At 39.5% G+C, this 72,089-nt stretch overlaps 1 protein-coding gene across 3 annotated transcripts; it reads right to left on the bottom strand.

Moving 5' to 3' along the window:
* Positions 1-21,451: 21,451 nt before the first annotated feature.
* Positions 21,452-53,155, bottom strand: FAM174A (family with sequence similarity 174 member A). Of its 3 annotated transcripts, none has more exons than XM_055429698.2 (3): positions 52,622-53,155; positions 36,444-36,578; positions 21,452-23,237 (listed from the first exon to the last, which is right to left on the bottom strand). In XM_055429698.2, the coding sequence occupies exons 1-3, from the start codon at positions 53,014-53,016 to the stop codon at positions 23,234-23,236; spliced, it is 534 nt and encodes a 177-aa protein (XP_055285673.1). In that variant the 5' UTR covers positions 53,017-53,155; the 3' UTR covers positions 21,452-23,233. The 3 variants fall into 3 exon arrangements, with proteins under 3 accessions (XP_055285673.1, XP_055285674.1, XP_088694576.1); XM_088838450.1 differs by lacking the exon at positions 21,452-23,237 and adding an exon at positions 51,962-52,093 and having other exon boundaries at positions 36,446-36,578; XM_055429699.2 differs by lacking the exon at positions 21,452-23,237 and having other exon boundaries at positions 36,440-36,578.
* Positions 53,156-72,089: the final 18,934 nt, after the last annotated feature.

Raw genomic sequence — 72,089 nt, forward strand, 5'->3', positions numbered from 1 at the left:
AGAGAATGAGATGGCTGGATGGCATCACCGACTCTGTGGACATGAGTTTGAGTGAACTCCGGGAGTTGGTGTTGGACAGGGAGGCCTGGCGTGCTGTGATTCATGGGGTCGCAGAGAGTCGGACACGACTGAGCGACTGAACTGAACTGAACATTAAGTAACCATTTTTCTGTACAGTTTAGTTCAGCTCAGTCGCTCAGTCGTGTCCGACTCTTTGCGACCCCATGGACTGCAGCATGCCAGGCCTCCCTGTCCATCACCAACTCCCAGAGTTGACTTAAACTCAGGTCCATTGAGTCTTTGATGCCATTCAACCATCTCACCCTCTGTCGTCCCCTTCTCCTCCCCCTTCTCCTCCTGCCCTCAATCTTTCCCAGCATCAGGGTCTTTTCAAGTGAGTCAGCTCTTCCCATCAGGTGGCCAAAGTATTGGAGTTTCAGAATCAGCATCAGTCCTTCCAATGAACATTCAGGACTGATTTCCGTTAGGATGGACTGGTTGAATCTCCTTGCAGTCTAAGGGACTCTCAAGAGTCTTCACCACCACAGTTCAAAAGCATTGATTCTTCAGCTTATGTTCTATTTAATTTGCTAAGTTCTGTTTTTCATATAACGCTGCTTTTCTTTTGTTAGTTGTTGTCTACTGAATCCTTTTCCACCCTTCAATTTCATCCTCCTTGTATTTTTATAATATGGAAGTTCCTCTTTTAATAAGCAGTTATATTTATATAATTCCAGTCTTTTGTTCTATAAACAATATGCTTATTCCATCTGCCTTCATTGCTGATATTAATACTAGTGTGTATTTGGTCTCAATTTGCAGTCTTATATATATGCCATGCTGCTTTTGCATTGTTTTCCTTTTACCCTTTTTTAAATCATAACTTCGTTCTCTCCCTCATTATTCATTATTAAGTGATAAACTCTAACTTCATTGGTTAGCCTAACTATTGAACAAACTAACTAACGTTATATGTTTTCTGATGAAGGTCAAAGTCAGCACATACAAGTATTTTACCTCCTCCCCACGCTTCTCCTTTACCCATCTTTTCCTTCTTATAAATTGATTCTATTTGCATTTAGCAACTTGGTTTGCCAATTAGTTTTTACCGTTTCTTCTCGCTTCCCACTCTTTCTGTGTTCATTTTATTCCTTGCTGAAATATATCTTTTAACAGCCTTTCTCCTTAACTTCCCACAACTACTAAGCTCCTAGTCATGTTTTGCTTAAACAAGTATTTATTTTGTTTTCACTTTTGAGCAAAATATTAGGTAGATAGAGAATTCTAGGTTTATAATGAAGTTACCTTTCCATTTAAAATATATAATTATATTGTATTCAGATAGTTTTATTATAGATGAGGTGTACTATAGTCAATATTTTTAAAAAATTATTTGTAACCATTCTCTTTTCTTTGGTGATTCTGAGATTTTTCTATTTGTCCTTTGTATTAAGTAGCTTTATTAGAATGTATAAAATATTGTTGTTGTTCAGTTGCTAAGTCATGCCTGACTCTGTGACCCCATGAACCGCAGCATGCCAGGCCAGGCTTCCCTGTCCATCACCAACTTGCAGAACTTGCTCAAACTCATGTCCATCGAGTTGGTTATGCCATCCAACCATCTCATCCTCTGTCATCCCCTTCTCCTCCTGTCTTCAATCTTTCCCAGCATCAGGGTCTTTCCAAAGAGTCAGTTCTTCACATCAGGGGGCCAAAGTATTGGAACTTCAGCTTTAGCATCAGTCCTTCCAGTTAATATCCAGGGTTGATTTCCTTTAGGATGGACTGGTTTGATCTCCTTTCTGTCCAAGGGATGCTCAAGAGTCTTCTCCAGCAATTCGAAAGTATCAATTCTTCGGCACTCAGCCTTCATTATGGTCCAGCTCTCACATCTGTACATGAGTCCTGGAAAAACCGTAGCTTTGACTATATGTGCCTTTGTCAGCAAAGTGATGTCTGTGCTTTTGAATGCCTTATCTAGGTCTGTCATTGCTTCCTTTTCAAGGAGCAGAAGGCTTTTAATTTCATGGCTGCACTCACCATCCAGTGTTGTTTCCATTGTTTCCCCTTCTATTTTCCATGAAGTGATGGGACCAAATGCCATGATCTTCATCTTTTGAATGTTGCATTTTAAACCAGCTTTTTCACTCTCCTCTTTCACCTTCAGCAAGAGGCTTTTTAGTTCCTCTTCACTTTCTGCCATTATAGTGGTATCATCTGCATATCTGAAGTTGTTAATATTTCTCCTGGCAATCTTGATTCTAGCTTTTGATTCATTCAGCCCAGCATTTCGCATGATGTACATTGCAAAAATGTTAAATAAGCAGGGTGACAATATGCAGCTATAAAGCTGTCAAGGCTATATGAAGTATATCTTTTAGTTTTTATTCTGTGTGTTTTATTATTTGTTAATTTAATACACACGGTTTTCTTCAATTCCCAAAAGTTTTAGCCATTATAACTTTGAATTGCATCTCTCCCCACTTGCCTCTCTGAGCTGCCCATATAAATTCAATAACATACTTGTTTTCTCTCTTTGTTCTGGAACTCTGAGTGATTTTCTGTTTTACATTTCTAATTATATGTTTTGATGCGCTTAGTTTACTGTGGAGCTTTTCTATTAAATTTACTATATCAACTACTTTATTTTAATTTCAATATTTTAATTAATTTTTAGATTCGCCTGTTATTGATTGATGACTCCATGCTTTTATTCCATAATTCATTTGCGTGTGAGACTCCAAGATACCCACTAGCAGATTTTACATAAAAGCATCATGTGCCACCTCTACACAGGGCTCACACACCTGCCTTCCATGCTTCCCCATGCTCTTTACAACTTCTTGTGTTCTTCAAGATGGTGATAAGAGCAATTTTTGAAGCCAGATATTAAAGATGGGGCAACACATATAAGTCCAGGTCACTGAACAATTACATGTGTCAAAGTCAGTGCCACACTCAAATTCCCATCCTGTACCGTTATGTGAGAAAGAACTAAATGTCCTGTCCTTTAAGTCAGCAAATCTTAATTTGAAAATTAGTCATGCATTGGAATATTTCTGTTTCCTACTAGATCAGCCCCCTTTGTGCAGTATTTTCTGAGGTCATCTCAGCCCAGCCCCAGGGATCCAAAGCTCAGGAAAAGATCATCCAAATGTGTCTGGAACTCTGGACAACAGCATCTCTATCTTAAAAACCAGCAAACGGCTTAGCCAGGATCCAAGCGGTGCTGTGGCCTCTTTTTACTCCCTCCACCACATAGAAACAGTCTGTTTCTCCTACAAGTGGACTAAACTTTATCAACTACATTCTATGATTCATGCATGAGCTGTGAGGCCTTCTGTTCATATTCAAGGGTGGAAATTCTAGACTCAGTTCCTGTTTCTGAGCCTAGAATCTCTTGGACTGTGGAGCTTCATTTCCTGTTGTGAATTCCAAAATATTTCTTTTTCATGTATTTTTTTCAGCACTGTGATATGGTTTTACCTTTATAAACCATTTCTATGTATTCATAGAAATGAGAGCAGTTATCCTGTGTACTTTATCTAACACCATGACTTCTATAACTTGTCCTTAACAGTGAAATCCATGCACAAATATATATATATATATATATATAAAGATGTTTATTTTAGGAAACTTTACAAAATCTCAGAAACTAAATAAATGTTTAACAATAGGGTTTGATTAAATAAATTGCACTATTCCACAAAATAGAATACGTACAGTCCATAGAAACGATGTTAAAACTATTGACTAAGCTGAACACAGATTAATTTTTAAATTTAAAAATAGCTGTTGATACTACAGATCATATATATATTTATGCATTTGCAGGTTTGAGTGCAAGTGTGTGCATATACAATATGTTACAGCGACAGGACATCAAGTTATTTTAAATGTGTAGGCTCTGAATTTGCATTTTCCAAAATTTTTTATGATGACTATTTTTTAATCTCAGAAGACAGGATAAAAAGCTAAACTTTTAAAGGTAATATTGGTCTTTTGTAGTGAAAATAGGGGGCGTCCCAGGCAGCTCCGTGGTAAAGAATCTGCCTGCTAATGCAGGAGACGTGAGTTTGATCCCCGGGTTATAAAGACCCCTTGGAGGGGGAAATGGCAACCCATTCCAGTATTCTTGCCTGGGAAATTCCATGCACAAGGGAGCCTGGCAGTCTACAGTCCACAGGGTCACAAAGAGCTGGACATGACTGAGTGGCTGAGCGTGCACACAATGAAAACAGGGTTGGTGTGAACTGACATTTACCTAAAAACTTACAATCAAGACATCATTCAGCTTCTGATCAGTCCATACTATGGTTTCTGGTGCAAAAAAACAATATCTATGCTTATTTACAACAGTCTATTGGGCTTCCCTGGTGGCTCAGAGGTTAAAGCGTCTGCCTCCAATGCGGGAGACCCGGGTTCGATCCCTGGGTCGGGAAGATCCCCTGGAGAAGGAAACGGTAACCCACTCCAGTATTCTTGCCTGGAGAATCCCATGGACGGAGAAGCCTGGTAGGCTACAGTCCACGGGGTCGCATAGAGTCGGACACGACTGAGCGACAGAATGGAATGGATTTGCAAACAGGACTGAATCTGGGATCTTGAGCCTGCTGCTTCATCTGTCTTGTGTTTGACAAACAGACGGATCTTCCATTATGCCCCAAGGGCCAGAAAACATAGACTCTTTCAAGCAAAGCAGTACATTATTTAACTTCCTTGTGGTTCCATTAATGACCTGATAGATCAGCACGGCAATGTAATTTGTAAAGTGCACTAAGTTAACGATGGTATGAAAAATTCAATAAATATAAAGGGAAGAAACACATTGAGCAAAGAACCAGTAGAGAAAAAAAATTGCCAACACACATTCCTTACAAAGCTCTATGGGAAATAATGAGGTAAATGGGAGTAGTGGAGAGAAGTATCAAGAAAGAATGAATTTGAATCTCTGAAGATGCCTTTTGATTGTGCGGATGTTTAGAAAGAATAATATAAAAATTTTTGTTGTGAACTATATCTTAAGAACGTATATTTAAAACAAAATCTAGAGGGCTCATGCAACTAAAAAAAAATCACTAGATTCAATTTCTTTTAAAGCATTTTATATAATATAAGCTCCTTGAGCACTGGGCAAATAGTTATCATTTTTGTTTTCCAATGTATCAGCCCAATGCCCTCCATGTAATAAGTGAGCATCACATCATTGACGAATTGAATAGAATTGACTGAAATTTCCAAAAGTAAAAGAGTGATAAAAGCAATTATATACATGTGAAAAATGACAAGGCAGAATTCCGAAAAGCTATTCCTTATCTGATAGAAATAATGTGTCCTTTACTTTTTCTACATGGAAACCACCCTTTAAAACCCTTTGGGTTTAAACCTTTTGGGTTTTAGGAGATTTATCTTTGCTTTTAATTTCTTCCTGTGCCATTTACTTACACCTTCCCTTTTAAGATCTAAGAACAGTAGGAGCAGAAATGGGTATAAAATGAGTATTTTTTCCAAAGTGAAGCATTTTAAAACTCAAAATTTATAAATAATTAATGCATCTTCATATAGAATTTAACTGCTGCAAACAAGAGCTGGTCTACCCAATGAGGCTGACTTTTTCCTAAGCCTGGAAGGCAATGAAAGCTTTAAGCTTTTTGGATGAAGAAAAGAAAGAAAGGAAGCAAGCCTCCAAGTAGGGGGCAGCTATGTTTATAAACCCCGAAGCTCAGCCAATAGACATTTTTGTATAAAACAAGGCCTACTAACCGTGGACACATAAACCTAAATCATGTCAGTCGCCAACTTCGATGGTGAGACAACAGCTGTAATGTTGAGTCTGACTCCAACAACAACCCCGGCAGGTTTTCATGTTGCTGCAGCTCATACACATATGTATCCACTCTGCAAGGGAGAGTAACAAAGAAAGCATGCTGCTAGGGTACACAGACAAAAGAAAAAATAAACAGAAACCAAAATCTAGGTCTCCAGTCAGGAAAGTGGCTTGTTAAAGGTCCCTTCCTGATATCCATCGTACAAAATATCATCCCTCACTGCTTCTGAATTTTCTTGAATTAACTCAACATTTTGGACAGTGTTTGCTTTTTTTTTTTTTAAAGTAAAGTATTGGTGACAAACTACTGAATAGGTTGGTTAAGTCCAAGGTGATTTCTTTTTACACTGTATTTGTTAATGTCTGCAAAAGATAGACATTTTTCATACAGCCTATATATTTTAAACTTTATATCGTTTTATTTTTAGTATTCCCCCATGAAATATCTAGTTCTTCCCCACTGTTATTAACTGAGATACCTCAAAAATCTGAAGAACTGCATTTCAGGAGTGATCTCTACTTTTTTGATAGTTGAAACCTGTATTTAAGCCCAACTTCTGTAATCTATAGAAAAAATAACATCTTAAGTCCCATGACCCACTTTTTTAAGACCACATCCCATCAGAAGATAAATTAATCAAATGGACAGGGAGGCCTGGAGTGCTGTGATTCATGGGGTCGCAGAGAGTCGGACACGACTGAGCGACTGAACTGAACTGAACTGAATACCAGAGAAGTTACTGTCCTCACAATCATAGTTGTGATTTCCAACCAATATCTCACAACCTCAAGTCACTTTCCATCCGAAAAGCTATTTTTAATAATATTCCCATCACTTCCGCATTTTAATTTCTTCAAGATGACTGACCCATTGACCTCTTCACTTTCTCAGAGTCCATCAGTGCTGTGGTTTTCATCTCTCTTACTGTCCAGCTTAGATCCCATTGTCAATCATTTTAATCCTCACTTGCAAATACTCCCAATTGCCTTGTCTTCCAGTTTTTGCTCTTGCATGCACTTGGCAAAACCTAAATCTAGTTATACCCAACTATAACATAAACAGCATAATGCCTAGATAATGGTCATTCCCCATTGCCTTTCAAACAGAAGTCCATTTATTATTATTGTTATTATTATTATCACCATACTATTCATGAGCAAGTGATTTAGGAAAGGCTGACTCAGCCCCCAGATGTAGGTTCTGATTAGACTAAGCCACCGTGTTTCCCCATTCCTCCTTCTAGGCAGTGGCTGAAGCTTGAAAATAGGACAGAATTTTGTCCAATGAAAGAAAGTTTTCTAAGTGGTTTCCAGAAACAGTTCCTTTACCCTTTAAAAGAAATAATATTGCTATGGTCCATCGTTTTTTTTTTTTGCTTAGATTGTCTGCTTATGGCTCCTAGAACTGTGGCAGGCATTTTCCAACCATGAGGAAAGCTACTCATAGAAAATGCCAACATTTTGAGACTGGACAGAGGAAGTTGAATGAACTTTTGTTACCATAAACCAGTGATTTAATCAACCTTGTGCAACGTTGGGACTTTTTACTGAGAAAATATATCTTCCTTACTTTTTTTTTTGGAAGTTTGTCTTGTTTGTGGTCAAACGGATTCTGAGAATCCTGAGATACTGTTAAGTAACCACATATCTGGATCCCCTTTCAAACTGTGATCAGTAACTTTGAATAGACCTTATAAACTACTGAGAACGGAGCAATATGATATCCTTCCTAGAAATTTTGCTGTTCTACTGGCTCAAATTGCTATATTATACCATCTCACCTCCCCCCTTTTCAACTATTTCCTTATCATTTTCTTAGCTCCATCCTTACTGATCATTTTCCCAATATCAAATGTGAAATCTCTCCTTTTTTGTTAATTTTTTGATCCCATCAGTGTTTACATCCAACTTCTTTCCTCTTGTTATGTCTAAACAAAACGTTGTGCTCCCATAAAGTATTAAGTCTTCCCCTTGAATTCAAGATCCCCATCATGCTTGCTTTCTAAAAGATTTGATTCCTTCTCTGGGTTCCATGTCTTCACCAGGTTTTCTCTGTTGTAACTACTTCATCTCAAATTCAGGCTTAAACTTACATTTTCTGGCTTTCATCTCCATCATTCGAATGAGACTAATCGAGTAAGGCCACTGATAAATTTCATGTCTCTAAACTCAGTATATACTTTTGTGTCATGTTATGAAAACGTTCAGCAGGATCTGACCACTTCATCTTTCCTAAAATATTTTCCATTTTCCTTTCTCAGCCATGGTGTCACTGACTCATGCTCTTTCTCCTTTATATTCTTTTTTAAAAATTCTCATGTGTATCTTTCTCCACTAAACTGCTGAAGTTTCTCTGAGCTTAGTCCAGACTAAGCTCCATCTGTTCATGCTCCCTAGGTGACTGGTGACCCCACCCAACTCCAGAGCTTTTTTCCAAAATCAAATATTACTTGCACAGAAACATGCCCACGTTTTATGCAGTCTTTAATAACTCAAGAGTACATATAACAGAATTCTTCACAAAGTTTGTACACTGAGGTTCCTCAGACAGTGATCTTATGACTTTTCTTCTCTAAATCTATAAGATCTCCCTAGGTAATTTCATTTTTCATCCCATGAAAAATGTTATCTTTAAGCACATTATATGATGTACATTATATAATGCACATTTTTGTCTCCATCCAGGAGTCATGGATTTAGATATCATTGTACTTCAGAAATGTGTTAGTCGCTCAGTCGTGTCCAACCTTTTGCAACCCCATGGCCTGTATGTAGTCCACCAGGTTCCTCTGTCCATGGGATTCTCCAGACAAGATACTGGAGTGGGTTGCCATTCCCTTCTCCAGGGGATCTTTCTGACCCAAGGATTGAACCTGGGTCTCCTGCATTGCAGACATATTCTTTACCATCTGAGCCACCATGGAAGCCCTTCATTTTGGCAATACTCAAATGCATATTTTACTGCCTCTGGTTCCTGACCCAGACCCACCTGCCTGTTTGAGATCCTTACTTACCCATCTCCTTGAAATCTTAAAGTTAACATAAGCAAAATGAAAATACCGATTTGTTGGTCATCCTCCCAAAATAGTTACTTCAAGCCTCAGTTCAGTTCAGTTGCTCAGTTGTGTCTGATTCTTTGCAAACCCATGGACAGCAGCACGCCAGGCCTTCCTGTCCCTCACCAACTCCTGGAGTTTACTCAAACTCATGTCCATTGAGTTGGTGATGCCATCCAACCATCTCATCTTCTGTTGTCCCCTTCTCCTCCCACCTTCAATCTTTCCCAGCATCAGGGTCTTTTCAAATGAGTCAGTTCTTTGCATCAGGTGACCAAAATATTGCAGTTTCAGGATGGACTGGTTGGATCTCCTTTCAGTCCAAGGGACTCTCAAGAATCTTCTCCACCACGGTTCAAAAGCATCAGTTTGGCACACAGCTTTCTTTATGGTCAAACTCTCACATCCATACATGACCACTAGAAAAACCATAGCCTTGACTAGACGGACCTTTGTTGGCAAAGTAATGTCTCTGCTTTTTATATGCTGTCTAGGTTGGTCATAACTTTCCTTCCAAAGAGTAAGCGTCTTTTAACTTCAAGCCTCACCTCTTGTTAATTTCCCCTATCTCAGAATACTACAATTGACCCAATCACTAAGGCAAAAAACCTGGGAGTCATTTTGTCGTCACCCTTTTATCTCCATCATCTAATCTAGCAATAGGTCCAGCTGGTTTGAAAGTCTAAATTGTATCAAACATCCTTTACCGAATCCATTTCACCTCTCACCAACTCAGACCCCATAACCACCTACTTATTTCAAAAGCCTCCTAACTAGTTTCTCTGATTTTCTCTTAGCTCACTGCAGTCTAGTTTCTGTCTAAGAGCCAAAGGGATCTTTTTAAACAGAAATTAGATTAGACAACATCTCTACTTTAAAACCTTTCCGTAGCTTCCCATTTGCATTTCAGTTATAATAAAACCCAAACTTCTCGCCAGGCCTTTATAGCTCTGCAAAATCTGGCCCATGTTGGCTTTCTAACTTTGCACTAGTCTCTTCTAACTCACTAAACCCCAGGCAGCCTGGTGTTCTCTGTTTCTATAATGGTCCAAATTAGTTTCCATTCACGGAACTTGAGATTGCCATTCCCTGGAATGCTTTCCCACTGGTTTTTCACACATCTGTTTCTTTTCATTCCTCTAGGTCCCTTTTTAAATGTACCCTCTTTGGGATGCATTTCTTAAATTCCATGCTAAGTAGTTTACCCTGTCCCTACCAAAACTTTTCTAGCACAACTTCTTTCTCAGGATCTATCACAATCAGTAACCATTTTACCCACACTTGTGTCCTGGTTTCTTGTCTGTTTCCCTTGCTGTGCTTGCTTAGTCGCTCAGTGGAGTCCAGCTCTTTGCGCCCCCCCATGGACTGTAGCCTGCCAGGCTTCTCTGTCCATGGGATTCTCCAGGCAAGAATGCTAGAGTGGGGAGTCATGGCCTCCTCCAGGGGACCTTCCCAACCCAGGTTACCTGCATTGCAGGCAGATTCTTTACCCTTTACTGTCTGAGCCTGTCTCCCTTATTGGAGCATAAACTCTATGTGAGGGAAGAGCCTATCAGTCTTTTCACCTTTAGGCAGAGTGACTAGCACATAGTAAGTGCTTAACACAATTTTGTAGAATTAGTGACTAAACATAAAGACTCAATAACGTTATTCACGGCCTAAAGAGAAACATGAGGTGACAAATATTTTACAGAAGACCTTTAGAGCTCTCCCAGAAAAATCCTGGGATACCTTCTTGTTTGTAAGGCTTTCATGCAACATTAAAATTATTTTAGTACTCAGAATTACTTATATTTAAGTCATGTCTCATTTCAAAAAGAAACTTCAAAACCCTGAGGCACCTTCTCAAAATAAATATAGTAAAACTTTTAAACTGAATAAAAACTAAGGAGATTGCTTCAAAGTGGAAATAATATATAATAGCACTGACTGTTACTATTATTGAGAATTGTAACTATTAGAATTGACTTCATGTAGATACTATGTTCGGAGAAGGCAATGGCAGTCCAGTACTCTTGCCTAGAAAATCCCTTGGATGGAGGAGCCTGGTAGGCTGCAGTTCATGGGGTCGCTATGGGTTGGACACGACTGAGTGACTTCACTTTCACTTTTCACTTTCACGCATTGGAGAAGGAAATGGCAACCCACTCCAGTGTTCTTGCCTGGAGAATCCCAGGGACGGGGGAGCCTGGTGAGCTGCCGTCTATGGGGTCACACAGAGTCGGACACGACTGAAGCAACTTAGCAGCAGCAGCAGCAGATAATAACTACTTGCATTCTCTTATTAATAAATTGTTGTCACACTATGCTTATAATATGGTATTATTCTCCCAGTGTTTCATAATAGGGACACTAAGGTTTATAAAGTCATACCCAAGGCCACACAGCTAAGTGGCGTATGGAAACCACTGAGGTCTGAGTGCCGAACCTGTCATGTTATGTTTGTCACTCTGCTATGCTGCTTTTATAGGAAGCAGAATACAATAAAAAACAAGTGTGGCTGACTCTATACATCCACTTGCATGCACTTTTTGCTTGCTTTTCTGGAAATTAAGGCTGTAAAGCTAAAGACTACAATCCCCAGACTGCTTTGCAACACCAAGCATAAGTTTGGCAATAGAATGAAGCAAAATGAGTCAGCCTCTGTGTAGGGAGATCTGATCTTCTGGCATGTATAAGCAGAGAGAGCTGTTATTCTGGGGCAGCTGTAGCAGTTTCTGTTTTCAAGTGCCTAGTGTTACAAGTGTTAGGTGACAAGCCATGGGAGCAGTAATGTTTCTCTGGGAACTATTTTTTTCCCTGGCTCTTTTGGGGTTTTTATGAACTCACTGTTGCTAATTAAATTATTTAAAACACATTGTTCTGCACATAAGCACTGCATTTGATTCAGTAATTGTTACCAGATCACAAACAGGAACTAAAATATGGACTTGACTTAATGGAGAAAGTGGAAAGAGGAAAAGTCAAGTCTTAGATACTTGACACTGTAAAACTGGTCACACTTTATATACAAGAGAAAATATTTGGTCAGATCATTATCTGATGAATTGGTTGAGGCAAACTATCCTCTTACTGATGCTAAATGTTGGGAGCAGTGGGGACTGATCAGAATGTTGGCTGGTGCTAACTCTATAGCCACCTTTAGGAAAAGTCTACAAGAGCCGGATGAACCCAGATGGGAAGTTGACAGCTTGGGAGCACAGAGAGGGGGAAAGGCCACTTTAGTAAGAGAAACACTCTCTCCCTACAGTGAAACATCTATATTGCCGGAGAATCCTCCAATTTGGCAACTTAGAAGGCCAAGCAAACAAACATATATTTTACACCCTAAACAGAAGCCATTGCAAAGGCAGCAAAGCAGCAATAAAACTGGTAGGCAGCCAGGCAAATGGAACAGTACGAAGGCAAAAATGAGATAAGGATTTGGCCTTTCCCCAACCAGGTAGCCCAGCTGGTAAAGAATCTGCCTGCAGTGCAGGAGACACTGGTTAAATTCCTGGGTTGGGAAGGTCTACTGGAGAAGGGATAGGCTACCCACTCCAGTATCCTTGGGCTTCCCTGGTAGCTTAGCTGGTAAAAAATCTTCCTGTCCAATCCCTGAATTGGGAAGATCTCCTGGAGAAGGGAAAGGCTATCCACTCCAGTATTCTGGCCTGGAGAATGTCATGGACAGAGGAGTCTGGCAGGCTACAGTACATGGGGTCACAAAGAGTTGGCCACAACTGAGTGACTCTCATATGTCAAATATATTAAATTACCTCAAGGGAATGGCCATTAAGTTAAGGGAGGAAGAGCGAGCAGAATGTAAAGGCTAGTCAGTAAAGAGGCTATTCAAAGTTAAAAGGCTACTCAGTAAAGAGAAAATTCAAGGTTAAAAAACTTGGACTAGGTAATATCTTTGAAAGTGAAAGCTGCTCAGTCATGTCCTACTCTTTGTGACTCCGTGGACTACAAGGTCCATGGAATTTTCCATGCCAGAACACTGGAGTGGGTAGCCTTTCCCTTCTCCAGGGGCTCTTCCCAACACAGGGATGAAACCCAGGTCTCCCGCGATGTAGGCGGATTCTTTACCAGCCGAGCCACCAGGGAAGCCCTAGGTAATATCTTTGGTTATAGTTATATCTGTAGGATACTGACTGACACAGGCAATCTGCTAACATTCTGACAGTACAGTAAGTGATCAAACACCCAGTCTGGATTGTAAAGTCTTGCGACTGTCATTGCGCCACTAAAAAAGGTATGAAACAACTTCCAGTCTCCACAAACATACGGTCATAGGCAATTGCTTTTGAAAAGTACAACAGCCTGAAGTACCAGAGCTGAGCAGCATCTCAGGGAGCAGAGCCAGGGGCCATAGAAGAGAATGCGACCAAGACCGGCTGACCCAGAGCCTCTACTCTGCCGCTCGTTCAAGGAGTCCTTACTGTTCTTACCAGCTCGGTTTGAAAGCTATTATGGGTATTACTTCTCTGTGTTTTCTTCATCCTCTTTCCAAGTGGAAGATTTCATTACGGTTCATCTATATTTTTTCCATTATTGTGCATATTTTGGGGATAATTTATCTTTTAGCATAATAATTACCAGACAAGCAGGAATTGCATGTGGTCCTAATGGTGAAGTTACCTGTCATCAAGATTACACATCTTGAACTTTGAGCTGCATGCATGCAGCAACTAGAAGAGAATCTGGGATGTCTCCGTTGGATTAGGAGTGGTTCTATTCAAGATAAGCGTTAGTCACTCAGTTGTACCCGACTCTACGTAATCCAATGGACTGTAGCTGACCAGGCTCCTCTGCCCATGGAACTCTTCAGGGAAGAATACTGGAGTAGATTGCCATTCCCTTCTCCAGGGGATCTTCCTGACCCAGGGATCGAACCTGGCACTCCTGCATTGCAGGCAGATTCTTTACCATCTGAGCCACCAGGGAAGCCCTTCTGCCTCATTGTGTCTCCTGTTTGAGTTTGCAATGAATCCTGAAAAAAAAAAACAAAAAACTCAAACACATTTTCTAGTGTCTGTACTATACCCGTACCGAACACTGAAACAATTCTGACCAATGAGTAAAATTAAAGTGTGCTAAGGACTTCTGCTAAAGCTGAAACTGCAATACTTTGGCCACCTCATGCGACGAGTTGACTCACTGGAAAAGACTCTGATGCTGGGAAAGGTTGGGGGCGGGAGGAGAAGGGGACGACGGAGAATGAGATGGCTGGATGGCATCACCTACTCTGTGGACATGAGTTTGAGTGTACTCCGGGAGTTGGTGATGGACAGGGAGGCCTGGCGTGCTGTGATTCATGGGGTCGCGGAGAGTCGGACACGACTGAGCGACTGAACTGAACTGAACTGACTGAAGGACTTCTGGGAATTTTTTTCTTATGACACAGATAATCTCTAAAGATGGCCATCATAAATTCCTTCCTTTTCTTTACATGCTTGTTCCTTCACATATCAAGCGGTGAAGTCTAATTCCTTTTTTCATGACTCTGGGATTGCCTTAGTGACTGATTTGACTGAGGGGATATAGCAGGAGTGACGGTCAGGAATTTCTGAAATGAGGTCATATGAAGCCTTTTAGTTGGACAAAGTTTAGTGACGACATGCTACAGTAATGTAGAAAATAGAAAATGGTCCTAATGAATAAATAAATCGGGCAAATGAGATTTCCAGGCAGAATGTTGAACATGCTGATTGGTTTCTGTTAGATGCCTAAGATATAGAGAAAGAATGAGCTAAAAAAGAAAATATTCAGTGTTTTATAGACAAATTTAGAGGGAAGAGAGGTAGGATTTACTGGGCTCAAAAATAGAACTGTTTATCATCTCCAGTCTTTGCAAGAAGCAAGAGGCTTCTCAAAATAAGAAATGTCCTTAGGGCAAAACTCAGATCCAGAATATTTCCAATAACACAGAGGAGGATAAAGATTGGTTCAATGGTGTCTTTAGAGCTCCCTTTACTGATACTTCGGAAACATTTCTGGTAGGGCCTCAACAAAGACAGAAAGACTGCTATGATATCAAAGTGTCTTATAGACTTTGCTAACTAGAAAATAGGATTCCTAATAATAATATTAACCCTGGAGAAGGAAACGGTAACCCACTCCAGTATTCTTGCCTGGAGAATCCCATGGACAGAGAAGCCTGGTAGGCTACAGTCCATGGGGTCGCAGAGTCGGACACGACTGAGCGACGGAACGAACGAATAATATTAAGGACATAATTCCATAGCATCAAGTCTTTCAGCTTAAAATAAAAGAAAAAAAAAAAACTGTGGGGATGGCTTTTGTCTAATGGAGTAAATCCCCAATAAAATTGGACTAAAAGGGATAGAAGCAATTCAAACTAAAAGAGAGCCCTTGGGGTCTCCAACCTTCTAAAGGCAGAAAGTAGGCTGAGAAAGCTACTCAGCAGCAAACACAGGCCAGTTCTAAAAGAAAAGGGAAGCGTTAGAGAGCAGGGTCAAAACCTGGAAGGCAGGCCCAAGTGACCCAGAGACTCTTGCTTGGGAAGCAGGACTCAGCCCAATCGAGGAACAGGTAGATTTCAGACTTCTCGTGGATGAGCGACTGCAAGTGTGCCTCCTGTGAGACTCCACCCTCTTAAAACTGGAGTTGCTGTTTGCTTTGCAAATTTCCTACCTTTGTAACAACACTGTAATATGAGCATGTTGAACAGATAACTTACTAAGTTTACTGAGCAGATAACTTATCTCTTTAGTTCAAAGATCTTCCATTAGAGAGAAAATCATTCTCGAGAAACTGCATTTGAGAAATTGGACCCTCATCATCCCAAGCTCATCCTTTAAAGGATGACTGCTACACTGTAAACTGGTGTCATAATGGAATAAAATTTGGGGCATATTGGAGAGGAATCAGTCTATTCTACATGCAGGACAAACATGAATATTGATAGCCAGGAATGTGGTGGGCAGTCTTCAGAAATGTTCACCACAGATCCCTTGTCTCCATGCCTGAACATGCTGTAATTTCCTTCCCTTGAATCTGAGTACACCTTAGTTCTTTTCTTGACCACTAGAATATGTGTCAGAAGCAATACTCAAAAACATCTGAGACCAGGTTATTAAAAGTCTTCGCTTTGGTCATTTTCATCAATTACTCTCGGGATATTCCGTCTCAGAACCCAGCTGCCAGGCTATGAGAAAGTGTAGGCATTTCAGCTGAGTTCCCAGCCAACAGGCAGCATCAACTCAGCCCCATGATGAGTCACCGTGGACTCTGTGTCCAGGGAACCCTTTGGTTGTCCCCAGCACCAGGTTGTCTGACTGCAATCACTCGGGAGATCCCACGTGGCACAGTCAGTTGAGCCTAGGTAATATACAGAGGCATATGTGATGATAATAAATTGTTTCAAGCTGCTCAGTTTGGAGGAGGCTTCATGTGAAATAATAGACGGCAGGAACATCTGTTATCAGGACCGACCATCTTTCTTCTGGTCTTTTCCTCCTTCCTTTTGCAAACAAAGGCATGACGCCTGCAGCTGGAACAATCATCTTAAACCCATGAAGGAAATACCGAAACATTTTTAGAAATCTTGGCCCTGAATTCCTTGATCTATAAATGAAGTGCTGGCAACCATGAACTTCCTGACTTCAAGATATTAGGAAAAAGAATGTCCTATCTAGGTATTTAGCCACACACAATCATATAAACTGACACTCCAGGGAGATGAATATGCAAAATGATACCATAAAGTGTTGTACTTTACTAAACTGGGGATACTAGTTCAGCTCTGAGTGTTGCGGGTTAACAAAAACGATCAGTCATATAGTTAGAAAATTACCTATAAAATAAAAAAATCAAACTAGTCGTTCAATGGAAGCCCAAACATTTCTGATACAGAGTAAATATCTCTCATCCGTTCCGTTCTGTCGCTCAGTCGTGTCCGACTGTTTGCGACCCCGTGGACTGTAGCCTACCAGGCTTCTCCGTCCATGGGATTCTCCAGGCAAGAATACTGGAGTGGGTTACCGTTTTCTTCTCCAGGGGATCTTCCCGACCCAGGGATCGAACCCGGGTCTCCCGCATTGGAGGCAGACGCTTTAACCTCTGAGCCACCAGGGAAGCCCAAATATCTCTCATAGATCCTTGTTAAAAAAAAGATATGGTGTTAGGCAGTATACAACTTACTCATTGTTAACAAGTTAAATATGATCTTATCTTTTACAGCTATATATTTTTATAACATCTCTCTCATAATGCCAGACAGTCCAAAGCAATTCTACAAAATGAAGAACAATTAAGTCCAGTTTTACAGTTGTTGGCAGTCTGAATTAATCCAAGAATAAAATTCAGAATATAAAGGGGTTGTTAGGGATTTCTACTAACAATCTTTATCAAAGCTTTGATACTAAGCTGTTGATAAACCAATCTGATCAAATCCACCAGGGTAAGTATTGAGTATAATTAAAGATAAGTCACAGATGCTGATTTGGAGAGAGTGAACCTTTTCTTATGGAAACCGAAGAGACTAATTTGGATATGCACCTGGATGAAGGGTGATTAAATCTGGAGATCGGCTGAGGCAGTAATGCAGTAACAGAGTAAGACTTTTCTCTTAGAACATTTCTGTTCACAATAAAATGGCAAACTGATACACTAATGATCAGGCCCATAGAGTAGTATTGTTGTTCAGTTGCTCAATGTCGATTTGGATATAGGAGGTGAGGGAAACGCTAAGGTTGATTTTCCCTCTGTTCTTTGGACTAGCAACAGAGTGACGCTGAGTGATATCTATGGCACCCTTTTAGCAAATGATGGAATTTCACAGCATAGATATGAAGCAATAAAATCATAGTGTGACCTTATTTTCCTACCTTTTGTTTCCCTGTGCCTCCTCAAATTTATCTTTTTACTGTATATACATTTATAAACTATCTTTCTTTGGAAACAAACAGATTTACATTAATAAATTTCCTAAACTCATATTCAGTAGGCCATTCTGCTACTTTACAGCTGTTTGACTTGGAGCAAATTCTTCAGTTTTTCTAAGGATCAGTATACTCATCTGCAAAATGAAGACAATAATATGGAAGTTATTATGAAGACTGAATGAATTAACAAATCTAAAGCATTTAGCACATTAGCATTGTTAGTCTGAACTATTAGTTATATGTGGAGAATAAGAAACTGTGGAAAAAGAAATATGGAAGATAACTTAAGCTGAGGAAAATGATGGAACCAAAATCCAGTACAAATCTGTTCTACTCTGAAGCTAATCACGATGTGGTTAATCTTCAGAGGATCTCAATCTGAGGTTACAACAGACTCATTGTGGAGCTTCTCACTGTACAGGTATTTAGGCCACTCCGTATGTCCATATAACACGAAATCTTGAGGGTGGGATTGACACATGTCACATATATTTATTAAAGATTTCCATAGCCCAGGAACTGTCACACTTTATGCAGAAAAGAAATCTTGCTTTTGAACACTTCTATGAAGAGTTCCGAGTTCCTGCTAGTAATTTTGACTTTCAGGTCCCCAGATATATTTGATTTTTATATCATGCACATCATAAACGAGTTAAAAGTAAATAAAACTGTGAAAAAAAAAGTAAAAAAAAAATGTTAAGTACCTTGACAGGCAACTAGTTCAGGAGCAACAAACATTGGACCCTGTGGATGCTGCTGCTGCTAAGTCACTTCAGTCGTGTCCGACTCTGTGTGACCCCATAGACGGCAGCCCACCAGGCTCCCCCGTCCCTGGGATTCTCCAGGCAAGAACACTGGAGTGGGTTGCCATTTCCTTCTCCAATGTGTGAAAAGTGAAAGTGAAATCGCTCAGTCATGTCTGACTTTGTCAAAGTCTATTTTACCATAGAGCTGAGAAAGAAAAAGAAAAAAACAGCTCTAAACTATGGCAATTTGTGAAATTAAATTCACTTATCTATATCTTGAAAATAGAACATTGAAATCCATTACAAAAGATTAGCCAGAGAATTGGGATGGTTACATTTTTAGAGACCAGTTTGCCATATTCCAAGAAAGAATTATCAGCAGAAAAATGACAGTTCATCTTCTCTGAAAGACTACACCTATTAATTTTACCTTAGATTTTAGGGTTTGTTCAATCCAGGCATGGTGTAACGCAAATTTGACAAACCAAGGGCAAATAAAAGGTCACATGTGTCTTGCTTAGAAGTTAAGTGTCTGCAGGCTTCTTGTACCTCCCTGTCTGCACTGGTGCTTGTCTACCTAAAATTTAGCTCAATTATCCACAAGAAGCTATTAGCCCATGAGAAGCCTACTGGGTAAAATAAAAGTGGAGTTTTAGGGCGGGAGATCAGACCCTGCGTAGATGAACAGTAACAATAGCATCAGTGGGAAATAAACAGAAGACAAGCAGGTAAGAGCTAAAGTCTGAAGCTGAAAGATTGCCATCCTTCCCATTTGGAGTTAAAGGATTTAAAACAAAATGAAACCACCACTACCACCAAAACAGTCTAATCACTATAAACAATCTTCTTAGGCCAGGGGGTGGGCAGAGCTAAAGGATAAAGTAAGTTCCTAATCCTTTTAGAATAATTAAAATAGGTGTGGGGCCAGGTTGCCCTAAAAGGACCCTGGCAGATTAAGAGGATTAACCATCACAGATGTTTGCTTACTTTGCTTCAAGAGCCTATTTGAGAAAAACTGAGAAATTTTGACTTATCCCTGATGACATGTCATGAGTACTGAAGGAACCTGTATAACCAGAATGGAGAAAAATCCAAGTGAAAACACATATATTTAGAGTTAGATGAAAAATAGAGCTGGAAACCTGGCTAGAGACCCTATGCTGCTGCTGCTAAGTTGCTTCAGTCGTGTCCGACTCTGTGCGACCCCATAGACGGAAGCCCACCAGGCTCCCCCGTCCCTGGGATTCTCCAATGCAGGAAAGTGAAAAGTGAAAGTGAAGTCGCTCAGTCGTGTCCGACCCTTAGCGACCCCACGGACTGCAGCCCACCAGGCTCCTCCATCCATGGGATTTTCTAGGCAATAGTACTGGAGTGGCTTGCCATTGCCTTCTCTGAGAGACCCTATACTGTGTCTTTATAATAGGATCCGGTAATGAAATACACAGCATCCATGGTTTTTCAAACAGTCAGACATAAAGGTTTGGGGAAAGATCCCTCTTCCATCTTCTTCCCTTCTACCTTTACCTTTTGCCTTGTATCATGCTATTAATAAGGGCAGGCAAAACATATTGGAAACTGTAGATTTATAAAACATTCAACTTCTGATGTAGGGACAAATGCGAAATTAAAGGAGTAATCAAACATCTATCTTAGTAAACATCTATCAAGCATAGCATCTGTACTGAGAATCATTTTTGCTGGATTCTTATAAGTCACTGAAGATAAAGCTGTTTATGAATGCCATCCTTAAAAACGCTGGGAAAGCTTAAGGAGTATCAGGGAAAAAAACATTCCTATCACACGTTTATGAAATGGATTGTTTTACTATATTCATCCCTTCAACAGTTTTTCTTACAAGTTCTTTTACCTTCCAACATGAAAGAAACAAACTATTTTTCCTTTACTGTTTTACTTTAAAAAGTAAATTAGGTAAACCTACGTTGAATAAGCAAAAATGAACAGAACTGCAACTAAAATAGCAAAAAAGAAGGAAAAGAGAACAGATGATAAAAGGCAGTAGATTATTTCCTTGGTAAACAACTAAACTCCAGAACTAGAGAGGAGCTGACAAGGTGTAGGTTGAGAATTCAAGCCAAGGATTTGATTTCATAGTAGTGTTTACTTACCTAATAATTATGGGAAATCAGGCAAAAAGAAGTGATGCGATTTTCCAGCGACATGCTGTGGCCGGTCAGGCTTCCAGATCAAGGGTAGAACATCTCTAAGTTACTCCAAACCTGTTCTTTCTCTCCACTCACTCCCCTCCTGAGCCATGAATGCAATTACACCAGTTTCCACTGATCTCTAACTCTTAGGTCAGGCTCGTTCTAATAAAACAGCCAAAGGAAGTACAAAAGGGAAAGGAGAGTGGCTAATATGTTTTCAAACACCAGCTGATTTACAATGTGCATTTAGTTTTGTAGGTGGAAATCCTAACCATATCATCGCCACGCTTGCTACCCATCTAATGAAAATTTATGCACACTGTGTGCTAAATAAAATTTGGTGTACTATCTGGCACTTTCATCAAAGTAACTTCTTATGATGATTAAAACAGTAGATTTGCAATACAAGAATGACTATATGAAAGTAATGAAATATGAGCATTTTTAACAAACATGTCAGAATTTCATACTCAGATAAAAGATATCCTTTTTAAAGTAGTAACCTAAAGAAACTGTGTATTTCTAATAAAGTTGCTGTCACATATTAAAACATTTGGTAACATCCCCTTTAACGCCAACTTAGAGATCATGTATGAAGATTATCATTATCTTAATAGCTAGTTTTCTTATTTTCTGACAGATTTGATTCTTACTTCCATTTAGTTTTAATGCAAAAATCAGTTTATAAATAACAACAATTATTAAATGAATTAACACCATTTCTAAGACACTACAGTAAATGATTTTCAAATATCACAAAATGTTAGGTATGATCTGGTTTTAATAACATTTTTAAGTGATGAAGCTTCATATAATAAATCTGGAGGCTCGGTTTCTTTCGGAAATTAAAACTGAAGTATTTATTGACACTGTGTAAATAGTTCCTCATGATAACTATTAGTGGAAGCTGAACAAAGGCTGATCCCTTTAGAAGAGGAAATACATTTTCTCTTTAGTCTCTGTTTACATAATATACAGAAGTATACTGACATCGGGGGGACTCGGCTCACTGTGGGAGGCCAGTTAGGAGATGGCTGGATGGCATCACGGACTCGATGGACACGAGTTTGAGTGAACTCCGGGAGTTGGTGATGGACAGGGAGGCCTGGTGTGCTGTGATTCATGGGGTCACAGAGTCGGACACGACTGAGTGACTGAACTGAACTGAACTTGGCATTTTAAGTGGTCAGATACTCCAAGTTACCTCATTGCTAGAGGATTACCTGTCCTTGCCTTGCTGACCTCTCGAGAGGCTTCAGGGGTTGTTTTGGCCAAGAAAATGTAGATGGAAATGAAATACACCAATTTAGGGCAGACGCTTATGAACTAGCATGCAGTTCACCACATCTGGACATTTAGCTACAAGGCAATATTCCAGGCTGAGGTTTCTTCATCAGCTCGGCCCTGGAGAAAACACTATGAAGAGCAGAATCATAGTCCATAACAAATGGGCAGTTTGAGTGAGAGATAAATCTCTGCTGTAACCCAGTGTGATCTGGGGACCATCTGTTACTACAGTATCAACTAGCCTGTCCTGACACACACATTTGAATTACCTTCATGGCCCCTCTAGGCAAAGGAGTCCGTGACCCATACTTTTCCTGTCAGTTCTCCTCTAGTTTTTAGAATGAGAAAAACTGAAGCTCAGCAGGGTTAATTACAGGTTCAGAAGATCATGAGGTCAGTGTTGGTGTCTAGTCTGACTCCAGAGTCTATGCACATACTTCAATTCCTTCCTCTTCTACGTCATAACGTGATGGGATCGTTTTCACTGGTACTTCTCTCACAATACTGTAAACAAATTAAATGGCTTTGAAAGTCACTGGTTTCTGAAATATCTAATCAATGTGGTATCAAAATTTAACAAGGAAGTTGTTAAAATACAATACCTTTTTGACAGTTTAAAGAAATCATATAAAATACATATGCTAATATATAAATCTATAGCTTTGGGTTTACTGTATAAACACATTTTGTTTATACCACATTCAAAGAATTTTAAATTGTATTTATTGTTTTACATACAACACAGACATTTTTATTGTTTAAAAAACCCAAACTCAAGATAAATTTGGCTTCTTTTCCCCACAAAAATGGGAAATACATCTTGGTAAAGTTACACACCAGTTGGTTGTTGGGATTTATAGTTCCAGGAAAAAAAAAACAAAATCCTTAACCAGCCAAAAAATAAATTATATATATATATACACATATATAAATAAAATTAACTGATTACTACATAGTTTACAATAATAAGGTAAACAAGAAAGAGAAACTGATCAGAAAACACACTGCTTTAAAGTAATTTTCAGATTTCTATTATAAATGTACAATTTACTCCCAACAACTCTGAGCTCATTAAGAGCACTTCTACACAGAGAAAAACTAATAAATGATACACATTTATTGCAACAGCAAATTGAAGGTTATCATAATATATGTACTTAAATACCCCCCCATTGATAAAGTGGCTTTTTATTCCTTAAACACAGACATTCTGCTCTTCATTGTAGAAGATGACGTTTTCTCATCAAAAGGCACATTCTTATCTGCAAGAAAAAAAAATTCTATAAATGCTTATCCTGGAACAAATTTAAACACACTTTAAAATACCCCAAAGACTTGGGGTGCCAGAAGATAATGAGAGTATTTAATCTGAGGAAATTATAATGAAGGGCACTAATAAAACACATAGTTACTTTGTCTACACTAATTATATCAGATACTATTCTTTAAATTACACTTCTAACTTTTTCAAAGGAATTTTATACATAACTAGTGTGGGTACCATGAACAACTTTGACAAGTATACAATGTAATTATTTATTTATAGTTTCTGTAAACACAATTCTTAACAGATTCTATTTCTAAACCTTCAGAAAGTAGCATTAATTGAAGTTGCAGGCCTGGAAGTATAGTCAATGAATCAAAAAATGCTTTTAATATTTATAATATAGTTATAAAAATTTTCCATACAGAAGATAAGGTTTTCTATAAATTATATGATGTGGTAAATGTGTCTATTTTATTACCTTATTGACTAGTTTATGGTAATATGAGGTTATATTTTCATCACACATATTTTTATACACTTTAATTCTAATTATACATCAGGCTTTACTGCTACTTAATCTAAACCACAGATGCTAAGGAACTTCTGCTAATAAGAGCCATTACAACCGAAAGCATTTAATCCAACCAAAAGTAAAGGTATGCAGATTTTACTAACAATAAGTTGTCCTTTATAATCATCATTAACATATAGAGCATCACTGGAGATACCTATGAGAATGAGTAATACTCTTTTCCAACTTACTGTTTTATCTAAATCATAATAAGCAATCTACAATAAATCTCTAAATGAGTATGTTATTATAAGCTAAGGAAATTCCAATGTATTTTGAGGGTAAATTTAAGCTTTTTAAAAAAATACATATTGAAGGTTAATAAAAAACCTGCTACTCATGAACAATAATTGTCCAGAATTCATGCATTCATTCAGGGGCCCCTGCAAAGCCAATTCTCTCTTGTCAGTTGCCAAGTTTAACCTTCAGAAAATACTTTGAATAGTCAGACTGACATATTTTAATTTTAATTGTCTGCTCAACATCTATTATCTCCTCTTTGCTAATAAAAATACTGATGTATTTTTGTGACTAAAGGAGGGTGACAATATGCTGGGAGGAGGGAAGGTTCTGAGCAATTCTGATTTCCTGATAAAAGGACAGATGTGACTTGGGTTCTTGCCTCTCACTGTCTTCTTTTCCGGTATACAGATGCAATGGCTGAAAGTTGGAGCAGCCACATAACCAGGATAAAGCTTGAGGAAAACCACACAGATGTAGACCCTGTCATCAAACTGCCCTTGAACAGATGCCAGCAGCCAACTTCTGCGGCTTCTCATGACATGAGAAAAACTTGTGAGTCTCTGTGATTCTAGATTCTCCACTAACTACTAGAAGTAGAGAACAGAATGGTGGTTACCAGGGACTGAGGGAAGAGGGAAATGAGGAATTGCTACTCAAAGGATATGGAGTTTCAGTTATGCAAGATGAATATGTTCCAGAGATGTTCTTGCTATATAACAATGAACCTAAGGTTAACAATACTGCATTCTCTGCCTAAACATTTTAGAGCAGATCTCATTTTAAGCATTCTTACACATGCTTTTCTATGAAGTAAAGCAAATGTGTAGTAATAATACATTTTATGGAAATCTCAGTTTGGGTATTTTTCAAGCTTCAAGAAAGTTCTGTCTCTAAACATTATGCAATGATACAATATAAAAAAAAGACATTTTCAAGGATAACCTAAGAACTCAGAAAATCCTCAACTATCAAAACAGCTATTAAACCAAATCAAGTTGGAAAGGAAAAACTGTCCTAGTGTAGTCAAGAATATTCTTATTCCTGCTTCATTTAAATACATTTTCAAATATTAGATTCCTGGAGTTTTTTTTTTTTTTCCTCCTTGGTCCTTTTTAAGGTCTTTGGATTTTAAAGAATGAACACTATCTGAGAATGCTCGGGAAGGTTAATGTCTTAATAATTGTGTTTAGGACTTTTTGTTCATAAACTTGAGATCCTTGTCCCTTTACTGTCCTGCGACCCCACTCATATAAGTCAGCCTTATGGGTGGCAAGCTCTGCCTGCATTGCCCATCCAGCCCAGCATATACCTTAGAGAGTCCGCGACCCAGACTATCACAGCAGAACACAAATCCTGAACCAAAGCAGTAAGTAAGCATTTTATTAAACAGATCAACTATCGTATGAACAGAAACTTGTGATTCAGCTATTCTATAAGTTTCCATTTGACAGTATTATTTTAGATTAGTCTAACACTTGTGTCTGTGAGTTTGAGTGAACTCCGGGAGTTGGTGATGGACAGGGAGGCCTGGCGTGCTGTGATTCATGGGGTCGCGGAGAGTCGGACACGACTGAGCGACTGAACTGAACTGAACTGAACTGAACACTTGTTCTACCTCTGTACTGTCTAAAACAATAGCAATCTGGCAATTAAAGTTAAAATTTCAGTAAGTTAAAACCCAATACAACTAAAAATTGACATGAGTTTGGGTAAACTCCGGAAGTTGGCAATGGACAGGGAGGCCTGGTGTGCTGCATGCAGTTCAAGGGGTTGCAAAGAGTCGGAAATGACTGAGCGACTGAACTGAACTGAAAATTAAAAATTCAGTTCCTGGGTCACACTAGTCAAATTTCAAATTTCTGAAAAGCCACATAAGGCTAGTGTGGCTACCAAATTAGACAGGGCACCTCTAAGACCACGTCAAGAGATGAGAAAATAGAATTACCAAACAGTGTTTAGTGCTATATAATCATTTAATAATATACACATTTTTCATGTTCCTTACCAATAAAGACATTGCAATGAAAACTGGAGCAAGGCAAAATTTCCTTCTAAGGCTTAATGTCCACAGAAAAGTAAAACATTCAGAAAACCCCCCTAAAACCTACACAAACATTCTCTTTAGCTACCTGTTTAAATAATAACAAAGACAGCATAGTTCCCTTAAAGTGGAGAAGGTACAGACTATCTACTAGTAACACACACTGCTGTTGCTGCTGCTGCTGCTAAGTCACTTCAGTTGTGTCCGACTCTGTGTGACCCCATAGACGGAAGCCCACCAGGCTCCCCCATCCCTGGGATTCTCCAGGCAAGAACACTGGAGTGGGTTGCCATTTCCCTCTCCAATGTGTGAAACTGAAAAGTGAAAGTGAAGTCGCTCAGTCGTGTCTGACCCTTAGCGACCCCACGGACTGCAGCCTGGACATCCTCAAATACCAAGTTTTATCTAAAATAAGCATCAGTACTTTGACGGATTCCTATACATACTCTATTTACTTTGAATAACCCTAAGTGTTTATTCTGATAAAATGTTATGCTCCACATTGAAAGTAGTGATTTAGAAATTAGAATTATTTTCAAATTGATAACTGTTTGAATAAGATCTTAAATGAGAGCTTCTGGTCAACACACTTATATCAGATCTGTTTCCTGATTCTGATATGCTCAAAAAATATTCTGTGGTCAAGTAACACTGAGCACAAATGTAATGAACACATGTAATACAGTATTAAATTTAATGATGCAGAAGAGAGGAGCTAAGAAGAGTATTCTAAAATTATATATGAGTTGACTCACTGGAAAAGAGTCTGATGCTAGGAGGGATTGGGGGTGGGAGGAGACGGGGACGACAGAGAATGAGATGGCTGGATGGCATCACTGACTCGATGGACATGAGTTTGAGTGAACTCCGGGAGTTGGTGATGGACAGGGAGGCCTGGTGTGCTGTGATTCATGGTGTCGCAAAGAGTCGGACACGACTGAGCAACTGAACTGAACTGAAAATTACATACATGGCAGAAATTACTAGAATAGCTTTGAAGTGACAGAAGTACTAGCTCTTAAAAGCTGCCAACCAAGATTGTCAAAATGTCCTTTAGTGTACACCATTATAAAATAATAATAATAACTTTACTCTTCAGCAGAAATCAAACGGAATAACAAGGTATTATTTCCACGTGTTTTTTGTTATGAAGTAATGTTTAAAACTACATTTTTGAGACTGGTTATGAGTATTTATTTCCAACATGCTTGTAAGAAAATGAAAGGTAAGTTTTGGTTAATGCATAGTGGTCCTGATTTCTCATCACATTTCTATCAGAGAGCGCTAAAATGTCCTACACAATTGTTAAAACATTGGTATGTAGTTTACAGCTTTATAATTCCTTTGTGTAAAATGTTTTACTAACCAAAAGAAATTATGTCTAATATACAAACAGACGTAACAGGAAAACAATAGCAAATTCAAGAGAAATTATATTAACAGATTGAGCTATTTTTTCCCACATATGTACAAATTTTCCCAATTTGACTGTATTAACCTCAAAGCTTAAATTACTAGACCTAGTGGTAATGACAGTTAACTCCCTAATATCCATTCAACCCCAGATGATAATTCTGAACTAATTATGGTATTTTCATTTTTCTTGCCAGGGTTCAATTTAGCAATGATCACATAACCAATGATATGAAAAACAAAAATAGAATTCTGTTAAACAGAGTTTCTGGGGAAACTTCTCATTCCTAAGAAAAGAGACACAAGATAGTTTGTCCCTAACTTTCACTGAAAATTACAGTTTAGGACATGATTAGAGGAACTGCTGGCACAATCCTATTATCGGTCTAAAAATGAAGCTCACACATGAAGACAGAATTAGGAGGGTCAGGGGGAACAGAAGCCAGAGCCCTGATGTACTGTCCCTGGAGTTGGCCCTGCCTGATCTATCTTATTACATGAAAAAATAAACTTCTCTCAGGAAATTTAAACTATATAGTAGCAGTTCCATATGGTTCAATCTAATGCAAAGAAATGGTAAAACTTATTACTCCAAATTTTAACCACCAACAACAATCATTATTAAAATCTCGATATATTAAAAGCCACATCCTTTTGACTACAAAAGGCTAGGTTCATACTGTGATTAAATCATAAGTAAAGAAATTAATCTACCTCTCTGAAAATGACTTCTTGTTATTTTGTAGATAGAGTTTGGAAAATAAAGGTGAAGGAATTTTAGAAAGCACTTAAACAATGAAGGAAGCATCAGTAAGAGATGCTCCAGCAGGAATCACCAGTAGTTCTACTGCGGACTAACATGATTCTGTGTTGCAACTAACAAAGCAGGCAAATAATATTTATATTGCTCATTTTAGGGGTCCCATGTGATCGCTTCTCAGCCTTTTCACTAAGATCAAGTATAGGGGTCCCCACGTGAAAAACGATCAATAGCACTGTGTGCTAGTATAGAAGACAGAATGAACAGACTTTAGAATTATTTTCTTTATGGGTATAAATCATATAAGTACTTTAAAAATGGAATGAGGATTGCAGTAGGAAGAGAAGCCTAGGTTATTTAAACTCTCCGAGCCTCAGTTTTCCTATCTTTAAAGTGAAAGCAATAGAAACTACTTTGCAAGAGAGTCTCGATGAATTCGTCGAATATGTAAGGAGCTTGGTACAGCGTCTGGTACGTCCTGCAGTGAGGCAGGCATTTACTATTACGTGACTACTATAACTGTACCTATTATAGTTCTGCTACTCCACTCTCTGCAGTTTTCCTCCTGGCTCAGTGACAGGATCCATGCCTGATCTTATCCCTCTGAAGACATTCTCTCTACCACCATCATTCATGCCCTTGGATTTTCTACCATTTATATGACTGCTCTGGGAAGCCCTTGGTAAAATCCTCTCTGAGAATCCACAAAGACCTTGTCATACACTCTCCATATAAGTGTTGATTTTTCCCTTTAACTGAGAGTGACGAGTGGCATTAACCACGATTATCAGCTGTTACTTTAAAGTGAGTCACAATGGGATCTATACAGAACAGTCCCCAACTTAGGACAGTTTGACTTAACAAGTCTTTGATTTTATGATGATGTGAAAGCAATATGGATTCAGTTGAAACCATACTCTGGATTTTGAATTGAAGATGATCCAACAAGATCTTTTCTCAGGCTCCTTTGTGATGCTGGGCAGTGGCAGGGAACCACGGTTCCCAGTCAGCCATGAGATCATGAGGGTAAACAAATGACATACTTCAAAACATTCTGTACTCACACAACCAAACTTTAAGTGTAGTATTCAACAAATTACATGCAACACTCAACACTTCACTATACAATAGGCTTTGTGTGAGATGAGTCTGCTTAACTAGAGGCGAATATCAGTGCTCTGGCTAATACAAGTGCCCTAAGCATGGTTAAGGTGGGCTACGCTAAATGCCGACATTCAGGTTAGGTGTATTAAATGCATCTTCAATTTATGATATTGCCAACTTATGATAGCTTTGTCTGGACATAACTCAATAGTAAGTTGAAGGAGATCTGTTCTTCTTTTCCATGAGATAAACTGGAAATGTTGAATAAATTGATGGCATAATGCATGTTTAATATCTGACACCAACACTGGAGGGGGCTTCCCAGGTGGCTCAGTGGATAAAGAATCTGCCTGCAATGCAGGAGTCACAGGAGATGTGGGTTCGATTCCTGGGTCGGGAAGATCCTGGAGGAGGGCATAGCACCCTACTCCAGGTATTCTTGTCTGGAGAATCCCATGGATTCTGGCGGACTATAGAGGAGCCTGGCGGGCTACAGTCCCATAGTATCAAAAAGAGTCGGACACAACTGAAGCAACTGAGCATGCATGCATGTGCCAACACTGGACAACCAGAGAAAAGTCCTACCTACTGAATCTACTTCAAATGAAGTAACAGAGTTTTTACTCTATATCTCATCAGAAAATAATCTCTATGTTACAGAAGGTAACAGAAATACAAACTCACCTCTACCTACATGTTTTTGAAACTTCTGTCCAGTAGGAGAAAAGAAATGAGTCTACCTTCCTCAAAGTGAGAGACAGAAAGAGATCCATGTGTGCATAGACTTTGGGAAAAAAAAAAAATCACAGCAGATATCTAAAATCAGTGTAGGTATTATTTAACATTGTTTGAAGAAGAAAATAAAGGAGAAAAAAAAAAAAACTAGCCTTTGCTTCTTGGCACCCTGAAGTATCCATCCATCCATCTCACTGCTCACTTCAAAAGGTACAAAAGCAGGTTGGGCCTAGAGAAGAGCCCTTCTTCTGGTTTTAGCAAGGCAGAAAAATGATAATCAGGAATCCTAACTCTAGCTCAGATGTCTCTGTTCTTTATTCCTGGCCTATGGATGCATATCTACTGTTAACTGCATGAGGCTGGGCATTTGATCCATTTTTGTTCACCACCATCCCTAGAGCTTAGTGGAGTGCTTCAGGATAAACGGCAGACATTGTATCATCACTTTTAATGAAGAGATGAATCCATCCAATCTATTACGTCTTCCAGGATATCACAGGCACCTCCAATATTCATGGTTAAAACTGACCTCACACCCTTTGACAAAAATCCCACGCCTATAAATTTACCCTGAACATACACCTCCAACAATACAAAAATAAGTATGTGCAGGGTTATTCACTTCAGTGTAACTTGTAACTGCAAAATAATTGAATAAAAATGGCCTAAACACAAAAGTATAGGCAACTGATTCAATAAACCATGATGCATACACAACACGGAGTACTGCACAGCTGTGAAAAATAAAATCCCTGTGGACTTACACAGCAGGACGCACAGGACTACTGTTACGTGCAACCAAAAAATATAAACATATATCAACTATAGGCTACATCTTGTGTAAGAAAGAGATACGTTAAGAAATATATATTCCAACCAACTTTCATCAGAAGAATCACAGAGGACCAACAAGAAAGTAATGAAATTGACCATCTGCAATGGGTGAGGTGGGAAGAACTCTGGAAGGGATCAAGAGAGCAGTACTCCTCTGAGTCTATCCTAGAGTGAGCGGGTATGTATTCTTAAAATTTTCTGGTACAGTTTTTACTTTTGGAGGCATGCTAGTTATTTTCAAATAAAACAAAACAATAAAGATGGGAAAGGCAGAAAAAAAATTCTAGAACATAAGCAAACAAAAGACTTCAATTGTATTTTAAAGGTCTACTATAAACACCGAAAAGGGAGAAGAAAAGAACTAAGCCAAATCACTTATAATACCTGACTACCCTCAGTTCTGGGCAGGATGAGGCTGGAAGGAAAAAACTGCAAACAAATCCTACACTCTTAGTAGTACGCTTGTCTACTGTATACACAAAGTGATTCTGACACGGTATTAGGTTTATTTTAAGATTGAGCAGTAAGTAAATGTGTTGATGTTGCTGGGAGCCAGGATGTTGCTGGAAGTCATTCTTAACACAGTGAACAAGAAAAATGTCATTATGGAAAAGGAAGAAAGCAAGAAAGAACCCAGTGGGGATAGACTGGAATGGAAGAATGGGAGGTGTGAAGTAACAGTATATAAAGTATGCTGCTGCTGCTGCTAAGTCACTTCAGTCATGTTCGACTCTGTGTGATCCCATAGACGGAAGCCCACCAGGCTCCCCTGTCCCTGGGATTCTCCAGGCAAGAACACTGGAGTGGGTTGCCATTTCCTTCTCCAATGTGTGAAAGTGAAAAGTGAAAATGAAGTCGCTCAGTCGTGTCCGACCCTTAGCGACCCCACAGACTGCAGCCTACCAGGCTGCTCCATCCATGGGATTATAAAGTATGCACATATATGCAAATATGCATGTATATTGGAGCAAGAAATGCAACCCACTCCAGTGTTCTTGCCTGGAAAATTTCATGGATAGAAGAGCATGGTGGGCTACAGTCCATGGGGTCACAAAAAGTCGGACACGACTAAGTGTGTGCACACACATACACTCATGCATGTAGAAGGGCACATATGTGTGTGTTTAAGTGTTATATATACATACAGAGAATTGTCTGCTGAAGGATGTCTGGTAGCAAAGAGCTCAGCTAGTACCCAAAGGAACAAGGGCTCCTTTGAGAAATGGCCGATTCCATGGCTGGTGCAGATACAAAATGAACCTGGAACACCTTGTTAGGCCAGGATGTAAGGAAATTCTTTAAAAATAAAATGGGAGCAAGTCAAAGGGGCACAGAAATCAGCTTGAATAGGCTGCCACTGGCAACTACATCAATGAATTGTAAACCTTCAAAGAAAGAGAAAATGATGAATCCTTACAGTCAATAAGATAGACAATAGTAGTGTAGTGTGAAGTCGCTCAGTCATGTCTAACTCTTTGCGACCCGACCCCATGGACTGTAGCCTACAAGGTTCCTCCGTCCATGGGATTTTCCAGGCAAGAGTACTGGAGTGGGTTGCCACTGATAGATATATAGACAGATAAAGAAGAAACAAGGATAAGCTCTTGCTAACAGTACATGTCAGTGCTAAATATGGAGGAAATGTTGAAGTTGGAAAATCATGATTATGCAACTATCATGGTGAAGATTAAATCAGGCAAGAATAATGACAAGTGGGTAGTAAATCTCTGGGGAAATTTTGATGAGAAGCAGAATACTGCATGATTTTAAAATGCCTTTTTAGTAGTTGCAAAGGGGACGAAAAGTACATATTGGAAAATTGGACAAAATTTGAAGAGGTACATCACAATTACCACTGCTACTGAAGGACAGATGAACACTATGTGTCTGCGGATAAGGATGTCCCGAAAAGGATGTAGAAAGATCTATGGAGCATTTCCACCAAGAATGCATACTCTGAATCTGATAATGAGGAAATATCAGAAAATCACTTATATATAAAATGAGAGGGGTGCATTCTTCTGTATCATTATGACTGGGAAAGAGAGAACATAAGAGAACAAATGAAATAAACTGTTAAAGATAGGTGACTCTAGATTAAAAGTTTAGGGTACTTTTTGTACTATTTTTAGGCTCTTTGAAGAAAAAAATACAACAACATAGAAATATATAAAAGGAAAAGTAAAAAATGAAAATGAAATGTCAGTCCCCAAATCTCACCTATTCTCTACTGGAAGGTAAGTTTTACAAAGTCAGGATATTTAAAATTTTTCTTTTCTGTTTTGTTGCTTTAATGTGTCCCGAGCCCCTAGACTAGTGCCAAGCATTAAAAAATTGCTGTATGAACTAGCTGCTATATCACTGATTTATTGGATAGATGAGGCTTAGATGATAAAGAATCCACCTGCAATGTGGAAGACCTGGGTTCGATCCCTGGGTTGGGAAGATCCCCCGTAGGAGGGCATGGCAACCCACTCCAGTATTCTTGCCTGGAGAATCCCATGGAGAGAGGAGCCTGGTAGGCTACAGTCCATGGGGTCGCAAAGAGTCAGACACGACTGAGCGACTAAGCATAGCACACAAACACACTGAATGATGTGCTGTCCTCCTTACTTAATCCAGACATATGCATAAGCTTTTCCCAAGTCAAGTAAATGGTATCGTAACATTAAGAAATTCAAGCTTATTTCATTATCAATCATCATTGATAATTATCATAATCATTATTCCTGAAACTTGCATCTCCATTATTATTGGGTTGTTTGTTTGGCCTGAATGAATGTCTTGGCCGATCCAGTATTTCCATTTCTCTATCCTTTACCTTCTAAACAGAATACTTAAATCCTGTTGACAATATCTTTCAAAGCCTCTTGAATAATTCATTCCACTCTATTTCTCTTTTTTAAAAAAACAAATAATTTATTTGGCTACTCCAGGTCTTTATTGTGGCATGTGGGGTCTATTCCCTTACCAGGGATTGAACATAGGCTCCCCTGTACTGGGAGGGTGGAGTCTTAACTGCTGGACCATCAGTGATGCATGTATACCATCTAACTGATCTTTTTGCTGGTCCCCTTGCTGTTTATCATAATCTTCCTCCAATTTATGAACAGTTATCTTCAAAATATAGTTTCATTATGTTTTCCCTGTCTTAAAATTTTCCAAGTGGCTTTTTGCAACCTGTAGAATAATTTGTAACTGATTTAATACAGATCACAATCTGCCTTCTAATTTATTGTTCTGCCTTTTGCATTCAAAGCTCAAAAATCATTCATTCACCCACTCACTTCTTTCATACATACTAATATAGTATAAACATCTTTCAGTTTCCTGAATATACTTTACTCTTTTGCTTCTGATTCTCTGTGACTGCAGCTCTCTCGCCAACTCCAGCCCCTCTAGTCACCCTTCATTTAGCTAATTTTTATTCATGTTTCAAGTCTCAATTTACCTGCCACTTCCAAGAGGTTTTTCTGGATCATTCGTTTCTGTGACCCCACTATATATTCCCACATCATCCTATCCTTCCTCTTTCTCTGTTTCTGTAACTCTGACTAATGTTTAGCTCCCTGACGGAATGCAAGCTTCATGAAGAGGGGTATACGGAAGATAATGGGAGAGAGGCCTGTGACGAGGTGAGGCGCAGTAAGAGACGGCTGTGGGTGACGACATCTCAGGGAAACTCTCGCCTTCTTATACCCTTCCCACCTTCCCTGCTTCTGCCCTCCTTGATCTCTCCTAGGCCACTTTTCCCACTAGGACAAGAGGTCTCATCTTTAACACACATCTGATTAAATGATTATATACAATCTGGCCAAATAGCATCAGTAACAATAGCAGGGTAACAACAAACTCCTTTTAAAAAAAAAACAACAAAGAAAACTGGCACCTTCCCAGGACTTGCCTCAGCCGATCGCCACGTGTAACATGCTGCACGTATAAATACACACGCACATACAACAGTCTGCATTCTAGACATTTTCTGCTGCTCACTTTCTGAGTAAACTATCATCTGTCACAACTACTAACTCTGGATAGTTGTTGCTGACTGTAACCACCTTTGTCTTGAGTCAAGCACACTTGAAATGGACAAGCTGGGCTTCAAGTTCAGTTCCTCTTTGGAAACAACCCTGACTTTCTAAGTCAACAACTTCCTTTTCTGTCTTCCCTTTCTGGGTTTGTGCAGAAGACGTACCTCACATGCACTGAGCTTTTTAAAACATGACAAATACTACACTTTTAAAATATATTAAAAACTTTGCAGAAGATTAAAAGTAAATAATTATACAAAAAGTGCGACTCTGCCCCCCAGTCCTACTCAGTGAGCACCTTCTGTAGGGTGAGCCCAAGAGGAGAGAAAAGGTGAGCGTTTGCTCAGGCTCAGTTCCCACAGGATTTCGAAATGAGTCTTCCTGTCGTTCTAGTATGCAGAGGTGAGTATCTGTTACACACAATGGCTCCTAAACGCAGCTGCGCAACTTCAGCTCACCCGAGCAGTCAATAACTGGTAACATTAGACTTAATGGGAACTGTACAGTACTTTATAGCCCATTTAAGGGCTTTTCAGGGGGGATATTTGAATGTTCTAAATAAACCCTAGAATGTTCTAAATAAATACATTTTAATGTATTTTACTCATGTTTATTTTCACTAAGATACAGGAATGCTAATGAGCAAATACAGTTGTTTGGGTCACACTTATACATCTAGACTCTACTACTACTATGGCACTTTATGAATATATTTTTATTGAATGCATTAATTACCAGCACCTAACAGCTCATATGTATTTGAGTTAATAATCCCATTTTTACTGAGTCTTTTTTTAGCCCCCAGATTTCTACACTCTTTCTGTACCTGCCTCTGGAAGCTGGTTTTGCTTTGCCCAAATAACTCCCCCTCTATTCCAACACGGCCGTCCCTACGGAGTGGAGACTATCGCTTCCCTCCCTCATGCCATCTGCACTGAAACCAGCCTATATCCATGCAACTCTGTTTATCCAAACCTTTTAGGAAGGGTCTTCACTCAGCGAGAACAGATATGAGAACAGGCATCATAGCCACAGTATCAGACCGCTGCCCATTAGCCCCACAATGTTGCCAAGAACGCTGATTACAAACAGAGTGACAGAAACTAAACCCAGAATGTTTCCAGAATGCAAAAAGAAAATCAAGTTTACTAATCTCCCTCCACACAACGAAGTTTACTAATCTCCCTCTACACCTTCCAGAACCCTCCCCGGCCGCCCCATATGCACACACACACACAGAGGATTATCTTCATGCAGCAGCACAAAGGAAGGAAGCTCCACAAGGAGACCGACAGTAACCATTTCTCCTGGGGATGGTATTCTATCGAACACAGCTATTTTAGCAAAGCAAAGCAAATGTGAGCTGTTGGTTGGGTAGCACAAAATACTTCATTAAACAGAACCCAAAATTCATCATTTAGGATAAAAACTGTTAAAAGAAATTCAGCTTTAAACTGTTCAACACTTACCTTCGAGGATGACTGGCATCAAACAATGTGTTATCCTCCTCCTCATCGTCTTGCTCTAAAGGCGTCAATTCCATGTTCTCTATGTTAGTGTCCAAAACCCCGTATCTCCTAGTCTTTCGGTTTCTTCTTCTCATCCTATTAAATAGAAAATATTAGTGAATAAAAATTATTTCTAAGTGTGGTATGATTTTAATTTTATAATTATTTGTAAATTACTCCTTGGAAGGAAAGTTATGACCAACCTAGACAGCATATTAAAAAGCACAGACATTATTTTGCCAACCAAGGTCCGTCTAGTCAAGGTTATGGTTTTTCCCGTGGTCATGTATGGATGTGAGAGTTGGACTGTGAAGAAGACTGATCGCCGAAGAATTGATGCTTTTGAACTGTGGTGCTGGAGAAGACTCTTGAGAGTCCCTTGGACTGCAAGGAGATCCAACCAGTCCATTCTAAAGGAGATCAGTCCTGGGTGTTCATTAGAAGGACTGATGCTAAAGCTGAAACTGCAATACTTTGGCCACCTCATGCGACGAGTTGACGAGTTGACTCACTGGAAAAGAGTCTGATGCTGGGAGGGATTGGGGGCGGGAGGAGACGGGGACGACAGAGAATGAGATGGCTGGATGGCATCACTGACTCTATGGACATGAGTGTGAGTGAACTCCGGGAGTTGGTGATGGACAGGGAGGCCTGGCGTGCTGTGGTTCATGGGGTCGCAGAGAGTCGGACACGACTGAGCGACTGAACTGAACCGAACCGCAGCACTCCAGGCCTCCCTGTCCATCACCAACTCCCGGAGTCCACCCAAACCCATGTCTATCGAGTCGATGATGACATCCAACCATCTCATCCTCTGTCGTCCCCTTCTCCTCCTGCCCTCAATCTTTCCCAGCATCAGGGTCTTTCCCAGTGAGTCAGCTGTTAGCATCAGGTGGCCAAAGTACTGGAGTTTCAGCTTCAGCATCAGTCCTCCCAATGAACAGGTAGGACTGATCTCCTCTAGGATGGACGGGCTGGATCTCCCTGCAGTCCAAGGGACTTGGGGAGTTACAGTGCACCATCGGTCACAGTGGTAGAGAATCCGCCTGCCAATGCAGGAGATACGAGAGACACAGATTAGATCCCTGAGACTGGACGATCCCCCAGAGTAGGAAATGGCAACCCACTCCAGTATTCTTGCCTGGATAATCCTATGGTCAGAGGAGCCTCATGAGCTACAGTCCGTGGGGTTGAAAGGCGTCAGACATAACTGAGCTCAGACTGAGTACACTCAATGGTCCTTTGGATCCACAGGATTTAATAACATTAAAAAAAGCATTCCTTTGATTTTAAAAACTGAAAACTTAAGAATGAGTTAAGAATACTCAGGGTTTTACATTCTTCTCTTCTGTTTTGCCAGTCTGTTGCTCAAGTTTCTAAATCATATGGCTTTCCAAACATTCTTGCAGTTTCAGCCATGTGAAATTACTTTTGGAAATAAACTAGATTTTTCCAGGTCATTAAATTGTCAATATGTTAATAAGCAGGCCATCATCAGTCACAGGATACCTCGGGAAGTCTTTACAAAGGAAATGGTATGAACGTCGATCTTAAAGACTTTTGATAATTATCTCAGCTGACATTCTTCTCCATTTCCAAGGTCATCATCATTCCTTGAATAATTTCCCAATCTTTCAATGAGTGGATAACCTAATCAGCCCAATAATGCTATTTTTCTCTTTCTGTGTAAAATGTAAACATCTGACTGCATTGCTATGAAGGCTTTATTATTTATTCTAGCTTCTACTGTCTTTTAACATATATAAATGCTACCTTCTGAATGTGAATCCAAGCTATTTGATAAGAACCTATTTTACATGCAAAGAGAGTGCACTCTTTGGCACCAAATAAATGAAGGAATGCAGTTCAATTAAAATAAATTTTGTATTTTAGAAAATGTTACTAATTCACCTAAGAATAAGTCAAATTAAAAAAACAACTACATATTGTAAAATAGAATTTAAACTTAAAATGAGACTCCCCTAAGAATATCTTTCCTAAGTCCAGAGATATTTGCAATAATGGCTATGTGGTCATGGCAGCATTATGGCCATAAAAACATCAAATACAATACATCCATATGCAGTGATTTTTTTTTTTTTTTGGTCCTCAGGAAAAGCCAGAAACACTTATGAAGCCTTAATATTGGGCTGATTCAAGGGACCATCTCCTTAAGATATTAATAAACATTAAGTGTAAAATATATACATATAAAAAATGTATTGAAATCTTAAGTAATAGGCTATTTCTAATATTCAGTGTACATTATTTTTGAACAAAAGAGTAAAGGAGGATTTAAAATTCATGCAATTTTAACAGCTGTGGTTCTCTCCATAAATTATTATTTTCATTAAGCTCACGATGCCCAAACTTGTCTATATATGTTAATAATTACATATATAGCATTATATATGTGTACATTATTTTACCAGATTAAATGCATATTGCAATCTGAAAACAAATTTTGTTGGGTTTTAAAAAATGGAACTTTAAATGTGTAGAGAGGAAAATATGTAAGCCTAAGAAAGCAAAAGAAAGTAGCAGTATGGTTTATACTACTGAATTATATTCCTTTATCGCACGGCAATCACAGGAAAATGTTCTTGATCAGATACCCTCTAGATATTCAAGTTATTATTCAAATAGCTGTCTCAAATGAACGCAGATTCTTCAATGTTGCATTATACTCAGGTTGGTAAGAATCATTTCTGTTTAAATAACATGTAAAAGCTACAGTAGAAAAATAAAGCTAAAGTACTAAAGTAAGGCTGATAAAGTTTTATGTAAAAATGTATGATGCCACATAAAATAAACACAACAGAATAAAACTCCACGTCGTTTTGCTACTCTGTGAAAGGAAGACAAGCAATCAATGTAAGCTGCTACAACCGCTGCACTGACCTCATTTTCCTGTTTTAACTGAATGACTGTAGGATATTATTAAGTAATTTCTTCTATTTACCATTCAAAACTAGACTGAGGAATACAGTATTTAATGGATATTATATATATATATATATATATATATATATATATATATATACACTCTCCTATGTGATCAGGTACAATGATAAAGGTGAGCGAATCTTAATAAAGGTACAACAAATGATGGACAGGGAGGCCTGGCGTGCTGTGATTCATGTGGTCGCAAAGAGTCGGACATGACTCAGTGACTGAACTGAACTCAACTGAATGATACAAAATTTGCCTTGAGTATTTTGGGGCAAAAAGATGAATTAGTGACCAAGAATGATTTTTGAAACTCATTTTTTTTTTTGCACTGAGACATACTAAATAAAAATTGGTGAGCCACAATTTCAGTTGTCTATGACAACACAGTATACAACATACAGCAAAAATTATTTTATCTGAAATTTCTCTCATCTTCATTTCCCATTCTTTTTTCTCCTTGCCCCCACCCCATCTCTAGCCTTGTCAGACCTAACCTCTTGTAGATTATAGTTTCAGAGTTCATATATTACAAGAGTATGGCATGGGGGAGATTTTAGAAAATACCATGAACACCCCCACCAAAAATATTACAATTGAAATTGCAGATACAAAAAGAATTCACTAAAAATAATTACTATTTCCTGGGTGTGCATATAAGTCAGGCAATTGAGGTAAGCAGCTTACAAGCACTATCTGAGGTAATCCTCACCACAAGCCTTCAAGTATCCTTATTCTAAACACAGAAAGTCAGACCTTAGAAAAAATTAAATTTGGGACCATAAATAGTAGAGCAAATGATCAAGCAATTTTATTCCCAAGTCTGGGTTCTTAAACATTAGGCTGTACTGTCTTCCTATATGATTCAAAGTAATTTTAACCAAGGTCCAAAGTTAGCTACCAGTCTTCTGATCCCTAACACAATCATCTTACATTATACCAGACTGGATATATTGTTTTAAGAGAACTGCATCTGGTTCATCCTTTCCTGGTAAAAAGTAAGAACTTGGTAGTTACTACCAATAACAAGTGCATTTATGTTCTTCTGGTTAGGCCATTTCTTAGTTTTGAACACTGCAACAGTTACTGGTTTTTGCTTATCCTGCAGGAAACTTCTACCTTAACAGAACCATGATTTTGCTCAGACAGCAACTGATCCCAGTCCTGTTGTTGTTTAGTTGCTTAGTCTTGTCAAACTCTTTTGCAACCACATGGACTGTAGCCACACCAGGCCCTTCTTTCCCAGGACTTAATTCACCTCTCCTTCTGTGGAATCTGACTCCTAAACTAAGGGACAAAGAGACTGGAAACTGCTGCACACCTTCACAGTGGATCACCTCTGTGATGTTTCAGTGTCTGCTCTCCTAAACTGACTTAGTCTCTACCTGTGCATCTCCAGTTGCTCTGACTATTTTGTTGTTCAGTCACTCAGCTGTGTCTGACTCTTTGTGACCCCATGGACTGCGGCACACCAGGCTTCCCTTCCTTCACTATCTCTCAGAGTTTGTTCAAACTCATGTCCATCGAGTCAGTGATGCCATCCAACCACCTCATCCTCTGTCGTCCCCTTCTCCTCCTTCCTTCAATCTTTCCCACCATCAGGGTCTTTTCTGATGAGTCAGCTCTTCCCATCAGGTGGCCAAAGTATCAGAGGTTCAGCTTCAGCATCAGTCCTTCCAATGAATATTTACGAATGATTTCCTTTAAGATGGACAGGTTGATCTCCTTAAAGTCCAAGGGACTCTCAAGAGTCTTCTCCAACACCACAGTTCAAAAGCATCAATTCTTCGGTGCTCAGCCTTCTTTATGGTCCAATTGTCACATCCATATATAACTACTAGAAAAACCATAGCTTTGACTAGATGGACCTTTGTCAGAATGTCTCTGCTTTTTAAAATGCTCTCTAGGTTTGTCATAGCTTTTCTTCTAAGGAACAAATGTCCTATAATTTCATGGCTGCAGTCACCATCTGCAGTGATTATGGAGCCCAAGAAAATACAAGTCTCTCACTGTTTCCCCATCTATTTGCCATGGAGTGATGGAACTGGATACCATGATCTTAGTTTTTGGAATGTTGAATTTTAAGCCAGCTTTTTCACTCTCCTCTTTCACCTTCATCAAGAGGCTCTTTAGTTCCTCTATACTTTCTGCCATAAGGGTGTGCCATCGGCATATCTGAGGTTATTGACATTTCTCTCACCAATCTCGATTCCAGCTTGTGATTCAACATTTTGCCTAACGTACTCTGCATATAAGTTAAATAAGCAGGGTGACAATATACAGCCTTGACATAATCCTTTCCCAATTTTGAACCAGTCTGTTGTTCCATGTCCGATTCTAACTGTTGCATCTTGACTTTCTGAGATCTCAATATTCTTCCAAGAAATCCCCTTTAGTTTAAGTTAGCCAGGGTCACTCTATGTGTTTAATTAAAATAGTAACTAATAGAAGTAGTAATCTAATATTCCTTTAATATTGGAAGGAAGTGTTAAAAAGGAAAAATACACTGGAGATGGAAAATGTTATACCTTTTAAAAATCTAATAAAATAACTGTTTTCCCTACCCGAACATTTCTCAGTCTAGTCAAACCCAGTTCATTTAGTTAATGCCTGAATGCAAACACTGTACTTAGTCTTAGCTAAATAATGATTTGTAAATAGCCTTTGTTCTGAGGTTTTTGAGTCTTCCCTAGACCCACACTGATTCCTGATTAAGAACCAAGAATGCTCATATATTAGGCAACTGCTTACCCAGTGCCTACCACATTTTGTACATAATGTTCAGCACTGGGTATATAATAGAGAATAAGACATACAACGAGTCTCTTTTCATAAAGACTATATACTAATCTTAGGAAGCCTACTCTATTCCTTCTATATATATATTTCAATTTCAACAAGGAGAATCTAATTTTTCTTTGGAATATTTCTAGACTCAGAGGGGAAGTTACTTCTAGTTGCACGTTCATAATAACTGACTTAGATAAAAAACAATATGGAAGTTTTATGGAGTTCAAGTACTTTACAAGTAAAATATTCTCAGTGTTTTCTCATGAGTTAATGAAAGGATGATTTTTGGCCCATTCTTCCCTGTTGGCACAAATAAATAATGGTGCTGTGTTGCCACACCTATTTTGGAAGTGGAGAGTCAAAATGGATATTCACCAAAATAAGTGATTTTCATAATCTGGAAGCAAAAAGAATGAGTTCTGTTTGGAATATTGCCCAGACATTGTTAGCATCAATCAAGTTGGACATCAGGTGGCCAGCTATATTTAGGAGTTGGCCTGAATGAATATACTAGATGCTGGTTAGAGTTCAACTTTTCTTAGCCACAGATTCCGAATTTTGCTGTTAACAGACAATGTTATTGAGTCATCCAATAGAATCAGACTGAAAAGCCTATAAGCTTTACAGAAATGAAGATGGAAAATCCACGGCAAGAAATATTTATGTTAAGATTACAAATGAGGTAAAAGCAAAGTGAAAAAAAATCATCCCCAAAAAGTTATCATCAAACTCATCATTTATTTTGTGTATGAAATAATACTTAGGGTAGTCCAATGCTATATGGGAAACATACAGCATTAAATAACAATGACATGGTGAGAAGAATAATTACTGCTCAATTTTCTTCTAATATTTTTCTCATATCAAGAAGAAAGTTTCAGTTTGCTGGTTATATGCCTGTAACACCTCATGAGCATTTTCTAGCTTTCTCTTTAATAAAAAGCGGGCCTGGATTTGCTGGGTTTTGTGAATCAATACTATGCAGCTCAAATAATGTTTCCACCAGTGATTTTAAAACATTTGATCTTAATATTGCTTTACATTCTTAAAAATTATTTAGGACCCTGAATAGCTTATAATTATATGGATTATAAATATCAATTCTTAATATATTAATTAAACCTATGAAAATTTTAAATACCATTTGCTTTTTAAAATTATAATAAATCCACTACAGATTAACATAGCTTTTTGTGAAAAATATATTGTTAAAAAGAAAACCAACAAAGGTGAAAAAATGGCATAGATTTAGATTTTTTTCAAATCTTGTTAATGTCTGGCTTAAATAGACAGAACGAGATAGAAAATGAAAAGAGAGAAATTAGAAAAATAGAAAACTGCTAGATTTTCACATCTGCTTCAGCCTTCAATCATTTACTATGTGTTGTCTAGTTGAAGGATATGAAGAAAATCCAGGTACAGTAGATATTAGCTTGGGAAATGGAGGTACATTTTAATAGCTTTTCAGATTCTGGTGTTAACTTTTTTTTTGATAGAACACCAAAACTCAACAAGAGGTAGTTTCTTATGAGTTAGCTGCACTGTGGAATTTGAAACTACATCAATGAACTTCTTGGGTCCTATAAACTTATAAGGGAATGTATTATTTTGAAAATAGTTTCAATCTTGCAGACCTGAACAGGTCTCAGAAAACCCTCCCACCCTCCAGGGTTTCCTGGGTCACATGTCTAGAACCACTGGTTTACGCTGTACTTTTTCAGTTATTATTTAAGCCAAGAAATGTTGGCTTAAATAATGTTTTTCACTCACAAAATAATAAACAGATATGTTTAAAAGGAAACTTTAAGTAAATCCATTTAAAGAAATATGAAATGGACATGGGGAACAAGATGGCGGAGGAATAGGACGGCGAGACCACTCTCTCCCACAAATTCATCAAAAGAACTTTTGAACGCGAGTAAAGTCCACAAAACAACTTCTGAATGCTGGCAGAGGACATCAGGCACCCAGAAAAGCAGCCCATTGTCTTCGAAAGGAGGTAGGAAAAAACATAAAAGATAAAAAGCGAAACAAAAGAAGTAAGGACGGAGCTCCGTCCCGGGAAGGGAGGCTTTAAAAAGAGAGAAGTTTCCAAACACCAGGAAACATTCTCACTGGCGAATCGGTGGCGAGCCTTGGAAGCTCAGAGGGCCACATAACCCTCTTTTTTTTTTAAGATTTTTTTAAAACCCACAGATTACCCGCCAAACGGTAACTCCCAGTGGAGAAGCAGCGGAGACGCCTGCATACGCCATTAGCAGCGGGGGCTGGGCAGGGAGGAGCCGGCTGAACTGCTCAGAGAGAGGACTGGGCTTGAATGCCGCAAGAACAATTTGAGAGAACTGGGGAGAGCAAAGCAGACTGTGGGATAGCTTCCCCACGAAAAGGCGGAAAGCTCTAACCTATGACTCGGCCAGCCCCGCTCACAGAATAAAGGACTGAGCAGAGTGAGCCGGCTGCGGCTGGCCCATCCCCCATACCCCGCCGAGACAGGCAGGGAGCGCAGCCAGAGCCGGAGCGGGCAACTGCGGCCCCAGAGAGGCATCTGATACAAACTGCACACAGGCTTGTTGCTAATCAGGACTTCTTGGGCTCGGGCCGGTCGATATCCCCCTGAGAAGGTGCGCCGGTTGTACACCCAGAAAACTGAGTGGCGGGGACTGGGGAGGCGATAAGTCGCAGAGACCGTGCTCGCCAAACACCTGGTCCCCTGAGCTGCTCGGACTGGGGAAGGCACAAAACGCAGGCCCAACCAAGTCTGCGCCTTTGTGGAGTACCTGAGAACCTGAACTTGAGCCGCTCAGACCTGGGAAGTGCATACAACCCGGTGCCGGCCTCGGACAGTTCCCGGCAGAGCAACCTAGAGCCTGTGCAGTGTAGATTGGGACAGCATACGTGCTGTGAGCGGGGGCAAACCCAGTGTGGCCGAGACGCTGCGAGCACTCCCCACAGACGCCAGAGATAATCGACTGCAGCGTTCCTCCCTTCCCAGAACAGGACTGAACAACTGAGCCTTAAAAAGTGTCCACCCACCCCCTAGTATCAGGGCGGAAATTAGACACTGAAGACACCAGCAGACAGAAGCTAAAACAGAGGGAACCACCTTGGAAATGACAGATAGAGACGTCTAGAGACTACTCCAAGAATAAGACCAAAAACCAGAGGCAAGAGGCTTAAGCCCGAATCCTGAGAACACCAGAGAAGTCCTGACTCCAGGGAACATTAATCGATAGGAGCTCATCAAACGTCTCCATACCTACGCTAAACCCAAGGGTCAACAAGTTCCAGAGCAAGACATACCACGCCAATTCTCCAGTAACACAGGAAACTAGCCCTGAGCTTCAATATACAGGCTGCCCAAAGTCACTCCAAACCCACTGACATCTCATAACTCATTACTGGACACTTCATTGCACTCCAGAGAAAACAAATCCAGCTCCACCCACCAGAACACTGACACAGGCTTCCATAACCAGGGAACCTTGACAAGTCACCTGTCCAACCCTACACACAGCAAGGAAACTACATAATAAAGAGAACTCCACAAACGGCCAGAAGAGGGAAAGGCCACCCCAAGCAAAGCATTATAAGCAAGATGAAGAAGCAGAGAAATACCCAGCAAGTAAAGGAACAAGATAAATGCCCACCAACACAAACAAAAGAGGAAGATATAGGGAATCTACATGAAAAAGAATTTCGAATTTTGGTGGTGAAAATGATTCAAAATCTTGAAAGCAAAATGGAGTTACAGATAAATAACCTGGAGAAAAGGATTGAGAAGATGGAAGAAAGGTTTAATAAGGACTTAGAGGAAATAAAAAAGAGCCAATATACAATTAATAATACAATAGATGAGATCAGAAACACTCTGGAGGGAACAGACAGTAGAATAACAGAGGCAGAAGACAGGATAAGCGAGCTAGAAGATAGAATTGTAGAAATAAATGAAACAGAGAGGAAAAAAGAAAAACAAATTAAAAGAAATGAGAACAATATTAGAGACCTCTGGGACAATGTTAAACGCTCCAACATTCGAATCATAGGAATCCCAGAAGAAGAAGACAAAAAAAAAGACCATGAGAGAATACTTGAGGAGATAATAGTTGAAAACTTCCCTAAAATAGGGAAAGAAATAATCACCCAAGTCCAAGAAACCCAGAGAGTCCCCAACAGGATAAACCCAAGGCGAAATACTCCTAGACACATATTAATCAAATTAACAAAGATCAAACACAACAAATATTAAAAGCAGCAAGGGAAAAACAGCAAATAACACACAAGGGGATTCCCATAAGGATAACAGCTGATCTTTCAACAGAAACTCTTCAGGCCAGGAGGGAATGGCAAGACATACTTAAAGTGATGAAAGAAAATAACCTACAGCCCAGACTACTGTACCCAGCAAGGATCTCATTCAAATATGAAGGAGAAATCAAAAGCTTTACAGACAAGCAAAAGCTGAGAGAATTCAGCATTACCAAACCAGCTCTCCAACAAATGCTAAAGGATCTTTTCCAGACAGGAAACACAGAAAGGGTGTATAAACTTGAACCCAAAGCAATAAAGAAAATGGCTACGGGATCGTACTTATCAATAATTACCTTAAACGTAAATGGGTTGAATGCCCCAACCAAAAGACAAAGGCTGGCTGAATGGATACAAAAACAAGACCCCCATATATGTTGTCTGCAAGAGACCCACCTCAAAACGAGGGACACATACAGACTGAAAGTGAAGGGCTGGAAAAAGATATTCCATGCAAATAGAGACCAAAAGAAAGCAGGAGTAGCAATACTCATATCAGATAAAATAGACTTTAAAACAAAGGCTGTGAAAAGAGACAAAGAAGGAAACTACATAATGATCAAAGGATCAATCCAAGATGAAGATATAACAATTATAAATATTTATGCACCCAACATAGGAGCACCGCAATATGTAAGACAATTACTAACAAGTATGAAAGGGGAAATTAACAATAATGCAATAATAGTGGGAGATTTTAATACCCCACTTACATCTATGGATAGATCAACTAAACAGAAAATTAACAAGGATACACAATCTTTAAATGATACAATAGACCAGTTAGACCTAATTGATATCTATAGGACATTTCACCCCAAAACAATGAATTTCACCTTTTTCTCAAGTGCACATGGAACCTTTTCCAGGATAGATCACATCCTGGGCCATAAATCTAGCCTTGGTAAATTCAAAAAAGTTGAAATCATTCCATGCATCTTTTCTGACCACAATGCAGTAAAATTAGATTTCAATTATGGGAGAAAAACTATTAAACATGCCAACATATGGAGGCTGAACAACACGCTGCTGAACAACGAACAAATCATAGAAGAAATCAAAAGAGAAATCAAAATATGCATAGAAATGAATGAAAATGAAAACACAACAACCCAAAACCTCTGGGACACTGTAAAAGCAGTGCTAAGGGGGAAGTTCATAGCAATACAGGCACACCTCAAGAAACAAGAAAAAAGTCAACTAAATAACCTAACTCTACATCTAAAGCAACTAGAAAAGGAAGAAATGAAGAACCCCAGGGTCAGTAGAAGGAAAGAAATTGTAAAAATTAGGGCAGAGATAAATGCAAAAGAAACAAAAGAGACCATAGCAAAAATCAACAAAGCCAAAAGCTGGTTCTTTGAGAAGGTAAATAAAATTGACAAACCACTAGCCAGACTTATCAAGAAACGAAGAAGAACCAAATCAATAAAATTAGAAATGAAAATGGAGAGATCACAACTGACAACACAGAAATACAAAGGATTATTAGAGAATACTATCAGGAATAATATGGCAATAAAATGAATAACCTGGAAGAAATGGACAAATTCCTAGAAAAATACAACTTTCCAAAACTGAACCAGGAAGAAATAGAAAATCTGAACAGACCCATCACAAGCACGGAAATTGAAAATGTAATCAAAAATCTCCCAGCAAACAAAAGCCCAGGTCCAGACGGCTTCACAGCTGAATTCTACCAAAAATTTATAGAAGAGCTAACACCTATTCTACTCAAACTCTTCCAGAAAGTTGCTGAGGAAGGGAAACTTCCAAACTCATTCTATGAGGCCACCATCACCCTAATCCCAAAACCTGGTAAAGACCCCACAAAAAAAGAAAACTACAGGCCAATATCACTGATGAACATAGAAGAAAAAATCCTTAACAAAATTCTAGCAATCAGAATCCAACAGCATATTAAGAAGATCATACATCATGACCAAGTGGGCTTTATCCCAGGAATGCAAGCATTCTTCAATATCCGCAAATCAGTCAACGTAATACACATTAACAAACTGAAAAATAAAAATCATATGATTATCTCAATAGATGCAGAGAAAGCCTTCGACAAAATTCAACATCCATTTCTGATAAAAACCCTCCAGAAAGTGGGAATAGAAGGGACATACCTCAACATAATAAAAGCTATATATGACAAACCCACAGCAAACATTATCCTCAATGGTGAAAAACTGAAAGCATTTCCCCTAAAGTCAGGAACAAGACAAGGGTGCCCACTCTCACCACTACTATTCAACATAGTTCTGCAAGTTTTGGCTACAGCAATCAGAGCAGAAAAAGACATAAAAGGAATACAAATTGGAAAAGAAGAAGTAAAACTTTCACTGTTCACTGATGACATGATCCTCTACACAGAAAACCCTAGAGACTCTACCAGAAAACTACTAGAGCTAATCAATGATTACAGTAACGTTGCAGGATATAAAATCAACACACAGAAATCCCTTGCATTCCTATACACTAATAATGAGAAAACAGAAAGAGAAATTAAGGAAACTATTCCATTCACTGTTGCAACGAAAAGAATTAAATACTTAGGAATATATCTACCTAAGGAAACAAAAGACTTGTACATAGAAAACTATAAAACACTACTGAAAGCAATCAAAGAGGACACTAATAGATGGAGAAATACACCATGTTCATGGATTGGAAGAATAAATATTGTAAAAATGAGTATACTACCCAAAATAATTTATACATTCAATGCAATCCCTATCAAGCTACCAAAGATATTTTTCACAGAACTAGAACAAATAATCTCACAATTTGTATGGAAATACAAAAAACCTCGAATAGCCAAAGCAATCTTGAGGAAGAAAAATGGAACTGGAGGAATTAACCTGCCGGACTTCAGGCTCTACTACAAAGCCACAGTCATCAAGACAGTATGGTACTGGCATAAAGACAGAAATATAGATCAATGGAACAAAACAGAAAGCCCAGAGATAAATCCACGCATCTATGGACACCTCATCTTTGACAAAGGAGGCAAGAATATAAAATGGAGAAAAGACAGTCTCTTTAACAAGTGGTGCTGGGAAAACTGGTCAGCCACTTGTAAAAGAATGAAACTAGAACACTTCCTAACACCATACACCAAAATAAACTCAAAATGGATTAGAGAGCTAAATGTAAGACCAGAAACTATAAAACTCCTAGAGGAGAACGTAGGCAAAACACTCTCCGACATAAATTACAGCAGGATCCTCCAAGACCCACCTCCCAGAATATTGGAAATAAAAGCAAAAATAAACAAATGGGACCTAATTAAAATCAAAAGCTTCTGCACAGCAAAGGAAACTATAAGTAAGGTGAAAAGACAGCCTTCAGAATGGGAGAAAATAATAGCAAATGAAGCAACTGATAAAGGATTAATCTCCAAATTATACAAGCAGCTCCTGCAGCTCAATTCCAGAAAAATAAATGACCCAATCAAAAAATGGGCCAAAGAACTAAACAGACATCTCTCCAAAGAAGACATACAGATGGCTAACAAACACATGAAAAAATGCTCAACATCCCTCATAATCAGAGAGATGCAAATCAAAACCACAATGAGATACCATTTCACACCAGTCAGAATGGCTGCTATCCAAAAGTCTACATGCAATAAATGCTGGAGAGGATGTGGAGAGAAAGGAACCCTCTTACACTGTTGGTGGGAATGCAAACTAGTACAGCCACTATGGAGAACAGTGTGGAGATTCCTCAAAACACTGGAAATAGAACTGCCATATGATCCAGCAATCGCACTCCTGGGCATACACACCGAGGAAACCAGAATTGAAAGAGACACATGTACTCCAATGTTCATTGCAGCACTGTTTATAATAGCCAAGACATGGAAGCAACCTAGATGTCCATCTGCAGACGAATGGATAAGAAAGCTTTGGTACATATACACAATGGAGTATTTTTCAGCCATTAAAAAGAATACATTTGAATCAGTTCTAATGAGGTGGATGAAACTGGAGCCTATTATACAGAGTGAAGTAAGCCAGAAAGAAAAACAGCAATACAGTATACTAACACATATATATGGAATTTAGAAAGATGCAAATGATAACCCTGTATACGAGACAGCAAAAGAGACACAGATGTATAGAACAGTCTTTGGGACTCTATGGGAGAGGGTGAGGGTGGGATGATTTGGGAGAATGGCATTGAAACACGTATGTTGTCATATGTGAAACGAATCACTAGTTCAGGGTCAATGCATGTTATAGGATGCTCGGGGCTGGCATGCGGGGATGACCCAGAGGGAGGATAAAGGGAGGAGGGAGGTGGGAGGGGGGTTCAGGAGGGGGAACTTATGTAAACCCGGGGCAAATTCATATCAATGTATGGCAAAACCAACCAATATAATATTGTAAAATAATTTGCCTCCAATAAAAAATAAATTAATTACATAAAAAAAAAAGAAATATGAAATGGTTGAGGGTAGGCAGTTATAGGAAAAAAAAAAAGAAAGTGAAATAATTTGGAGAACAAACCAGTGCATTCCTACACAACTACCTCTACTGCATTAAATAGGAAGAAACGACCTAGTGCTTCCTTAGCTCTTCTCTTGGCTGACTTCTTCTAACAGTGAGTTCTTAGCTCTGCATGTCGGCTCTCCAGAGAGGTGGTCCCCAACTCAGTTAAAGAGCCTTTATTATGATTTTTCCAAATCGGTTTCATTACATAGTTGGAATGTTATAATACCATGATTCATGCCATAAAATAACATTACTTCTATAACAATAGAATGTATCAAGTGGAAGTTACTTACAATATAAAATATCACTAATTGATCTACGTAATTCCTTTTCTACTCGATAAAGCATTAAAGGGAGTAAGAAAATAAGTGATAGTCATTTACTTATTCATAACCTGGTACAATGTAAGGACCTGATTTACTTAATCAAAAGGTTGATCACAGATTTGGACACAGACATCATAGAAAAAAGATTCAAACAAAGCAAATGATGGATTGCACAACCAGTGATGATCATTATATATCGTAGGACATCACTTTATTCTCCTAGGTCAGTTTTATCGTATGTAAAGTGAAAGATGTCATTTAAGTGTCCGTATTTGTAACAAATCTGAAATTTAAGTAATTCTCTAATCTAACATTCTATAGTAAGAATAAGTTCAAAAAACTATTCATTTGTAACTTTACGCTTCTGAATGACTTAGAATTATTTACAGATGAATTCATTTTAGAAAAGTTTTTTGGAAGATAAAAAAAGTAAATCTATCCATTTACTAACTTAAATTTTGTAAAGTTAAAATCATGTATAGTTGTTAAGATATTAAACATACTCTCCAGCATTATAACGGGATCATATTTAAGACATTTTTTTTTCCTTTGCTGCATAGGTATCAGTTTTCCATCTTATCAAGAAATCGGTAACATTTCACACCATTTCATTTCAGTTCAGTTCAGTCGATCAGTCGTGTCCGACTCTTTGCGACCCCATGGAGTGCAGCACGCCAGGCCTCCGTCCATCAGCAACTCCCGGAGTTTATGCAAACTCATGTCCATTATTAGTGTCCTGCAAAATGAATGCTATATGTTTCTATTGGGGACTCTAACAACGATTGAACCATACGAAGTTGTCAGTTTTCCAGGTGCAGAAAAGGTGGAAAGTAAGAAACTTCATAAAGGACAGCAGATGGTGGCGAGTTAAAAGTCAACAGCAGGAAACTGCTGTTAAAAGAACTTCATTTTTACATTTTATAGAATAAATCATCCTTAAAGATCATTCTGCATTACTATCGATCTGCTCAAGTAAATATTGAAATAGAGGCTCGGTGCCACTCCAGTGTTCCTGCCTGGAGAATCCCAGGGACGGGGGACCCTGGTGGGCTTCTGTCCATGGGGTCCCACAGAGTCGGACACGACTGAAGTGACGCCGCAGCAGCAGCTAATTCATAGTTCACACACGAAAGGGAGGCAGCAGGGACTTGGTCTGAACGCTCGCCGAGGTCCCCGTCCCCGTGGCACGCTCTGCAGGCGCCCTGACAGCGCGGGCGGCAGGAGGCCTGCGGCCCGGCGCGCCGCGGGCCTGCCGGGGCCTCACCTGACCGTCCTGACGACGAAGTACACCAGCACGGCGCCGCTCACCACCATCAGCACGGTCAGGGCGCGCTGCGTCATGGGCCTGTCGCCGGGCTCGGGGCTCACGGCCAGGACGCCGCCCGCCGGGCCCGCCTCCCCGCCGGGGTCGCCGGCGGCCGCGCTACCGTTACCACCCCCGGCGCCCCGCGCGCCCGCCGCTTCCGGGGCCGGAGCGCGGCCCGCGGCGGCCCGGGCGGCGGAGGGCCCGGGCGACGGAGGGGCCCCGGGGGCGGGCGCGGCCCGCGCCGCCGGCGGCCGCCCCGCGGAGGGCCCGCCCAGCTCGGGCAGCAGCAGCGACAGCAGGAGCGCCGAGGCCAGGGCGCGGCTGAGGCGGCAGCTGCAGAGCGGCGGCCGCATGGTGCGCGGCCGGCCCCCTCAGCGCGCGCGAGCTCCGGCGCCCGGCGCGCTGGCTGCAGGCGGGACCATGGGCGAGCTGACGGAAGAGACGGAGCAGAGACGCGGCCTGAACCCCGCGCGGAGACCCGGCCGGCGTAGGTGGCCGCTGCCGTCGCCAACCGGAAGTTCGCACATCGCAGCGGCTCCTGCTGCTAGGGACGCTCGCCGTTGCTAACCTCCCGGGCCGGCGCGTTCCGTGACGTCAGGCGCCCCGCGCACTGCCGGAGGGCGAGGGGAGGGACCCTGCGGCTGGCTCCCCGGAGGGAAAGCAAGCCGGAAGAGAGTTGTGTCCAGGGTGCAGCAACGCTTTGCAGGAAGAAACCAGTAGAGAGTGGAAGCTCATCCATCATTTGAGTTCGCTGGTGCAAAACTGCAGAAACACAGCCAGTCATTTATTAAAAACCACCTTGACGTTTACCTCCGCTCAGATACACGTTTTACTAGACAGGGCGGTTGGCTCACTAGAAAGAAAGGAAACAGAGTTGTGTCAAGTGTGCAGCAACTCTTTGCAGGAAGAAACCGGGAAAAGTTGGAAGCTCATACTTTGGGTTTTTGGTGCAGAACTGCATACACACAGCCAATCATTTATTAAAGACCGCCTTGACGTTTCCCTCAGCTCAGGTACACATTTTATTGGGTAATTTTTCCTGCCTGTAGGTCCTTGACCTCTCTTTCCTTAGAGCGTTACGTTAGAGAACTGGTGACTGTACCAATAATTGGTACAGGTATTGGTAACTGGTAATTGATTCCCTGCATTTTGGGAATGTAAATCTTTTTAAAAGTTCTTTCCCGTTTTACAACCCAGGACTGTCTTTCTTAAGGAACTAGGAGTCATCCTTTTAAAATGTCAGAGAAGGAGACAACACCTGTAATCTCCCCGTTTCCTTGGAAGTATAGAAGCCTAAGTTAGGCAGGCGCTTTGTTTCCAATTGTAAAACTGCCTCCGGTCACGAGGCTTAGAGAAATTTTTCTTTTCGTTTGTGAAGGCTTCCCTAATAGCTCAGATGGTAAAGCATCCGCCTGCAGTGCAGGAGACCCGGATTCAACCCCTGCGTTGGGGAAATCTGAAGAAGGAAATGGCAACCCACTCAAATATCCTTGCCTGGAAAATCCCATGGACAGAGGAGCCTGGTGGCCTACAGTTCAGTTCAGTTCAGTTCAGTTCAGTCGCTCAGTCGTGTCCGACTCTTTGCGACCCCAGGAATCACAGCACGCCGGGCCTCCCTGTCCATCACCAACTCCCGGAGTTCACTCAAACTCATGTCCACAGAGTCGGTGATGCCATCCAGCCATCTCAGTACATAGGGTCAAAAAGAGTCGGAATTTCCTTTGGGTAAACAGAGCTGACCTGAGAGTTTTCCTATTTTTAAAGTATCTTAAGCTTTCTGTTGAGTTGAGTTCAGACAGAGTCCTGGGCCCTCTTTTCTGTTGTGATCGTCTTGAACAAGTCTCTGCCTGTTTAACTTTGACATCAGTAATATGGGACTTTGGGGTTAGCAGATACAAACAAAAACAACAGACCAGAAATCGAAGTTAGTATCTGTTCTTTTAGAAACTTACTCATTCAACAAAGTTTTTAGACTTCCTACTCGTTCAGAACTGTATTTGAGTATTGAACAGTAGACAAGATATCATCCTTGCTCTCATAGCCCTTAGGGTCAAATGGAAATAACACAGTAGTCACATTCATTCTTATTTTGAAGTGCGTGTTATAAATGACAACCACAGAGCCTATAATAAAAATTGTGTAAAGGACTACTGTAGGTAGGGTGGTCAGTATAGTGTCTTCTAGCTGCTTGTGGGTAATAGGCTCATTCAGTTGCTCCTGCCATGTAGAACTGCAGGGACTAGGCATCTTTTTGGTTCCAGCATGAGAAAGACCATTGGGGACACACACTAATTTTAGTTTCCAACCTGGACATTTATCAGTAATGAAGTGGCTCCTTGGGTTTCTTCTCTCCTTTATCCACAATCTTATTCAGAGCCTTACATGGAGGAAGGTTAGTATTTAATGCTACTTCTTTCCACTCCTCAAAAAAATCCAATATTCGACACACTAAAAAACAAAACAAAAGCACCATCTTTCCTTCCTTACAATATCTCGTTTTACATTGTGTTCCTCATCATGATTAATGGCGTTATTCTTTACTCAGGTGTTCAGATGTAAAATCTTGGAGTCATCATTTATCCTTAGCTTTCCACCTGCAACAATGCTTACTGGTTATGGCAATGTACTAAACAATTCTAAAATAGCAGAGTTAAACTAATGATTCCAAATGATTAGAGCATTCTAATCATTCTAGGGTTTCTGCAGCTATCTACTCAAATCAGAATCAGAAATGGAATTTGTTAAAAAATGTTGGTTCTAGGTCACTATTCCAGAAATTCTGAGCCAGAATTTTAGGGATTGGGAACATGGATTCTGTATGCATTTCTACTAAACTCTCAGGGTAATTTTTATTTGCACTAACATTTAGGAATCTCTCTATTCCCTCACCACCCATAGCCAAATGTTATCAACTTTTCCCCATTTCCCTAATGTCTCTGTCATTGATCAACTCTTTTCTGTTCCCTGCTTCTGACGAATAATTATTTTTAAATTGCTTGAGATCTTAAGCAGGCAGAGAAACTGCAAATCATTGTGATTTTTGCATAATACTGTATTATTTGTAAACTGTCATGAAACTATTTTTAGTTCTATCACAGGAACTAGGAACCAGTTTCCTTTGAGAAAATATTGTATTTTGCTTGTATAATATAAAATGACAATTTGAGGCACACATGCCTATTTAAAAGACAGAATGCCCAACTAATTGGTGTTTTGAATTTTTTTCTACTAGTAATAATACTACTTGTTCATTTACATGTTTTTGTCTTACAAACAAGTTGTATCAATCAGGAGAGATTTAAAAACATAAAAGAGAAGAAAAGTTATACTTACTTAAATTAACCTACATACTAGGAAAAGACCCCTATTATTCTGATTTATCAGGGAACACCCCAGCTGACAGAACAGCAGTCTTCCATGGAAATGTGTAAAATACCACTGGCCTATTAAGTAAAATCTAATCCTCCTTCCCTGATCCCGTATTGAATAATAATATTGCATACTAATTAAGTGTCTGTTGTGTACCAGATCTCATGTTATGAAATGGTAAACAATTCTCTTTGTTTAGTCCTTATCAGAAAAAAACAAAAAACACTAAGTCATTATTGTTCCTAATTTACAATTAAGAAACCACGATAAAGGATAATCAAGTTGGTGAAAATCAGCATGAGTAAAAGCGATAGAGCAGGGCAATAAACTCAGGCACTGTAGCCGTGGGGGTCAATATTGCCTCTTACATTTTGTCTTCTCCTAGTTGTAGGTGTCCGTGATTTGAGTCTAGCTTATTGTCTCAATCAGCTATTGTTAGAATAATGCTGCGTAACCACTTTGAAAAATAACATCAGTGGCATACAGCAAATACTTTTCATGTGTTTTTGGTCAAGGTGAGAGTTACAAAGTTAAGCTGGCCTGACGGATAAGTTGAAAAGGGTGGGGGATAGGCATAAAGAGAAATGAGCAGCCATGTGTGTCTTTTTGTTTTTAAACGGTGACTGGTTACCCAGAGTCCTGCCTGATGGCCTTGACACATGTCTCACTCTAGAGAGGGATGTCACATGGCTGCTTCTAGCTTCTGGTAATCTGAGAATTTTGGTATGAAAATGGGCATATTCTAATCCCTATAGAAATTTATGTTAGTAAGGAAAAAGAAGACAACTCATATTGATAGGGGTTTCATTTATATTGATGTGTGTGTGTGTAAAAGTCGCTCAGTTGTGTCTGATTCCTTGCGACCCCATGGACTGCAGTCTGCCAGATTTCTCTGTCCATGGAATTCTCCAGGCAAGAATACTGTAGTGGGTTGCTGTACCCTTCTCCAGGGGATCTGCCCAACCCAGGGATCGAACCCATGTCTCCCACATTGCAGGCAGATTCTTTACTGTCTGAGCTATTTATATTGATAAACATATCAATTTTAGCTCAGTCTAGTAGAGAACAAGGCTCAAATAAGTGTTCTCTGGTGGCAAAATTTCCTTGCTTGTCCATTAAGGAAGAAGGGATGTAGGAGGCTGTCTCAACTGTAATGGTCATTCATAGTGACATCTGATAGAAGGAGTCTCTTATACTTTTAAATGGCAGGATACTGCCACATCAGGTGGATTGTGTATGCCCTGAGGTCCAAAAGGAAAAAGTTCAATAGTCAGGAAAAGGGAATATGAACTGATCACAAAATCAGGAAGTGAAGAGAATGTACTAAAAATCTTGAAGGTGAAGGAAGAGTTGGAATTGCAGAGGACAACTAAAGAGCAATAGTTCAAGAATAAGAAGGAACAGTATTGTCGGGCTAGACACTGCATAACCAAGTGGGAATCTGAATAAATGTTAAGGTTAAATATCTAAAACACACAAACACCGACTATATAAATGGGCTGTAGTTCCCGAGAGGAAAGAAACAAGGTGAGTATCTCTGGAGCTCTGCCTGTGGAAAATTTCCCAGCTATAGTGCATGAACCTGGAGTTCAGTCAGAATATGGGAGTCTCTCTTATCTGAAGAGGCAGAGATCAGAGTTCTGGGCTTGTAATGGTTGGGGTCTGTGGGCCAAGGTGTTAAGAAAAAGTCTGTGAAGGTCATGAAATTCATATAGAGGTTCCCCACACATCTTGACTGAGAGCTGGACAGTACTACCAGACATGGCCACATGAAGTTAAGAAACTTGCTGTTACAGAGGTGAGACCAGAACAGAGACATTAGATATTAAACAGTGCTGGGGACTTTGGAATTAGGGCCCAGACATACTGAATAGATCTCTCTAGCACCTCCTAACAAAGTAGAAATCAAGTGGAATCACTGCTTTATGATAAAGACCACACCCAGAGAAAGGCCCCCTTTATACCCACTTAACAAAGCTTGGAAACCAAGCCCTAACAAGATTCTTAGAGGAGAAAGAGTTTGAGATTGGATCTCACTAGTTTAATAAGGGGCTTCCCAGTAGTGCTAGTGGTAAAGAATCTACCTGCCAATGCAGCAGACACAACAGACGCGGGTTTGATCGCTGAGTTGGGAAGATCCTGTAGAGTAGGAAATGGCAATCCATTCCAGTATTCTTGCCTGGAAAATCCCATGAACAGAGGAGCCTGGCAGGCTGAAGTCCATGGGGTCACAGAGTCGAACATGACTGAGCACACAGCACACAATGTACAGGGACTTGCAAATAGATAAACAGAAATTATGCAGTCTCAAAAAAGGAGATATAGAAAGATTCAAGAAAAGAACAAAACACTTGGAACTTACATGGCAGTATTATACAGTTTAATATATATGCACTGGAGCTCGAAAAGAAAAAGCAATGTAATGAGGAAATAAAATATTTTGGTAAATGATTAAAAAACTGATTTACAGTTCCAAGAAGATCAGAGAGTAGTAAGCAAGATAAATACCAATAATAGCACATATAGGCATATCAGCGGAGAAGGCAATGGCAAGCCACTCCGGTACTACTGCCTAAAAAATCCCATGGATGGAGGAGCCTGGTGGGCTGCAGTCCGTGGGGTTGCTAAGGGTCGGACATGACTGAGCGACTTCGCTTTCACTTTTACACATTGGAGAAGGAGATGGCAACCCACTCCAGTGTTCTTGCCTGGAGAATCCCAGGGACGGGGGAGCCTGGTGGGCTTCCGTCTATGGGGTCACACAGAGTTGGACACGACTGAAGTGACTTAGCAGCAGCAGCAGCATAGGCATATCAGAGTCATACAGAGTCACAGATATCAGGGTCCAAATTAGAACATCTTGAAATGAACCAAAGAGAAAGATGCATTACACACCAAAGAAAAATAATGCACATGAAGGCATAGTTCTCATCTGAAACAATGGAGACCAGAAGCAGTAGCATCTTTCAGGTGCTAAAAGAAATTAAAAAGTTATTAGCCTTGAATTCTATATCCAGTTATCTTCTAAAAAAAAAGTCAAAACAAAGATGTTTTCAGGCAAGTGAAAGCTGAGGAAACTCATTTCCAACAGACTAAACCACAGGATGTTCTTCAGGCTGAATGAAAGTGGTTCAGTTCAGTTCAGTTCAGTCGCTCAGTCGTGTCCGACTCTCTGCGACCCCATGAATCACAGCACGCCAGGCCTCCCTGTCCATCACCAACTCCCGGAGTTCACTCAAACTCATGTCCACAGAGTCGGTGATGCCATCCAGCCATCTCATTCTCGGTCGTCCCCTTCTCCTCCCGCCCCCAACCTTTCCCAGCATCAGAGTCTTTTCCAGTGAGTCAACTCGTCGCATGAGGTGGCCAAAGTATTGCAGTTTCAGGTTTAGCATCAGTCCTTCCAGTGAACACCCAGGATCGATCTCCCTTAGAATGGACTGGTTGGATCTCCTTGCGGTACAAGGGACTCTCAAGAGTCTTCTCCAGCACCACAGTTCAAAAGCATCAATTCTTCGGCGATCAGCTTTCTTCACAGTCCAACTCTCACATCCATACATGACCACGGGAAAAACCATAGCCTTGACTATACGGACCTTTGTTGGCAAAGTAATGTCTCTGCTTTTTAATATATTATCAAGGTTGATCATAACTTTCCTTCCAAGGAGTAAGCGTTTTTTAATTTCCTGGCTGCAATCAGCATCTGCAGTGATTTTGGAGCCCAATGAAAGTGGTACAAGATGGAAAATTTTATTTACAGAAAGTAGAGAATGGAAATCAGAAATGGAAAATCACTGTGTAAATATAAAAACATATTTTTATTTCTCCCTAATTTTCTTAAAAAGAATGAAGTGCCATGTTTATGATATTTGTACATATAAAAACATGGCAATAGAACATAAAGGTAAAGACAAGGGAGGTGAAGCAAATGAAAATATACTCTTTCCCATTTGTGAAATATGATATGTGACATGTGAAGTTTGAAATGTCAGGTGTGAAAAGGGATTCATGAGGTAGGAAGCTCCTAAGGTTAGAAGTGGGATGTTTATAAATAGAATCATGTTCTCCTAAGGCTATTACATTTGTTAAGTATGAGATGCAAAATGTTAAGTGTGAAATAGGGTTTATGAAGTAGTAACTGCAATACTTTGGCCACCTCATGCGACGAGTTGACTCGCTGGAAAAGACTGATGCTGGGAAAGGTTGGGGGCGGGAGGAGAAGGGGACGACAGAGAATGAGATGGCTGGATGGCATCACCTACTCTGTGGACATGAGTTTGAGTGAACTCCGGGAGTTGGTGATGGACAGGGAGGCCTGGCGTGCTGTGATTCATGGGGTCGCAAGGAGTCGGACACGACTGAGCGACTGAACTGAACTGAACTGAACTACTAAGGGTAGGAGTGAAAATTGAAGTGACCCAATATTGTTGCTAAATAGGCATTGTAACAATTATAATACAGATAAATATTCTTAGAGCAACCAGCAAAAAATAATGAATAGAAGTTATATCTATAAAAGATAATATAAATAGTACCAAATAAAAATATATCTTTGTCATTTATTTCTTACAATAGACCATGAAAATTGCATTTTTAAAAAAATAATAAATGCGATACATTGATATCACTGAGGTTTAGAAACTTATAAAGACAGAATAATTCTACCACCCTACGAGTGTCATTTCAATATTCCAGTATTGTATATGTGCCTGTGTGTATATATGTATTCAGTTCAGTTCTGTCACTCAGTCGTGTCCAGCTCTTTGTGACCCCATGGACTGCAGCATGCCAGGCTTGCCTGTTCATCACCAACTCCCGGAACTCGCTCAAACTCATGTCCATCGAGTTGGTGATGCTACCCAACCATTTAATCCTCTGTCGTCCCCTTCTCCTTCTGCCTTCAATCTTTGCTTATATATTTAGAACAATGCTTGCATGCTCAGTTGCTCAGACCCTTTTCTACCCTATGGACTGTAGCCTGCCAGGCTTCTCTGCCCATGGAGTTTTCCAGGCAAGAATACTGGAGCATGTTGCCATTTCCTACTCCAGGGGATCTTCCTAACCCAGGGATCAAACCTGCATCTCCTGTATTGGCAGCTGGATTCTTTACCACTGAGCCACCTGTGAAGCCCAATCAGAACAATAGACTATATGTAATTTATATTCTATTTTTATATTTATGTCATAAATGATATTTTGTCACAAAGGTATCTATAAACATGAATTTTAGTGATTTCTTTTTTGTATTTACTATATTGGACAATTTCCCTGTAGCTAGAACTCTGTTATTACTAATGTTGTAATAACATTTGTCGTGTCCAATTCTTTGTGAGATGACCCCATGGAATACAGTATGCCAGGCTCCCCTGTCCTTCATTGTTGCCCAGATTTTTCACTTGAGTTCCTTTTCACTTTATGCCATTAGAGTGGTATCATCTGCATATCTGTATTTATTAAAAATACCACTAAAGTATTATTTTGATTAAATATTTTCTGCGTCTTTGCCCATGAATTATTTCTTAAGGGAATGTGTGTTGATGCTCTCATTTTAGGGTATTAGGTATACAGAGTCTCTCTGCCTTGAAGATTAAAAAAATATTTTCTTGTGTCACTTGTTTAAAAAGCCAAAGTGGTTAGAGCTGAGACAGTACTAACTGATGATTGGTTTCACAGACTGTATTGAGCACCCAACCCAATGAATAATATTAATAGCTGTGGAAAGTAAACCCAATACTGTTGTCTAAATACAGGTAAGTACACAGGAGGGCAATGTTTGAGACCAGAGCCACTGTGAAGTAGGGCTATAATACCTTTGTCTCCCATTCTTTGCATCATCATTTGGGAGATGGTTAGGCTGCAGAGAGGAGGGTCATACTAGTTCACATTTCATCCTATGCAGCAATTTAGTATTCCTGCGATGAGAGATGAGTGCAATTGTGCAGTAGTTTGAGCATTCTTTGGCATTGCCTTTCTTTGGGATTGGAATGAAAACTGACCTTTTCCAGTCCTGTGGCCACTGCTGAGTTTTCCAAATTTGCTGGCATATTGAGTGCAGCACTTTCACAGCATCATCTTCCAGGATTTGAAATAGCTCAACTGGAATTCCATCACCTCCACTAACGTTGTTCATAGTGATGCTTTCTAAGGCCCACTTGACTTCACATTCCAGGATGTCTGGCTCTAGGTGAGTGATCACACCATCGTGATTATCTGGGTCGTGAAGATCTTTTTTATACAGTTCTTCTGTGTATTCTTGCCACCTCTTCTTAATATCTTCTGCTTCTGTTAGGTCCCTACCATTTCTCTCCTTTATCAAGCTCATCTTTGCATGAAATATTCCCTTGGTATCTCTGATTTTCTTAAAGAGATCTCTAGTCTTTCCTGTGCTGTTGCTTTCCTCTATTTCTTTGCATTGATCACTGAGGAAGGCTTTCTTATCTCTCCTTGCTATTCTTTGAAACTCTGCATTCAGATGCTTATATCTTTCCTTTTCTCCTTTGCTTTTCACACAATTGCCCTCATCTCACACGCTAGTAAAGTAATGCTCAAAATTCTCCAAACCAGGCTTTAGCAATACGTGAACCGTGAACTTCCAGATGTTCAAGCTGGTTTTAGAAAAGGCAGAGGAACCAGAGATCAAATTGCCAACATCTGTTGGATCATGGAAAAAGCAAGAGAGTTCCAGAAAAACATCTATTTCTGCTTCATTGACTATGCCAAAGCCTTTGACTGTGTGGATCACAATAAACTGTGGAAAATTCTGAAAGAGATGGGAATACCAGACCACCTGACCTGCCTCTTGAGAAACCTGTATGCAAGTCAGGAAGCAACAGTCAGAACTGAACATGGAAAAACAGACTGGTTCCAAATAGGAAAAAGAGTACGTCAAGGTTGTATATTGTCACCCTGCTTATTTAACTTATATGCAGAGTACATCATGAGGAACGCCGGGCTGGAAGAAGTACAAGCTGGAATCAAGATTGCCGGGAGAAATATCAATAACCTCAGATATGCAGATGACATCACTCTCACGCAGAAAGTGAAGAGGAACTAAAGAGCCTCTTGATGAAAGAGGAGAGTGAAAAAGTTGGCTTAAAGCTCAACATTCAGAAAACTAAGATCATGGTATTTGGTCCCATCACGTCATGGAAAATAGATGGAAAAACAGTGGAAACAGTTGTAGACCTTGTTTTTTGGGGCTCCAAAATCACTGCAAATGGTGATTACAGCCATGAAATTAAAAGATGCTTACTCCTTGGAAGGAAAGTCATGACCAACCTAGATAGTATATTAAAAAGCAGAGACATTACTTTGCCAACAAAGGTCCGTCTAGTCAAGGCTATGGTTTTTCCCGTGGTCATGTATGGATGTGAGAGTTGGACTGTGAAGAAAGCTGATCGCTGAAGAATTGATGCTTTTGAACTGTGGTGCTGGAGAAGACTCTTGAGAGTCCCTTGGACTGCAAGGAGATCCAACCAGTCCATTCTAAAGGAGATGGATCCTGGGTGTTCATTGGAAGGACTGATGCTAAAGCTGAAACTCCAATACTTTGGCCACCTCATGCGACGAGTTGACTCATTGGAAAAGAGTCTGATGCTGGGAGGGATTGGTGGCAGGAGGAGAAGGGGACGACAGAGAATGAAATGGCTGGATGGCATCACTGACTCGATGGACATGAATTTGAGTGAACTCCGGGAGTTGGTGATGGACAGGGAGGCCTGGCGTGCTGTGATTCATGGGGTCCCAAATAGTCGGACACGACTGAGTGACTGAACTGACTAAACTCAGGTGAGGGATAGTGTATTGGCAGTGAACCTAAAAGTATCAGTTTTGAGGGGGGAAAAGGAATGAGATTATTATGTGAAATAAAGCAGTTTTGACTGGTTTATATGTGCACTGCACAGCAGAATCTTCCTTAGCATGAGTGTTACCAAGTGGGTAAAAAGCTGCACTTATGGGGCAGTGGGAATTTACTGAGGCATGAACGGTCATTGGGATCAAAGGGTCATGAGGTTTCTAATCTGTAAGTGATATGTCCGCAACTATCTTCCCTAGAGCCTCTTCTGCGCAATATAGTCTTTGGTTGTTGATATTAGCAGGTCAGAGGAGGGAATGCAGTTTATGTCTTAAAGGTGACAAACAGGATGGACACTCAGAAAAGAAACCGGTTTCACCAAGGCGATTAAATATGTATACCTTGTAAACAGATCTTGCCATTATTTGATAGAGCTAGAACCCAATTTGGAATTTGCTGGAGACACTATACTTGTGTGTTTCATTCCAGAAAGAGCATATGATATCAGGATAGCCATCGTTATATTTTAAAGTGGGTCTTTAATTTGGAAAGATATACTTAATGCCATTCACGAGAGAAAAATGCTTCCTCATGATCCATTGCTTCCATATGATGAAAACCTACTAGTTTTTATTAATAAACATTTTTATGTAAATAGCTTAAACTATTATACATTAAAAATTATTAAAATTTTTGGATATCTTAAAATATTTGAGCATAGTAAATTTATATGGTTCAAAATTCAAAATGTGTAAAAAGATATTTAGTGAAAAATTGTCTTCCATCCCTACTCACCAGATAAACAGCTCCTCTTTCAAATCCTAGAACTATCTTCAGTTTTTCATGCAACTTCCAGAGATAAACATATGTATAGAAGTTATATAAAAGCGTAATTTTTAACACAAACGAGATGGTAGTGTTCTTTACATACAGTCTGGTACTTTGCTTTTTTGTTGGTATTATTTTTTAAAATACCTTAGCAGTCATTCCATATCAGTATATTATGAGATTTACCATAATGTTTTATTCACTTCTGAACTGTGAATTTTTTGTGAGCCCTAGGGTTTTTTGCCTTCTTTGGTCCCTTTCTTCACGAATAATGGTGATAGTAATAATAGCAATAATTCTATTTTATGACTTCGTGTTCGTACCAACTATATGTTGATATAAAGATGAATATAATCAAGACTGGAATGATTATTTATTAGTATTCTTGAAATTTAAATTAACGTATTTTCATGGGTTCCTAAGTGTACTGTGAGCCTTAGGCTCACAAATTGAAAGATAGGTCAGCGCTGGTTTTATTACTACAAAGTTTTCCATAGTGAAGTGAAATGAAAGTTGCTCAGTCGTGTCTGACTGTACGACCCCATGGACTGTAGCCTGCTAGGCTCCTGTGTCTATGAATTTCTCCAGGCAAGAATGCTGGAGTGGGTAGCCATTCCCTTCTCCAGGGGGGTCTTCCTGACCCAGGGATCAAATCTGGGTCTCCTGCATTGCAGGCAGATTCTTTACTGTCTGAGCTAGCCAAGAACCCGTCAAAGTTTTCCTTAATAAGCACATTATTTTAATCAAGTCCTCACTGATGGATTGTTAGGTTGTTTGAAAAGTTATGATTTTTTTAATAGTGAATAGAGTTTAAAAATTGTAGGAGAACAAAAAGATGCACCCAAACACAAAGAGTATTTACATACCTATTTAGAATAATACTACCTTCTAAACTAAAATTATTTTATTTTCCTGAATATTTTTCAGTCAGTTCAGTTCAGTCACTCAGTTGTGTCCGACTCTTTGCGACCCCATGAATCACAGCACGTCAGGCCTCCCTGTCCATCACCAACTCCTGGAGTTCACTCAAACTCATGTCCACAGAGTCGGTGATGCCCTCCAGCCATCTCATTCTCTGTTGTCCCCGTCTCCTCCCGCCCCCAATCCCTCCCAGCATCAGAGTCTTTTCTAGTGAGTCAACTCGTTGCATGAGGTGGCCAAAGTATTGGAGTTTCAGCTTTAGCATCAGTCCTTCCAATGAACACCCAGGATTGATCTCCTTTAGAATGGACTGGTTGGATCTCCTTGCAGTCCAAGCGACTCTCAGGAGTCTTCTCCAGCTTAGCTAGTAGCAAAACAAATTGCCACCTAGTGCTAGTACAATGTGTGCATGCTAAATCCTGTCTAGCTGTTTTGCAGCCTGCCACGACGCTACACTGTCCATGGAATTTCCCAGGCAAGAATACTGGAGTGGGTTGCCATTTCCTTCTCCAGGGGATCTTCCCGACCCCGGGATTGAACCGCGTCTTCTGCTTCTCTTGCATCTCCTGCCCTGGCAGACAGATTGTTTACTACTGAAGCACCTACAGTATCATTTATTGTCTCTTGCATGATTTTTATTTTCTTTTTCTCTCTATGTGGGCTTCTCTGGTGGCAAGGAGGTAAAGAATCCGCCTGTCAATGCGGAAGATGTAGGTTTGATCTCTGGATAGGGAAGATCCATTGAAGAAGGAAATGGCAACCCACTCCAGTATTCTTGCCTGGGAAAGTCCATGGACAGGGGAGTCTGGTGGGTTACAGTCCATAGGGTTGCAAAGAGTTGGACACGACTTAGCGACTAAACAATAACAACAACTCTCTCTGTGTACACCATCCCCTTCTCTTGGCCTCCTCCTTTCGTTCAGCTGAATATTACTGTTCTCTTCACAGTTCTTCCTTCTTTCCTGTTAGTTATTTAAGTTTGTCCTAAATGCATTTATTTATATTTAAACACTTTCTTAGAGTTAAAAAATGAAGAAATGGCCAGAATTTACCCCAATATTGTTAATATTTGAAATGAGCATGCATGGAATTTCCCTGGACTGAATTTATAAATAGCCTAACACAAAAATTAATTCATATGCTGCAAAATGTCTTCTAAACTAAATTATCAAGTTGTCTTATATCCTTGACTCCCACAAGTTGATCAGCTGCTTGTGTCTTTTCTTTATCCCCTCCTTTATACCTATCTCTTGACAGATTCACTGGTTAGGGATATATATTGACTATCTTAACAGTAACATAAGCTCTCATAGCATATTTAGCTCAGTATGGCTTCTCTCAGTGAGATATTTTCCTAATTACTTTTATATTTGTAGGCCAGGGATTAAAACTAAATGAGGCTGGGGATGGGTAGGTAGATGCTTATGTAATCAACTAGAGAATGACGGTGCTGTCTAAAAGCAAATGTTGTTACCTACTTTTAGTCAGTTTTCATTGTATAAGATTAGAAGGCATAAATTGATTTCTTTTCTGAAAGTAAACCATAAATTCATATATTTAATGATATAACTTTTCCATTAGTGAATAAAATAAAGATATCAAACTAACAAACAGTATTTAGTCAGTTCAGTTCAGTTCAGTCGCTCAGTTGGGTCCGACTTTCCGCGACCCCATGAATCACAGCACGCCAGGCCTCCCTGTCCATCACCAACTCCCGGAGTTCACTCAAACTCACGTCCACAGAGTCGGTGATGCCATCCAGCCATCTCATTCTCGGTCGTCCCCTTCTCCTCCCGCCCCCAACCTTTCCCAGCATCAGAGTCTTTTCCAGTGAGTCAACTCGTCGCATAGGGTGGCCAAAGTATTGGAGTTTCAGCTTTAGCATCAGTCCTTCCAATGAACACCCAGGATCCATCTCCTTTAGAATGGACTGGTTGGATCTCCTTGCAGTCCAAGGGACTCTCAAGAGTCTTCTCCAACACCACAGTTCAAAAGCATCAATTCTTCGGTGATCAGCTTTCTTCACAGTCCAACTCTCACATCCATACATGACCACGGGAAAAACCATAGCCTTGACTAGACGGACCTTTGTTGGCAAAGTAATGTCTCTGCTTTTTAATATACTATCAAGGTTGGTCATAACTTTCCTTCCAAGGAGTAAGCATCTTTTAATTTCATGGCTGCAATCAGCATCTTCAGTGATTTTGGAGCCCCCAAAAATAAAGTCTGACACTGTTTCCACTGTTTTTCCATCTATTTCCCATGAAGTTATTTAGTCAGTACTGCGTACCAAATCAAATATATGTGTAAGCTGTAAAACTCATTGGTAGGCAGTATAAAACTTTTGTCTAAACTGTTCGAGGACAGGAATTTGTATCTGACTTGGGATTTAACAAGTGTGCCTGCATGTGGTTGGTGTTTAGTAAATATAGATGAATATACAGAATGAATTTAAAAAGTAAGACTTCTTATTTTGAATAGTAGTAATAATGTTTCTTTTATTCATACATCACAGCTTGCTGAGGAATAAAGATGAAAGATGTAGTGCAAATTCTTCCTGTTAATCAAATTCCATTATGTGAAGGAAAAAAATGAACACTAAATAGACTTTCATGTATCTATAGAGCCTTAGAATTCTTGCATACTTACAAAGAATTAAGTGTAATCCCCTATATTTTGTTGAAGAGAAAAGGAATGTCTATAGAGGTTGTATAATTTTTTTAGTGGGCAAAATTACCAAAGGCAAGTCTGAAATTCAAATCTTCTGATTTTTAAAATTGGGCCCCTTTGTACTACATGATGTTTTCCACTTTGTCACTAGTGTTATCCCTCAGCAAACAATTGGATAATAAGGATTTTTTTTATATAATAAGGATTTACTTCCTACATCTATAAGGGGTTCAGATTTTTATAAGTTAGAACTTCTGTTAGGAAAAAATTTTTTAAATTAAATTAATATTTTTTCCTTATTGTAAATGGAGTTACTATAACTCTTGGATACACACAACAAAGTTTGATTTTATGAGTAAGATATCATTAAAAGTCAGTTAAGCCGTAATGAAATTTGTAGCTGGGCTGAAGACCACTTTTGCCATAGTTAATATTCACAGCAGTGAATGATTCTTCCTGTTATATCAAATAAACTTATCTTTAAAGTTGAAAATGATGTAGCATCTCCATAATGTTCATCTCAAAGGATGGCAGGGTGTCAAAGGATGATAAGAAACATTGAGTAAATATCTAAATTTGCTGTAAAGAAAATAAGAATTCTCCTTTAAAAATTATCATCAAATATATTTTTATATGTTTTGCTGCAGTGCTAATAAGGATTACCTATTATGCTAATAAGGATATGCTCATAATTAATTGATTATTATTAATTAATTGTGGATATTTAGTAAGGTTATCCATACTCATGATCACCATCAGCAATCAGCATAGGCATACCGAGAAAGGAAGTCTGAGTAGATCATCAAGGAAGTATTTTCTTTCCCACAAACACTGTTGCAACTTCCTAATTTTGATTTTGTAGAAAGGGTACAGTACAATAAACTGTGATGGCAACCTACCTGTATCCTCAGGAATGCTCCCAGTATGTGTATAAATCTGCTGAGCAGGTCCTGAAGGTGGAAATGAAAGTGAAAATCACTCAATCATATCCGACTCTTTGCTACCCCATGGACTGTAGCCTGCCTGGTTCCTCTGTCCATGGAATTCCCCAGGCCAGAATACCAGAGTGGGTAGCCTTCCCTTCTCCAGGGGATCGTCCCAACCCAGGGATCAAACCCAGGTCTCCCACATTACAGGTGATTCTTTATGGGCTGAGCTACCAAGGAAACCCCCTAAAGGTGGAGGGAGAGGAAATTAGCCTAAAACTTCTAAATGGAGCCAGGTGGTACATCCACACAGCTTTTCATATCAAATAAATGATCACAAGCCACAAGCTCATGATGCAGTTGAAATATTTATCCAGCATCACTCTCCTGCTTATGTATTCGGTCTGCTTATTTATTTAATTCTTGGCTAGGTTTTACTTATGTTTCTAAGGAAGACATTTACCTTACACTTGACTTACTGCACTGCAGCCTCAAGAAAGACCTTTGAAAACTTACAGGATATGTACAGGACTATTCAGCATCCACTGGGTCACAGGAAAAGCAGGAGAGTTCCAGAAAAACATCTGCTTCATTGACTATGCCAAAGCCTTTGACTGTGTGGATCACAACAAACTGGAAAATTCTTCAAGAGATGGGAATACCAGACCACCTGACCTGCCTCCTGAGAAATCTGTGTGCAGGTCAAGAAGCAACAGTTAGAACCAGACATGGAACAACAGACTAGTCCAAATCAGGAAAGGAGTATGTCAAGGCTGTATATTGTCACCCTGCTTATTTAACCCTTATGGCAGAAAGCAAAGAGTAACTAAAGAGCCTCTTGATGAAAGTGAAAGAGGAGAGTGAAAAAGCTGGCTTAAAACTCAACATTCAAAAAACTAAGATCATGGCATCTGGTCCTATTACTTCATGGCAAATAAATGGGGAAAAAAATGGAAATAGTGAGAAACTTTATTTTCTTGGCTCCAAAATCACTGCATATGGTGACTGCAACCATGAAATTAAAAGATGCTTGCTCCTTGGAAGAAAAGATATGACCAACCTAGGAAGCATATTAAAAAGCAGAGTCATTACTTTGCCAAAATAGGTCCCTCTAGTCAAAGCTATGGTTTTTCCAGCAGTCATGTATGGATGTGAGAGTTGGACCACAAAGAAAGCTGAACACTGAAGAATTGATGCTTTTGAACTGTGATGATGCAGAACACTCTTGAGAGTCCCTTAGACTGCAAGGAGAGCCAACCAGTCCATCCTAAAGGAAATCAGTCCTGAATATTCATTGGAAGGACTGAGGCTGAAGCTGAAGCTCCAATACTTTGGCCACCTGATGTGAAGAACTGACTCATCTGAAAAGACACTGATGCTGGGAAAGATTGAGGGCAGGAGGAGAAGGGGAGGACAGAGGATGAGATGGTTGGATGGCATCACCAACTCGATGGACATAAGTTTGCGCAAGCTCCTGGAGTTGGTGATGGACAGGGAGGCCTGGTGTGCTGCAGTCCATGAGGTCTCAAAGAGTCGTACACGACTGAATGACTGAACTCAACTGATTGATTAAAATTTTCATGTATCTTACTGGGTCTGTATGAGAAAACATCACTAAATTAAATGAAGACAGTTATAGGAAGTACAAACTGGGAATTCCATTACTTAGTATCTGCACAGTTCCTATCTTTTTTTAGAACAAATGACTTTGTTCAGCTTGAATTACTGGAGGATGCTAATAAATAGAACAGTTCTAAAAACATACACTGAACTTCCTGTCGTGTAAAAACTTCATATTCTCTCACAGCAAAAGAAACTGATGAAAAGCCAGTTCTGTACTTTACAGTTAAAGCAAATACAGCAGAGGGAAAAGGAAGGAAAACAAGTATCCAAGAATGATGTCAATCTTGAGATACTGATCTAATTATTATCTTGCTTATAACCAAGGGAAAAATGCTTTGCATTCATGGATGTATCGATCAGAGCTTATGGAAGAGAACTTTTAAAGTAGACCTTATGCTTTAGTGTGATCCGTTCATGTGTTCATTCATTCATCCTTCGAATTGATCAAACCTGTATGAGCACTAAATGAACATCTTCAGCATCCCCTCCTTGAGAGATGGTCACACTCACACTCCCATGGTCATCGGGCAGGCTGACCCCACTTTTCATCCACGGCTGGTAAGCTTGAGGTAGGCACCTGACCCAAGGGAAGCCATTCAGAATTCATTACAATGAATTTGGAACTAGCACTAAGATTGCAGTCATACCTGGGAATGTTTGTTGAATGATTAAAATGTAAAAACTCACTCAGGTTTTCTCCCATGTCATCTAGGGTGTAGCTGAAGCTGATATAAACCAAGATGTGGAGTGGATAGTGACAGTAAGTTTTGTTTTGTTTTTTTGCTTTTCTAGGCTTGTTTGCTTTCATTCATTTTGTTGTTTTGTTTTTCTTTTAAATAACAAACTGCATTTTAGTTTCCAGTTGTGTGCTCTTACATTTTCCCTTACTTGTTTTCTTATACTGATATGCTGTCCTTTACTTGCTTTTCAAACAATCTCAAATAATATTAGCTCCATGGATGAGCGATTGTGTTAATACAATTAATTATATATTGTAACCAATATATTAGTATTGATATTGATATTATAAGCAAGACATCGTCCCAACTTTGAGGCCTTCACAGTGAAATGAAGGAACTAATGTAGCAACATAGACTCAGTAAAACTAAAGTTGTACTACATTTTAAAAACAGAGGAATTAACTGTGTGAAAATAAATGATAACTATGCTGTTGCACAACATTCAGTTAAAAATTTACAGATGGTTAAATAAAATGCATTTCTGATCTCTTCATTCAATGTGATTAAATAACTAATAAAACTATTTCTTGTAATGTAATCTGCATTTGCTAACT

The sequence above is a fragment of the Moschus berezovskii genome, chromosome 8, assembly GCF_049115385.1.
Source record: "Moschus berezovskii isolate FMDL1 chromosome 8, NW_MosBer_1.0, whole genome shotgun sequence".
Classification (NCBI taxonomy): Eukaryota; Metazoa; Chordata; class Mammalia; order Artiodactyla; family Moschidae; genus Moschus; species Moschus berezovskii.

What these genes read in the sequence shown, in the direction of transcription:
- FAM174A (XM_055429698.2), bottom strand. Translation starts at nt 53,016, where the DNA reads ATGCGGCCGCCGCTCTGCAGCTGCCGCCTCAGCCGCGCCCTGGCCTCG. An exon ending in TTCGTCGTCAGGACGGTCAG is followed by an intron (nt 36,579 to 52,621) that starts GTGAGGCCCCGG and finishes TCTATTTAATAG; the next exon opens with GATGAGAAGAAGAAACCGAA.